The 72,089-nt window shown below is 44.6% G+C and overlaps 1 protein-coding gene and 1 pseudogene across 1 annotated transcript; one reads left to right on the top strand and one right to left on the bottom strand.

Annotated features, from left to right (window-relative positions):
• The first annotated feature begins 37,449 nt into the window (after nucleotides 1-37,449).
• Nucleotides 37,450-45,247, top strand: LOC123188061 (protein CHROMATIN REMODELING 35-like; annotated as a pseudogene).
• A 1,775-nt stretch (nucleotides 45,248-47,022) lies between these two features.
• Nucleotides 47,023-51,953, bottom strand: LOC123188060 (tRNA (guanosine(18)-2'-O)-methyltransferase). Its single transcript, XM_044600089.1, has 6 exons — nucleotides 51,296-51,953; nucleotides 50,404-50,542; nucleotides 49,729-49,790; nucleotides 49,106-49,244; nucleotides 47,974-48,222; nucleotides 47,023-47,392 (listed from the first exon to the last, which is right to left on the bottom strand). Exons 1-5 carry the CDS (start codon nucleotides 51,877-51,879, stop codon nucleotides 48,085-48,087), a joined length of 1,062 nt encoding a protein of 353 aa, XP_044456024.1. The 5' UTR covers nucleotides 51,880-51,953; the 3' UTR covers nucleotides 47,023-47,392; nucleotides 47,974-48,084.
• Nucleotides 51,954-72,089: the final 20,136 nt, after the last annotated feature.

Consider the following 72,089-nt stretch of genomic DNA (forward strand, 5'->3'; position numbering starts at 1 on the left):
ACTAGCTAATCCTTTTTCAGGAGATGGAACATTACATCGTGATGAGCACCTAATATATGTGGATGAAGTTTGTGGATTATTTAAGCTTATAGGTATGCCCGATGATGTTATCAAGAAGAAGGTCTTCCCTTTATATTTGGAGGGAGATGCATTGACATGGTATAGGCTATGTGATGATATGGGATCATGGATCTACAAATGATTGAAATTGGAATTTCATCAGAAGTTTTATCCTATGCATCTTGTTCATCATGATCGAAAATATATATATAATTTTTGGCCTCGTGAAGGAGAAAGCATCGCTCAAGCTTGGGGGGGGGGGCTTAAATCAATGTTATATTCATGCCCCAATCATGAGCTCTCAAGAGAAATGATTATTTAAAAAATTTATGCTCGGCTTTCTGATAATAACCGCACCATGCTCGATACTTCTTGTGCTGGCTCTTTTATGATGAAGACTATTGAATTCAAATGGGATTTATTGGAAAGAATTAAATGCAACTCTGAAGATTGGGATCTCGACGAAGGTAAGGAGTCAGGTATGACACCTAAGTTTGATTGTGTTAAATCTTTTATGGATACCGATGTTTTCCGTAAATTTAGCACTAAATATGGACTTGACTCTGAAATAGTAGCTTCTTTCTGTGAATCTTTTGCTACTCATATTTATCTCCCGAAAGAGAAGTGGTTTAAATATCATCCTCCCATAGAAGTAAAAGTAGTTGCACCTATTAAAGTTGAAGAAAATACTGTCACTTATAAAGATCCTATTATTCCTACCGCTTATGTTGAGAAACCACCTTTTCCTGTTAGGATAAAAGATCATGCTAAAGCTTCAACTGTGGTTCGTAAAAGCAATATTAGAACCTATAAACCTCTTGAGCAAGTTAAAGTTGAACCTAATATTTCTATGTTTAAGGATCTCTTGGCTGATAATATTGATGGGCATGTTATTTATTTCTGTGATGAAACTGCTAGAATTGCTAAACCTTGTGCTAAAGATAAACATAGACCTGTGGTAGGCATGCTTGTTATTTCTGTTAAAATAGGAGATCATTGTTATCATGGCTTGTGTGATATGGGTGCTAGTGTTAGTGCAATACCTATTGACTTGTACAACGAGATTATGCATGATATTGCACCTGCTGAGTTAGAAGATATTGATGTCACAATTAAACTTGCCAATAGAGATACTATTTCACCAATTGGGATTGTTAGAGATGTCGAAGTCTTGTGTGGGAAAACTAAATATCCTGTTGATTTTCTTGTTCTTGGTTCCCCATAAGATAGCTTTTGTCCCATTATATTTGGTAGACCCTTCTTAAACACTGTTAATGCTAGGATAGACTGCAAAAAGGATGTTATTACTATTGCTTTAGGTGATATGTCTCATGAGTTCAACTTTTCTAAATTTCGTAGACAGCACCGTGAAGAGGAATTGCCTAGTAAAGATGAAATTATTGATCTTGCTTCTATTGCCGTACCTCCTAGTGATCCTTTAGAACAATATTTGCTAGACCATGAAAATGATATGTATATGAATGAAAGAAGGGAAATAGATGAAGTGTTCTTTAAACAGAGACCAATTTTGAAACACAACTTGCTTGTTGAAATCTTAGGGGATCCTCCTCCACCCAAGGGTGATCCCGTGTTTGAGCTTAAACCATTGCTTGATACTCTTAAATATGCTTATCTTGATGAAAAGAAGATATATCCTGTTATTATTAGTGCTAAGCTTTTAGAGAAGGAGGAAGAAAGATTATTGAAAACTTTGAAGAAGCATTGTGCTGCTATTGGATATACTCTTGATGATCTTAAGGGCATTAGTCCCACTCTATGTCAACACAAAATAAACTTGGAAAAAGATGCCAAACCAGTTATTGATCACCAACGACGACTGAATCCTAAGATGAAAGAAGTGGTAAGAAAAGAAATACTAAAGCTCCTTGAGGCAGGTATAATTTATCCCGTTGCTGATAGTCAGTGGGTAAGTCCTGTCCATTGTGTTCCTAAGAAGGGAGGTATTACTGTCGTTCCAAATGATAAAGATGAATTGATTCCGCAAAGAATTATTACAGGTTATAGGATGGTAATTGATTTCCGCAAATTAAATAAGGCTACTAAAAAAGATCATTACCCCTTACCTTTTATTGATCAAATGCTAGAAAGATTATCCAAACATACACATTTTTGCTTTCTAGATGGTTATTCTGGTTTCTCCCAAATACCTGCGTCAGCTGATGATCAATCTAAGACCACTTTTACTTACCCTTTCGGTACTTTTGCTTATAGACGTATGCCTTTTGGTTTATGTAATGCACCTGCTACCTTTCAAAGATGCATGATGGCTATATTTTCTGATTTTTGTGAAAAGATATGTGAGGTATTCATGGATGATTTCTCCGTTTATGGATCCTCTTTTGATGATTGCTTAAGCAACCTTGATCGGGTTTTGCAGAGATGTGAAGAAACTAACCTTGTCTTGAATTGGGAGAAATGCCACTTTATGGTTAATGAAGGTATTGTCTTGGGGCACAAAATTTCTGAAAGGGGCATTGAAGTTGATAAAGCTAAAGTTGATGCTATTGAAAAGATGTCGTGTCCCAAGGACATCAAAGGTGTAAGAAGTTTCCTTGGTCATGCCGGTTTTTATAGGAGGTTCATTAAGGACTTCTCAAAAATTTCTCGGCCTCTAACTAATTTATTACAAAAAGATATACCGTTCGTCTTTGATAATGATTGTGCAGAAGCATTTGAAATACTTAAGAAAGCATTAATCTCTGCACCTATTGTTCAGCCACCTGATTGGAATTTACCTTTTGAAATTATGTGTGATGCTAGTGATTATGTTGTAGGTGTTGTTCTAGGGCAAAGAGTTGATAAGAAATTAAATATTATTCAATATGCTAGTAAAACTCTAGACAATGCCTAGAGAAATTATGCTACAACTAAAAAAGAATTCTTAGCAGTTGTATTTGCTTGTGATAAGTTTAGACCTTATATTGTTGATTCTAAAGTAACTATTCACATGGATCATGCTGCTATTAAATATCTTATGGAAAAGAAAGATGCTAAACCTAGACTTATTAGATGGGTTCTCTTGCTACAAGAATTTGATTTGCATATTATTGATAGAAAGGGAGCCGAGAACCCCGTTGCAGACAACTTGTCTAGGTTAGAAAATGTTCTTGATGACCCACTACCTATAGATGATAGCTTTCCTGATGAACAATTAAATGTCATAAATGCTTCTCATACTGCTCCATGGTATGCTGATTATGCTAATTACATTGTTGCTAAATTTATACCACCTAGTTTCACATACCAGCAAAATAAAAAGTTTTTCTATGATTTAAGACATTACTTCTGGGATGATCCACATCTTTATAAAGAAGGAGTAGATGGTGTTATTAGGATTTGTGTACCTGAGCATGAACAGGAACAGATCCTATGCAAGTGTCACTCCGAGGCTTATGGAGGACACCATGCTGGAGATAGAACTGCACACAAGGTATTGCAATCCGGTTTTTATTGGCCTACTCTCTTTATGGATGCCCGTAAGTTTGTCTTGTCTTGTGATGAATGTGAAAGAATTGGTAATATTAGTAGACGTCAAGAAATGCCTATGAATTATTCACTTGTTATTGAACCATTTGATGTTTGGGGCTTTGATTATATGGGACCTTTTCCTGCCTCTAATGGATATACACATATTTTAGTTGTTGTTGATTACGTTACTAAGTGGGTAGAAGCTATTCCAACTAGTAGTGCTGATCATAACACCTCTATTAAGATGCTTAAAGAAGTTATTTTTTCGAGGTTTGGAGTCCCTAGATATTTAATGACTGATGGTGGTTCACATTTTATTCATGGTGCTTTCCGTAAAATGCTTGCTAAGTATGATGTTAATCATAGAATTGCATCTCCTTATCACCCATAGTCTAGTGGTCAAGTAGAATTGAGTAACAAAGAGCTCAAATTAATTTTGCAAAAGACTGTTAATAGATCTAGAAAGAATTGGTCCAAGAAACTTGATGATGCATTATGGGCCTATAGAACTACATATAAAAATCCTATGGGTATGTCTCTGTATAAAATGGTTTATGATAAAGCATGTAATTTACCTCTTGAGCTAGAACATAAGGCATATTGGGCTATTAAAGAGCTCAATTATGATTTCAAACTTGCCGGTGAGAAGAGGTTATTTGACATTAGCTCACTGATGAATGGAGAACCCAAGCCTATGAGAATGCCAAATTGTTTAAACAAAAAGTTAAAGGATGGCACAACAAAAGGATACAAAAGCGTGAGTTTAATGTAGGTGATTATGTATTGTTATACAACTCTCGCTTAAGATTTTTTGCAGAAAAACTTCTCTCTAAATGGGAAGGTCCTTACGTTATTGAGGAGGTCTATCGTTCCGGCGCCATAAAAATCAACAACTTCGAAGGCACAAATCCGAAGGTGGTGAACGGTCAAAGAATCAAACATTATATCTCAGGTAATCCTATAAATGTTGAAACCAATGTTATTAAAACTGTAACCCCGGAGGAATACATAAGGGACACTTTCTGGAACGTTTCAGACTCCGAAAAGGAATAGGTATGTGGTACGGTAAGTAAACCAACTCCAAAACAGTTCTAATGGCATTTTTCTCCGTTTTGGAATATTTAGAAAAATAGAAAAATAAGAAGCGGTCCGGAAAGGACACGAGGGCTCCACGAGGGTGGAGGGCGTGCCCTACCCCCCTGGGTGTGCCCCCTACCTCGTGGGCACCTCGTGTGCTCTCCGGACTCCGTTTTCTTGCACGATACGTATTTTGGTTGGTAAAAATTCATTATATAATCTCCCGAAGGTTTTGACTCCCGTATCACGCAAAAATCTCCTGTTCTTGTTTCGAGCTGTTTTCTGCCAGGGTTGTCAAAGCCAAGCATCATGTCGTCTCCCTCCTCCTCCAACAATGAGGGCAACGATGCTTGGCTAATGAAGACAGAGCTAAAGAGAGAAGAACCCATGGAGATCAACAAGGATGAAGGGATCAAGAAGGCCACAGAGGACCAAGTTCCGGCAACAGATGACATCCTTCAACTTGATCACAATCTTCTTACCCCAACTGAGATCAAAGCTTTCAAGATGATTGAGTTAGCTCATATACAAAATAAGTATCTCACACGTGAAAATATTTTGTTGAAGGAGCATATCATCGCACTCAAAGGCATTATCCGCAAGTTAGAAGACATCTTATGCTCGATGTGCGACTATCCATCATCAACAACTCCACCTTCTCCACCAACAAAGAAGAACTGAGTATTTGGTATGCGCACTCCCCTTGGCAACTGCCAAGCTTGGGGGAGTGCCCTGGTATCGTATCACCATCACTTTTATCTTTACCGTTTTTCTTAGTTCGATCCTTTTGATAATATTTTGATCTAGTAGAATAAAATTTCTTAGTATGATCTAGTTGTGAGTTTTGCTTTATGATCCTTCTATGTAATCGAGTCCGTGAGCTATATATAATAAAGATTAGTGTTGAGTCAAGGGCTTGATTATTTTGCCATGATCTTGAGTGAATAAAAGAAAAGAGAAAGAATAAAAAGAAACAAAGAGATCATATGGATCTTATGGAGAGTAATGAGCTCACATAGAAAGAGTATGATGAATAAAAGTTGTTGAGAGTTGACAAACATAGTTTTGGTCATCGTTGCAACTAATAGGAAGTAATAAAGAAAGAGAGGTCTTCGCATATAAATACACTATCTTGGACATCTTTTATGATTGTGAGCACCCATTAAAATATGACATGCCAAAGAGTTGATGTTGGACAAGGAAGACAATGTAATGGGTTATGTTTTCTTACATCTGAGATAAATTATGTCGGGGTTGGGGTTCCGGCAAACCCTTAAGGTTCGAACACTGGGTGCGCGTGAAGTCTTTCCCTCCAACCGATCTATGCTCTAGCTTGCTAGGATCTTGCGGACGAACTCGACAAACTCACAACAAAGAAGGACGCAGGGTTTATACTGGTTCGGGCCACCATTGTGGTGTAATACCCTACTCCAGTGTGGTGGTGGATTGCCTCTTGGGATGATGATGAACAATACAAGGGCAGAACGGCCTTCTGAGGTTAAGGCGTTCTTGTGCTCGGTGAGCTTGTGTGAGGGGGGTGGTCTCTCTCTAGCTAAGATCCTCCTCTCTACTATGGCGGCTAGTCCTATTTATAGAGGCCCTGGTCCTCTTCCCAAATATCGAGCGGGAAGGGAACCAACAATGGTGGGCTAATTTGAAGGGGGCAGCTAGTACAAGCTATCCTGACAAAAGTGGTCTTCGCCTGCACAAAGTTCTGGTGGTGACGCTGTTCTGGGCTCCATGATGACCTCCGTCTTGCAGTCCTCGGTCTTGGTCTTGTTGCACCGAAATGGAAACCTTTTCCCGAGGCCTCGGTACTCCGCGCTATGCTTGCCCCCTTTGCACCAAAGAGGAAACAAGGACGCTGTGCGTGCTGGCGCCCGCCTGGTGTCAATCATCACGGCTCATGTCACGAGAGCCTCGTGAGGTTCACCCCGCCTTGATATCTCCGCTCCTCGTGAGCCTGCCTAGCTAGGCCACTCCAGAGGAGGTCTTGCGTCGTCTGTCTCGCGAGGCTTGGCCCCTCGCGACGGTCTTGGGTGCTTTGTTGGTGAAGATGGGTCGTACGGCATGCTGGCTCAGCCACGCCGCGGGCCGCAGGCAGGCAAGTCTGGGGACCCCCGTTCCCAGGACGCCGACAGTAGCCCCCGGGCCCAAGGTGCGCGCGGGCTTGGCTTCGCGGCGAAGCCAAGGGTCAAGCTCGAAGCGCTGCGGGCCCCAAAAGCCTGCGGCCTCAGTTGACGTGTGGCGGTTGATTGGACGTGGGCGTCTCCGCTTCCCCACGTTGTCTTGATGACTGCACGACTTGACAAGTCCTTGCGACATGCAAGGGAAACCATCATTACCTGCGATCGTAGGGGACGCCGATTGGCCTTCTCTTGCTATAAATGGGGAGGGGGGCGGAGCCCCCGTTGCCCATCTCTTCCTTGCTTGCTCCCTCCTTCTTGCTCCATTGCTTGCAGTGCCTCCGATGGCGCCTCAAAGGAAGTTCTCTGCCGCTGAGAAGGGTAAAGCCCCTCGCGAGTGCCCTGGTTCCCCGGTGCCCAAGCGCGGTCGCGGCCGCCCGTGCAAGCACGCTGCGACCCTCGTCGTGGCCCACCGTCGAGGCGGCACCACAGCATGCAGAGGGGGCCGTCCCAACCATGGCAGTCCAATCGACGGGGTGAGGTGCGCGATGGTGGCAAGGCCTCCCCGCCCATGCTTCCATTCAGCGGAGGCGTCGCTGGAGTTCGTTGTTTGGTCAGAAAACCCTGCCGGCAACTGGCTCCAGCTTCCGCGCTTCTTTGTCGATGAGCTGCCGGCCCCTGGTCCAGGGGGGCTTTGGTTGCAGGCGGATGGTTGCTGCAGCAAGGCCTCCTGGGTCGCGGTCGAGACTTCTGCCACGGGCAACATAGCCCTGGCCCATGGCTGGCAGACGTTCGCCCCCGCGCGCGGCCTGGGCAGGCGGTGCACGCTCCACTTCAAGTATGACGGCGGGTCGACCCTCTTCGTGAGGGTGTTCGGGGAAGATGGCCGCCGCGCCGGATGCTGCCCTGAGACGAATGACGGCAAGGAGGTGCTCGGCCTTGGCGACAGTCGTGACGAGGGTGAGGGTGAGCCTGCCCTCAGTGGCGACCGCATCTCCTCCAGCTACGACGGCTCTCCCTCCTGTGGCAGCTCCAGCAGCAGTGGCTACGATCAGCCACCACGCTGCCGCACTCACTTCGAAGGAGGCAGCGGGTCATCTCATCGCCTCGCCTCTGTGAAGCGCAAGGAGGGGTCTGGCTAGGCTTGGGCGTCGCTAAGGGCCTGCCCCCGTAGATTTTTGAAACGCCGCTTTGTTTGGGTTTTTCCTTTCTTTCCCTGCACCAGAAAATGAAACCAGTATGGGCCCAGAGGGGCGTGTATCAAACTATGGTTCTTGGTTAATGCAACGTGCGAGTTATTCCCATGCCATGCTGTTATTTTGCGCAGAGATAACCTAACCTGGCGTGTTTGGGATGCCCCTTCCTTCACGAGATATCTGCGTTTACTCAGGAACTGCAAGAATTTGTTAGGGGGAGTGCTAGAGGATTTTTCCGTTCACCCGAACCTTGACTTGGCGCTTTGCATCGCGGTACCCGAGGGGCACGGATTTAGGAGAGTTGCGCCAGCTTCCAGGCTCGAACGAGGGTGACTCGCGAGAAGGCAGAGAGAAGGGAAAGCTCGCGAGGGCGCCTGCCCATCCCCCTCACGAGGTATGCGAGAGAGAGATCACGGGTAAACTAGAGCCGAAAAACACGGTAAAAGGCGAAGGAACCAAATCAGCAAGGAACGCCAAAGGCAAACTCGATTAAGGAAAAGCAAGCCAACTACGGAAAGCAAATGAAAAGCCACGTCCGGCACCTAAATTAGTCTTCGAGTCTTCTCACCAGCGCAGAGCTAAGTGTTGTCCACTAGGCATGGGAGGGAGCCCCAGGGCCTGAGGTCGGCGCTCCTGAGACTTCGGGGCGTGTACAGCCCCAACTCATTATTACGTGAGAGTGTCACGGGCGGCGATTCTTCATAGGCACCGGGCCTTGCTTCACAGGCTCTGGGCCTTGCTTCATAGGCACTGGGCCTTGCTTCACAGGCTCTGGGCCTTGCTTCTCAGGCTCTAGGCCTTGCTTCTTAGGCTCGCGGCCTTGCTTCTCAGGCTCTGGGCCTTGCTTCTCAGGATCTGGGCCTTGCTTCATGGGTAGAACTTCCGGAGGTGCTGGATGTTCTAGGCGTTTTGGATGGGTGTCCCCTCTTGCATCTCCAAGCGCACAGCGCCAGGCCTGGCGATGTGAACGACCCTGAACGGGCCCTCCCACATGGGTGAGAGCTTGTGCAAGCCTTCCCTGGAGAGGACCCGCCTCAGGACCAGGTCACCCGTCTCGAGCGTCCTGGAGCGAATGTTGCGGTAGTGGTAGCGCCGCAGTGCTTGCTGGTACCTTGCCACCCTTAATGCAGCTTTGCGATGTTGTTCCTCCCCCAGCACGAGATCCATCCCCCGCATGGTGTCCTGCTGCGTTTTGTCGAACGCCAGGACCCATGCGGAGCGATGCTTGACCTCGTGAGGGAGGACTGCTTCAGCTTCGTAGATGAGGAAGAACAGAGTCTCGCCCGTTGGCTTGGTAGCGGTGGTGCAGATGGACCACAGCATGGACTGGAGCTCGTCGTGCCAGCCCCTGCCGCAGGCCTCCAGCTTCTTCTTGAAGGTCCTGGTCTTGAGGCCCCTCAGGACCTCAGCGTTGGAGCACTTGGCCTGACCATTGCTCCTGGGGTGGGCTACCGAAGCGTAGCAGATCTGCGTCCCAAGGTTAGCACAGTAGGTTTTAAAGAGGTTACTAGTGAACTGCGAGCCGTTATCTGTGATGATGTGGTTGGGGAGCCTGAAGCGGCTCATGAGGCCCTTGATGAACTTGACGGCAGAGCCGGCTGGAATGGTTCGGACGGCTTCCACCTCTGCCCACTTAGTGAACTTATCGATGGCGACGTAGAGATAGCGGTAGCCCCCTGACGCTCGCGGAAACGGGCCTAGGATGTCCAGCCCCCAGACCGCGAACGGCCACGTGAGCGGGATGGTTTGAAGGCCCTGAGCAGGCTGATGGATTTGCTTGGCGTGGAATTGGCAAGCTTCGCAGGACTTCACCAGCTCGGCTGCATCGTTAAGTGTTGTAGGCCAATAGAATCCGTTGCGGAACGCCTTGCCGATGAGGGTCCGTGATGATGAGTGATGCCCACAGTCCCCGCCGTCTATGTCAGTCAGCAGCTCCCTCCCTTGATCACTGGAGATGCAGCGCAACATGATGTCGTTCGGTCATTTCCTGTACAACTCGTCGTCTTGAATGTAGTATGCCGTGGCATGTCGGGACACGCGCTCCGCGTCCTCTTCTTTCTCCGGCAGTGTCCCGTGCATCAGGTACTCCCTGAACTCCTTGGTCCAGCACTCCTCCTGGGGCTCGAGCACCAAGAGCAGCCGAACTCCTGAGGTTGGGCCGCAATCTAGGGCTCCCAAGGCCGGGGGCTAAGGGAGCTCCTCCCGAGGCTGAGTCATGCTTGAAAGAGGCGGCGTAGCTGACGGCTTGAAGAGCCGCTCTTCGAAGACGCCGGGCTCCTGCAGTTGACGCTTGGATGCTCTCTTGGCGATGTCGTCGGCTTCCTTGTTGGTGCCACGGGGCACGTGCTGCAGCTCCAAGCCTGTGAAATGGGTCTGTAGACGAAGTAGAGCTGGTGCAGCTGAAGCCACGCGTCGAAGGAATGACTCCTCATGAGCCACCGGGACCCTGAGCCTCGGGAGGCTTTGGGGGTTTAGGAGGTTCCTTGAAGGCCGTCGCCATCTCCTCCCGAACGGCGTGGAACCTGGCCTCCTGAGCCGCCTGGACTTGCCGTACATTGCGCTGATGGGCCGATGCCACGCTCGGCAAGCTGAAGGGCATGCGAACGAAGCTGTGTGGTGGACCCTCACAGCGGCCCGCACGTGATGGCTAGAAGCGTTCCTGAGATGCGGCCCTGTTGAGCCCTGGGATGTCGATGCAGGCGCACAGCTCAGCACCCTCGCCTGGGTGGTGAGCCACACTCTGTGAGCGGCTGTCGCCACGCATGGCTCTTGCGTCTTGTAGCTCTTGGGTGGTCTTGGTGATGAACTCCTGGGTGGTGGGCATTCCTTGCCCCATGCTCTCCTGAGGAACACGTGCCGTGAAGCACGCTTCCAAGTGGTGCCCAAGCACCTTCCTCGTGAGATTGGCAAGGTCTGAGGCCCTCCAAAAGAGAGCCCTCGAGCCTTGCCTGAGGAGGGCGCCGGGCGCGCTTTCCTATGCGGTGGAGGGAGGCGCCCCTGGAGCAGGCGCCGATCCTGTCGAGGCTCCTGATGCGACGCCATCTTCTTGGGGTCCTGCACGGTGTGGTAGCTTCTTCTTGGGGATGGTCTCCGGAGGGCCTTCACTTCTGCTGTCAGGGTTGTCGATTGTCGTGGCTTGGAAGGCGCGCTCAAGGGAGCACACCGCATCCCCTTTCATCACATGGGACCATGATGATCCCCCCGCTTCCTAGCATCTTGAGGACGTTGTAGCCGTGGTGAGTGACTGCCATGAACTTGGCCAGGGCTGGATACCCGAGGATGGCATTGTACGGCAGGCGGATGTGCGCGACGTCGAAGTCGATGAGCTCGGTGCGGTAATTCTTGCGCTCCCTGAAGGTGACAGGCAGGCGGACTTGCCCTATTGGTGTGGTGGAACCGTCAGTCACTCCTGAGAAAGGCTTGGTTGGCTGGAGCTGCTCATAAGGCACTTGGAGGTTGTCGAACGTGTTGGCGGGTAGGACATTGAGCCCTGCGCCGCCGCCGATGAGAGTCTTGGTGACTTGGACATTGCTGATGACTGGGGAGCACACCATAGGGAGTGTGCCAGCGGTGGCTGCGCACTTGAGCTGGTCGGCTGAGCTGAAGGTGATGGCGCATTGGGACCACCGGAGCGGGCGCGTGGCCTCGAGCTTGGGGAGCACCGCGTTTACTTTGTGAGGGAACTGCTTGAAGATGCGCTGAGAGGCTGGGGCCTGAACGCCGCCCAGGATGCAAGCGACTGTGTGCGGCTCCTAGAAGCCCCCAGCCCCCTCGTCCTGGTGATGGTCGTCGTTCCTCCTTGGCGGCGGCAACGGGGGAAGACCAACGTTGCCCTGGGGGCGATCCTCACGAGGCGGGTCCCTCCAGGCACCCTCGCGAGGTTGGTCCTGCTAGCGGTCCTCACGAGGCGAGTCATGCCACTCCTGGCGCGGGCCACGGTCGTCCCAACGTCCGCCTCCGCGTCCTCCTCCGCGGCCGTAGCCCCGGTCGTTGCGCTCGGGGCATCGGCCAAAGCGTCCTTCCCGAATGGCTCTGAGCTCTTGACAGTCGCTGGTGTTGTGGGTGTTCAGGTTGTGGAAGGCGCAGAATGGGCGGCCGTTCTTGGATGACTCGGGCTGATCTCTGCCTCGCTTGGTGTCGGGCTCTGCTGCGAGTACTACTGCCTCTTTGCGCTTCATGTCCTTGGCCTTGGCCTTCTTTTCCTCCAGTCCTGCAGTTGGCAGCTCAAGGAGAGAGAGGCGCCCCTCCTCAGCTCTTGCGCACCTGTTCGCCAGATTGAACAACTCCTGAGATGTGCAAAGCTCCTCATGAATTGCCAGCTCTTCCTTCATCTTGACGTCGCAGACGCCCTCGGAAAACGCGGAGATGATGGCCTCGTCTGTGACCTTGGGGATCTTGAGGCGGGTGCTGTTGAAGCGCTGGATGTACTTATAGAGGGTCTCTCCTGGCTGTTGCTTGATGCGGCCTAATGTCGCCCGCGACCGGTGGGCGGTCACGAGTGCCCTGGAAGTTGGCGATGAAGCGGTCGTGCATCTCGTCCCAGGAGGAGATCGAGCTGTGCTGCAGGTTCAGGAGCCAGGAGCGGGCCCCATCCTTGAGAGCCATGGGAAACCAGTTTGCCATGACTTTTTCATCGTCGTTGGCCGCTTCGATGCTCAACTCATAGAGCTGCAGGAACTCCACGGGGTCGGCGCTGCCGTCATACCGAGGAGGCAGATCTGGCTTGAACTTGCCCGGCCAGGCAACACTGCGCAGCTCAGGCGTGAAGGCGCGGTAGCCTGCCGTGGTTGCCGGGGCCCGCTTCGGGGGCGGAGCTTGGTCTTGCCGAGGTCCACGCTGTGCCACTGCAAGCAGTGCGCGGTCTTGACGAGGTGGCGCGGGGAGCGCTGGTGCAGCTTCTCATGGTCGTGGGATTTCTTGGCAGCTCCTTTCTTCACGCGCGGGCGCCGGGCACGGCGGATTGCTCCACGGAGGCGCGCGCCTTGGCGCCAAGGCACCGTCTTGGGGTCGAGGTGGTGGAGGCGCGCCACGAGCCCCGTTGCCCGCGGCCTGCTGAGGGGGAGGCAGAGAGTGAGACGGCGCCAGAGAGCCCCCCGCGGCACGGACGATCTCGGCGACGCGGTCGAGCCACTCCTCATAGATGGCATCGACCGGGCGGTAATGTAGGAGCTCGTTCGCCGCAATGAGCATAGCCCGCGCCTCCAGGGGAGCACGGTGCGCGTGGGACGAAGAGCCAACAGGAATGAGTGATGGAGTAGCGGTGGGGCCGTCATGCCGCACCGAAGGATGTTGTGAGGACGCCTGCTGCTCGTTTCCCACCGGGCCGGTGGCAGCGTTGGCGACGGGGACGGAGAACGATGAGGCGGCCCGCCGACGGGAGCCGTCTAAGCGACGCGGGCGGCGAGGGCGGCCCGACGCTCAGCTCGAGCGCGGCGAGCGTCCAACATGGAGACGACGGATCGACGAAGCGATGAACTGATGGAAGGGAAGCTGCGGCGCACCCCTACCTGGCGCGCCAAATGTCGGGGTTGGGGTTCCGGCAAACCCTTAAGGTTTGAACACTGGGGTGCGCGCGAAGTCTTTCCCTCCAACCGATCTACGCTCTAGCTCACTAGGATCTTGCGGACGAACTCGACGAACTCACAACACAGAAGGACACAGGGTTTATACTGGTTCGGGCCACCGTTGTGGTGTAATACCCTACTCCGGTGTGGTGGTGGATTGCCTCTTGGGCTGATGATGAACAACACAAGGGCAGAACGGCCTCCTGAGGTTAAGGCGTTCTTGTGCTCGGTGAGCTTGTGTTTGTGGGGGTGGTCTCTCTCCAGCTAAGATCCTCCTCTCTACTATGGCGGCTAGTCCTATTTATAGAGGCCCTGGTCCTCTTCCCAAATATCTAGCGGGAAGGGAACCAACAATGGCGGGCTAATTTGAAGGGGGGCAGCTAGTACAAGCTATCCTGACAAAAGTGGTCTTCGCCTGCACAAAGTTCTAGTGGTGACGCTGTTCTGGGCTCCACGATGACCTCCGTCTTGCAGTCCTCGGTCTTGGTCTTGTTGCACCGAAATGGCAACCTTTGCCTGAGGCCTCGGTACTCCACGGCTATGCTTGCCCCCTTTGCACCAAAGAGGAAACAAGGACGCTGTGCGCGCTGGCGCTCGCCTGGTGTCGATCGTCACGGCTCACGTCACGAGAGCCTCGTGAGGTTCGCCCCGCCTTTATATCTCCGCTCCTCGTGAGCCTGCCTAGCTAGGCCACTCCAGAGGAGGTCTTGCGTCGTCTGTCTTGCGAGGCTTGGCCCGTCGCGAGGGTCTTGGGCGCTTTGTTGGTGAAGATGGGCCGTACGGCCTGCTAGCTCAGCCACGCCGCGGGCCGTAGGCAGGCAAGTCTGGGGACCCCCGTTCCCAGGACGCCGACAAATTATATTGTCATGGATCATCCAACATGATTGAGCTTGCCTTTCCCCCTCATGCTAGCCAAATTCTTTGCACCAAGTAGAGATACTACTTGTTCTTCCAAACACCCTTAAACCAGTTTTGCCATGAGAGTCCACCATACCTACCTATGGATTGAGTAAGATCCCTCAAGTAAGTTGTCATCGGTGCAAGCAATAAAAATTGCCCTCTAAATATGTATGGCTTATTAGTGTGGGAAAAAATAAGCTTTATACGATCGTGTGATATGGAAGAAATAAAAGCGACAGACTGCATAATAAAGGTCAATATCACAAGTGGCAATATAAAGTGACGTTCTTTCGCATTAAGATTTTGTGCATCCAACCATAAAAGCGCATGACAACCTCTGCTTCCCTCCGCGAAGGGCCTATCTTTTACTTTTATCTCCTACCTTGAATGAGAGTCATGGTGATCTTCACCCTTCCTTTTTACATTTTATCTTTTGGCAAGCACAACATGTTGGAAAGATCCTGGTATATATGGCTAATTGGATGTGAGTTTTCATGAACTATTATTGTTGATATTACCCTTGAGGTAAAACATTGGGAGGCAAAACTATAAGCCCCTATCTTTCTCTGTGTCCGATTAAAACTCCATACCCATATGTATTGCGTGAGTGTTAGCAATTGTGGAAGACTATATGATAGTTGAGTATGTGGACTTGCTGAAAAGCTCTTATATTGACTCTTTCCTATGTTATGATAAATTGAAATTGCTCCAATGACTGAGATTATAGTTTGTTAGGTTCAATGAAGTTTATGATTCATACTTGAAATTGTGATTGAATTGTTACTCTAGCATAAGAGATCATATGACAACAATTATATAAGTTACTGTTCTAAGAATGATCATGATGCCCTCATGTCCGTATTTTATTTTTATCGACACCTCTATCTTTAAACATGTGGACATATTTTTCGATTTCGGCTTTCGCTTGAGGACAAGCGAGGTCTAAGCTTGGGGGAGTTGATACGTCCATTTTGCATCATGCTTTCATATCAATATTTATTGCATTATGGGCTGTTATTACACATTATGTCACAATACTTATGCCTATTCTCTCTTATTTTACAAGGTTTACATAAAGAGGGAGAATGCCGGCAGCTGGGATTCTGGGCTGGAAAAGGAGCAAATATTAGAGACCTATTCTGCACAGCTCCAAAAGTCCTGAAACTTCACGGAAGTCATTTTTAGAATATATATAAAATACTGAGCGCAAGAAGTTCCAGAGGGGGGCCACACCCTGCCCACGAGGGTGGGGGCGCGCCCTACCCCCTGGGCGCGCCCCCTGCCTCGTGGCCCCCCTGGTGGCCCTCCGATGCCCGTCTTCTGCTATATGGAGTCTTTCGTTGAGGAAAAAATCATAAGCAAGCTTTCGAGACGAGACTCCGCCACCATGAGGCGGAACCTTGGCGGAACCAATCTAGGGCTCTGGCGGAGCTGTTCTGCCGGGGAAACTTCCCTTCAGGAGGGGGAAATCATCGCCATTGTCATCACCAACGATCCTCTCATCGGGAGGGGTCCAATCTCCATCAACATCTTCACCAGCACCATCTCCTCTCAAACCCTAGTTCATATCTTGTATCCAATTCTTGTCTCTAAGTCTGGGATTGGTACCTGTGGGTTACTAGTAGTGTTGATTACTCCTTGTAGTTGATGCTAGTTGGTTTATTTGGTGGAAGATCATATGTTCAGATCATATATGCATATTAATACCCCCTCTGATTATGAACATGAATATGCTTTGTGAGTAGTTACGTTTGTTCCTGAGGACATGGGAGAAGTCTTGCTATTAGTAGTCATGTGAATTTGGTATTCGTTCGATATTTTGATGAGATGTATGTTGTCTCTCCTCTAGTGGTGTTATGTGAATGTCGACTACATGACACTTCACTATTATTTGGGCCTAGAGGAAGGCATTGGGAAGTAATAAGTAGATGATGGGTTGCTAGAGTGACAGAAGCTTAAACCCTAGTTTATGTGTTGCTTCGTAAGGGGCTGATTTGGATCCATATATTTCATGCTATGGTTAGGTTTACCTTAATACTTTTGTTGTAGTTGTGGATGCTTGCAATAGAGGTTAATCATAAGTGGGATGCTTGGCCAAGTAAGGACAGCACCCAAGCACCGGTCCACCCACATATCAGATTTATCAAAGTACCGAACGTGAATCATATGATCGTGATGAAACCTAGCTTGACGATAATTCCCATGTGTCCTCGGGAGCGCTTTTCTCTATATAAGAGTTTGTCCAAGCTTGTCTTTTGCTACAAAAAGGATTGGGCCACCTTGCTGCACTTTATTTACTTTTGTTACTTGTTGCTCGTTACAAATTATCTTATCACAAAACTATCTGTTACCTGTAATTTCAGTGCTTGCAGAGAATACCTTGCTGAAAACCACTTATCATTTCCTTCTGCTCCTCGTTGGGTTCGACACTCTTACTTATCGAAAGAACTACGATAGATCCCCTATACTTGTGGGTCATCATCAAGCCGGTGACGATGGTGATCATGATGGTGCTTTGAGATGGAGATCAAAGGCACAAGATGATGATGGCCATATCATATCAATTATATTGATTCCATGTGATGTTTATCCTTTATGCATCTTATTTTTCTTAGTACGGCGGTAGCGTTATAAGATGATCTCTCACTAAATTTCAAGGTATAAGTGTTCTCCCTGAGTATGCATCGTTGCTATAGTTCGTCGTGCTGAGACACCACGTGATGATCAGGTGTGATAAGCTCTATGTTCACATACAACGGGTGCAAGCCAGTTTTGCACACGCAGAATACTCAGGTTAAACTTGACGAGCCTAGCATATGCAGATATGGCCTCGGAACACTGAGACCAAAAGGTCGAGCGTGAATCATATAGTAGATATGATCAACACAGTGATATTCACCATTGAAAACTACTCCATCTCACATGATGATCAAACATGGTTTAGTTGATATGGATCACGTGATCACTTAGATGATTAGAGCGATGTCAATCTAAGTGTGAGTTCTTAAGTAATATGATTAATTGAACTTTAATTTATCATGAATATAGTACCTGATAGTATTTTGCATGTCTATGTTGTTGTAGATAAATGGCACGTGTTGTTGTTCCGTTGAATTTTAATGCGTTCCTAGAGAAAGCTAAGTTGAAAGATGATGGTAGCAACTACGCGGAATGGGTCCATAACCTGAGGATTATCCTCATTGCTGCACAGAAGAATTACATCCTGGAAGCACCGCTAGGTGCCAAACCCGCTGCAGGAGCAACTCCAGATGTTATGAACACCTGGCAGAGCAAAGCTGATGACTACTCGATAGTACAGTGTGCCATGCTTTACGGCTTAGAACCGGGACTTCAACGATGTTTTGAATGTCATGGAGCATATGAGATGTTTCAGGAGTTGAAGTTAATATTTCGAGCAAATGCCCGGATTGAGAGATATGAAGTCTCCAATAAGTTCTACATCTGCAAAATGGAGGAGAATAGTTCTGTCAATGAGCATATACTCAGAGTGTCTGGGTACCACAATCACTTGACTCAGCTGGGAGTTAATCTTCCGGTTGATAGTGTCATTGACAGAGTTCTTCAATCACTGCCACCAAGCTACAAAAGCTTTGTGATGAACTATAATATGCAAGGGATGGATAAGACAATTCCCGAGATCTTCGCGATGCTAAAGGCTGCGAAGGTAGAAATCAAGAAGGAGCATCAAGTGTTGATGGTCAACAAGACCACCAGTTTCAAGAAGAAGGGCAAAGGGGAGAAGGGGAACTTAAAGAAGAATGGCAAGCAAGTTGTTGCTCAAGTAAAGAAGCCCAAGTCTGGTACTAAGCTTGAGACTGAGTGCTTCTATAGCAAAGGGATTGGTCACTAGAGGCGGAACTGCCCCAATTATTTGGTGGAAAAGAAGGATGGCAAAGTGAAAGGTATATTTGATATACATGTTATTGATGTGTACCTTACTAATGCTCGCAGTAGCGCCTGGGTATTTCATACTGGTTCTGTGGCTAATATTTGCAACTCGAAACAGGGGCTACGGATTAAGCAAAGATTGGCTAAGGACGAGGTGACGATGCGCGTGGGAAATGGTTCCCAAGTCGATGTGATCGACGTCGGCACGCTACCTCCACATCTACCTTCGGGATTAGTTTTAGACCTGAATAATAATTATTTGGTGCCAACGTTAAGCATGGACATTATATCTGGATCTTGTTTTATACAAGACGGTTATTCATTTAAATCAGAGAATAATGGTTGTTCTATTTATGTGAGTAATATCTTTTATGGTCATGCACCCTTGATGAGTGGTCTATTTTTACTAAATCTTGATAGTAGTGATACACATATTCATAGTATTGAAGCCAAAAGATATAAGTTTAATAATGATAGTGCAACTTATTTGTGGCACTGCCGTTTAGGTCATATTAGTATAAAGCGCATGAAGAAACTCCATGCTGATGGGCTTTTGGAATCACTTGATGCTTGCGAACCATGCCTCATGGGTAAGATGACTAAGACTCCGTTCTCTGGAACAATGGAGCGAGCAATAGACTTGTTGGAAATAATATATACTGATGTATGCAGTCCAATGAGTGTTGATGCTCGCGATGGGTATCATTATTTTCTGACCTTCACAGATGATTTGAGCAGATATGGGTATATCTACTTGATGAAACATAAGTCTGAAACATTTAAAAAGTTCAAAGAATTTAAGAGTGAAGTGGAAAATCATCATAACAAGAAAATGAAGTTTCTACGATCTAATCGTGGAGGAGAATATTTGAGTTACGAGTTTGGTCTTCATTTGAAACAATGTGGAATAGTTTCGCAACTCACGCCACCCCAAACACAATAGCGTAATGGTGTGTCCGAACGTCGTAACAACACTTTATTAGATATGGTGTGATCTATGATGTCTCTTACTGATTTACCGCTATCGTTTTGGGGTTATGCTTTAGAGACAGCTGCATTCATGTTAAATAGGGCACCATCTAAATCCGTTGAGACGACACCATATGAACTGTGGTTTGGCAAGAAACCCAAGTTGTCGTTTCTTAAAGTTTGGGGCTGCGATGCTTATGTGAAAAAGCTTCAACCTGATAAGCTTGAACCCAAATCGAAGAAATGTGTCTTCATAGGATACCCGAAGGAGACTGTTGGGTACACCTTCTATCACAGATCCGAAGGCAAGATATTCGTTGCTAAGAATGGATCCTTTCTAGAGAAGGAGTTTCTCTCAAAAGAAGTAAGTGGGAGGAAAGTAGAACATGATGAGGTAACTATACCTGCTCCCTTATTGGAAAGTAGTTCATCACAGAAATCGGTTCTAGTGATTCCTACACCAGTGAGGAAGCTAATGATAATGATCATGAAACTTCTGATCAAGTTACTACCGAACCTCGTAGGTCAACCAGAGTAAGGCCCGCACCAGAGTGGTACGGTAATCCTGTTCTGGAGGTCATGTTACTTGACCATGACGAACCTATGAACTATGAGGAAGCGATGATGAGCCCAGATTCCGCAAAATGGCTTGAGGCCAAGAAATCTGAGATGGGATCCATGTATGAGAACAAAGTGTGGACTTTGGTTGACTTTCCCGATGATCGGCAAGCCATATAGAATAAATGGATCTTCAAGAAGAAGACTGACGCTGGCGGTAATATTACTGTCTACAAAGCTCGACTTGTTGCAAAAGGTTTTCGACAAGTTCAAGGAGTTGACTACGATGAGACCTTCTCACCCATAGCGATGCTTAAGTCCGTCCGAATCATGTTAGCAATTGCCGTATTTTATGATTATGAAATTTGGCAAATGGATGTCAAAACTGCATTCCTTAATGGATATCTTAAAGAAGAGTTGTATATGATGCAACTAGAAGGTTTTGTCGATCCAAAAGGTGCTAACAAAGTGTGTAAGCTCCAGCGATCCATTTTATGGACTGGTGCAAGCATCTCGGAGTTGTAATAGATGCTTTGATAGTGTGATCAAAGCATATGATTTTATACAGACTTTTGGAGAATCATGTATTTACAAGAAAGTGAGTGGGAGCTCTGTAGCATTTCTGATATTATATGTAGATGACATATTGTTGATTGGAAATGATACTGAATTTCTAAATAGCATAAAAGGATACTTGAATAAGATTTTTTCAATGAAAGACCTCGGTGAAGCTGCTTATATATTGGGCATCAAGATCTATAGAGATAGATCAAGACGCTTAATTGGACTTTCACAAAGCACATACCTTGATAAAGTTTTGAAGAAGTTCAAAATGGATCAAGCAAATAAAGGGTTCTTGCCTGTATTACAAGGTGTGAAGTTGAGTCAGACTCAATGTCCGACCACTGCAGAAGATAGAGAGAAAAAGAAAGTCATTCCCTATGCTTCAACCATAGGTTCTATCATGTATGTAATGCTGTGTACCAAACCTGATGTGTGCCTTGCTATTAGTTTAGCAGGGAGGTACCAAAGTAATCCAGGAGTGGATCACTGGACAGTGGTCAAGAACATCTTGAAATACCTGAAAAGGACTAAGGATATGTTTCTCGTTTATGGAGGTGACAAAGAGCTCATCGTAAACGGTTACGTCGATGCAAGCTTTGACACTGATCCGGATGACTCTAAGTCACAGACCGGATACGTATTTTTATTGAATGGTAGAGCTGTCAGTTGGTGTAGTTCCAAGCAAAGCGTCATGGCGGGATCTACGTGTGAAGCGGAGTACATAGCTGCTTCGGAAGCAGCAAATGAAGGAGTCTGGATGAAGGAGTTCATATCCGATCTAGGTGTCTTACCTAGTGCATCGGGTCCAATGAAAATCTTTTGTGACAATACTGGTGCAATTGCCCTGGCAAAGGAATCCAGATTTCACAAGAGAACCAAGCACATCAAGAGACACTTCAATTCCATCCGTGATCAAGTCAAGAAGGGAGACATAGAGATTTTCAAGATACATACGGATCTGAATGTTGCAGACCCGTTGATTAAGCCCCTCTCATGAGCAAAACATGATCAACACCAAGACTCCATGGGTGTTAGAATCATTACTGTGTTATCTAGATTATTGACTCTAGTGCAAGTGGGAGACTGAAGGAAATATGCCCTAGAGGCAATAATAAAGTTGTTATTTATATTTCCTTATATCATGATAAATGTTTATTATTCATGCTATAATTGTATTAACCGGAAACTTAGTACATGTGTGAATACATAGACAAACAGAGTGTCACTAGTATACCTCTACTTGACTAGCTCGTTAATCAAAGACAGTTAAGTTTCCTAGCCATAGACACGAGTTGTCATTTGATGAACGGGATCACACCATTAGAGAATGATGTGATTGACCTGACCCATCTGTTAGCTTAACACTTTGATCGTTTAGCTTATTGCTATTGCTTTCTTCATAACTTATACATGTTCCTATGACTATGAGATTATGCAACTCCCGAATACCGGGGGAACACTTAGTGTGCTATCAAATGTCACAACATAACTGGGTGATTATAAAGATGCTCTACAGGTGTCTTTGATGGTGTTTGTTGAGTTGGCATAGATCGAGATTAGGATTTGTCACTCTGATTGTCTGAGAGGTATCTCTCGGCCCTCTTGGTAGTGCACATCACTATAAGCATTGCAAGCAATGTGACTAATGAGTTAGTTATGGGATGATGCATTACGGAACGAGTAAAGAGACTTGCCGGTAACGAGATTGAACTAGGTATGATGATACCGGCGATCGAATCTCGGGCAAGTAACATACCGATGACAAAGGGAACAAAAGTATGTTGTTATGCGGTTTGACCGGTAAAGATCTTCGTAGAATATGTAGGAACCCCATTGTGGTGGAGGCGCGCCACGAGCCCCGTTGCCCGCGGCCTGCTGAGGGGGAGGCAGAGAGTGAGACGGCGCCAGAGAGCCCCCCGCGGCACGGACGATCTCGGCGACGCGGTCGAGCCACTCCTCATAGATGTCATCGACCGGGCGGTAACGTAGGAGCTCGTTCACCGCGATGAGCGTAGCCCGCGCCTCCAGGGGAGCGTGGTGCGCGTGGGACGAAGAGCCAACAGGAGTGAGTGATGGAGTAGCGGTGCAGCCGTCCTGCCGCACCGAAGGATGTTGTGAGGATGCCTGCTGCTCGTTTCCCACCGGGCCGGTGGCAGCGTTGGCGACGGGGGACGGAGAACGACAAGGCGGCCCGCCGACGGGAGCCGTCTGAGCGACGCGGGCGGCGAGGGCGGCCCGACGCTCAGCTTGAGCGCGGCGAGCGTCCAACATGGAGACGACGGATCGACGAAGCGATGAACTGATGGAAGGGAAGCTACGGCGCACCCCTACCTGGCGCGCCAAATGTCGGGGTTGGGGTTCCGGCAAACCCTTAAGGTTTGAACACTGGGGTGCGCGCGAAGTCTTTCCCTCCAACCGATCTACGCTCTAGCTCGCTAGGATCTTGCGGACGAATTCGACGAACTCACAACACAGAAGGACACATGGTTTATACTGGTTTGGGCCACCATTGTGGTGTAATACCCTACTCCGGTGTGGTGGTGGATTGCCTCTTGGGCTGATGATGAACAACACAAGGGCAGAACGGCCTCCTGAGGTTAAGGCGTTCTTGTGCTCGGTGAGCTTGTGTTTGTGGGGGTGGTCTCTCTCCAGCTAAGATCCTCCTCTCTACTATGGCGGCTAGTCCTATTTATAGAGGCCCTGGTCCTCTTCCCAAATATCGAGCGGGAAGGGAACCAACAATGGCGGGCTAATTTGAAGGGGGGCAGCTAGTACAAGCTATCCTGACAAAAGTAGTCTTCGCCTGCACAAAGTTCTAGTGGTGACGCTGTTCTGGGCTCCACGACGACCTCCGTCTTGCAGTCCTCGGTCTTGGTCTTGTTGCACCGAAATGGCAACCTTTGCCTGAGGCCTCGGTACTCCACGGATGTGCTTGCCCCCTTTGCACCAAAGAGGAAATAAGGACGCTGTGCGCGCTGGCGCTCGCCTGGTGTCGATCGTCATGGCTCACGTCACGAGAGCCTCGTGAGGTTCGCCCCGCCTTGATATCTCCGCTCCTCATGAGCCTGCCTAGCTAGGCCACTCCAAAGGAGGTCTTGCGTCATCTGTCTTGCGAGGCTTGGCCCGTCGCGAGGGTCTTGGGCGCTTTGTTGGTGAAGATGGGTCGTACGGCCTTCTGGCTCAACCATGCCGCGGGCCGCAAGCAGGCAAGTCTGGGGACCCCCGTTCCCAAGACGCTGACAAATTATATTGTCATGGATCATCCAACATGATTGATCTTGCCTTTCCCCCTCATTCTAGCCAAATTCTTTGCACCAAGTAGAGATACTACTTGTTCTTCCAAACACCCTTAAACCAGTTTTGCCATGAGAGTCCACCATACCTACCTATGGATTGAGTAAGATCCCTCAAGAAGGTTGTCATCGGTGCAAGCAATAAAAATTGCCCTCTAAATATGTATGGCTTATTAGTGTGGGAAAAATAAGCTTTATACGATCGTGTGATATGGAAGAAATAAAAGCGACGGACTGCATAATAAAGGTCAATATCACAAGTGGCAATATAAAGTGACGTTCTTTCGCATTAAGATTTTGTGCATCCAACCATAAAAGCGCATGACAACCTCTGCTTCCCTCCGCGAAGGGCCTATCTTTTACTTTTATCTCCTACCTTGAATGAGAGTCATGGTGATCTTCACCCTTCCTTTTTACATTTTATCTTTTGGCAAGCACAACATGTTGGAAAGATCCTGGTATATATGGCTAATTGGATGTGAGTTTTCATGAACTATTATTGTTGACATTACCCTTGAGGTAAAACATTGGGAGGCAAAACTATAAGCCCCTATCTTTCTCTGTGTCCGATTAAAACTCCATACCCATAAGTATTGCGTGAGTGTTAGCAATTGTGGAAGACTATATGATAGTTGAGTATGTGGACTTGCTGAAAAGCTCTTATATTGACTCTTTCCTATGTTATGATAAATTGAAATTGCTCCAATGACTGAGATTATAGTTTGTTAGGTTCAATGAAGTTTATGATTCATACTTGAAATTGTGATTGAATTGTTACTCTAGCATAAGAGATCATATGACAACAATTATATAAGTTACTGTTCTAAGAATGATCATGATGCCCTCATGTCCGTATTTTATTTTTATCGACACCTCTATCTCTAAACATGTGGACATATTTTTCGATTTCGGCTTTCGCTTGAGGACAAGCGAGGTCTAAGCTTGGGGGAGTTGATATGTCCATTTTGCATCATGCTTTCATATCAATATTTATTGCATTATGGGCTGTTATTACACATTATGTCACAATACTTATGCCTATTCTCTCTTATTTTACAAGGTTTACATAAAGAGGGAGAATGCCGGCAGCTGGGATTCTGGGCTGGAAAAGGAGCAAATATTAGAGACCTATTCTGCACAGCTCCAAAAGTCCTGAAACTTCACAGAAGTCATTTTCAGAATATATAAAAAATACTGAGCGCAAGAAGTTCCAGAGGGGGGCCACACCCTGCCCACGAGGGTGGGGGGCGCGCCCTACCCCCTGGGCACGCCCCCTGCCTCGTGGCCCCCCTGGTGGCCCTCCGATGCCCATCTTCTGCTATATGGAGTCTTTCATTGAGGAAAAAATCATAAGCAAGCTTTCGGGACGAGACTCCGCCACCATGAGGCGGAACCTTGGCGGAACCAATCTAGGGCTCTGGCGGAGCTGTTCTGCCGGGGAAACTTCCCTTCGGGAGGGGGAAATCATCGCCATCGTCATCACCAACGATCCTCTCATCGGGAGGGGTCCAATCTCCATCAACATCTTCACCAGCACCATCTCCTCTCAAACCCTAGTTCATCTCTTGTATCCAATTCTTGTCTCTAAGTCTGGGATTGGTACCTGTGGGTTACTAGTAGTGTTGATTACTCCTTGTAGTTGATGCTAGTTGGTTTATTTGGTGGAAGATCATATGTTCAGATCCTATATGCATATTAATACCCCCTCTGATTATGAACATGAATATGCTTTGTGAGTAGTTACGTTTGTTACTGAGGACATGGGAGAAGTCTTGCTATTAGTAGTCATGTGAATTTGGTATTCGTTCGATATTTTGATGAGATGTATGTTGTCTCTCCTCTAGTGGTGTTATGTGAATGTCGACTACATGACACTTCACCATTATTTGGGCCTAGAGGAAGGCATTGGGAAGTAATAAGTAGATGATGGGTTGCTAGAGTGACAGAAGCTTAAACCCTAGTTTATGTGTTGCTTCGTAAGGGGCTGATTTGGATCCATATGTTTCATGCTATGGTTAGGTTTACCTTAATACTTTTGTTGTAGTTGTGGATGCTTGCAATAGAGGTTAATCATAAGTGGGATGCTTGGCCAAGTAAGGACAGCACCCAAGCACCGGTCCACCCACATATCAGATTTATCAAAGTACCGAACGTGAATCATATGATCGTGATGAAACCTAGCTTGACGATAATTCCCATGTGTCCTCGGGAGCACTTTTCTCTATATAAGAGTTTGTCCAAGCTTGTCTTTTGCTACAAAAAGGATTGGGCCACCTTGCTGCACTTTATTTACTTTTGTTACTTGTTGCTCGTTACAAATTATCTTATCACAAAACTATCTGTTACCTGTAATTTCAGTGCTTGCAGAGAATACCTTGCTGAAAACCACTTATCATTTCCTTCTGCTCCTCGTTGGGTTCGACACTCTTACTTATCAAAAGGACTACGATAGATCCCCTATACTTGTGGGTCATCATCAAGCCGGTGACGATGGTGATCATGATGGTGCTTTGAGATGGAGATCAAAGGCACAAGATGATGATGGCCATATCATATCAATTATATTGATTCCATGTGATGTTTATCCTTTATGCATCTTATTTTTCTTAGTACGGCGGTAGCATTATAAGATGATCTCTCACTAATTTCAAGGTATAAGTGTTCTCCCTGAGTATGCATCGTTGCTATAGTTCGTCGTGCTGAGACACCACGTGATGATCAGGTGTGATAAGCTCTATGTTCACATACAACGGGTGCAAGCCAGTTTTGCACACGCAGAATACTCAGGTTAAACTTGACGAGCCTAGCATATGCAGATATGGCCTCGAAACACTGAGACCGAAAGGTCGAGCATGAATCATATAGTAGATATGATCAACACAGTGATATTCACCATTTAAAACTACTCCATCTCACATGATGATCGAACATGGTTTAGTTGATATGGATCACGTGATCACTTAGATGATTAGAGGGATGTCAATCTAAGTGTGAGTTCTTAAATAATATGATTAATTGAACTTTAATTTATCATGAACATAGTACATGATAGTATTTTGCATGTCTATGTTGTTGTAGATAAATGGCACATGCTGTTGTTCCATTGAATTTTAATGTGTTCCTAGAGAAAGCTAAGTTGAAAGATGATGGTAGCAACTACACAGAATGGGTCCATAACTTGAGGATTATCCTCATTGCTGCACAGAAGAATTATGTCCTGGAAGCACCGCTAGGTGCCAAACCCGCTGCAGGAGCAACTCCAGATGTTATGAACACCTGGCAGAGCAAAGCTGATGACTACTCGATAGTACAGTGTGCCATGCTTTACGGCTTAGAACCGGGACTTCAACGATGTTTTGAATGTCATGGAGCATATGAGATGTTCCAGGAGTTGAAGTTAATATTTCAAGCAAATGCCCGGATTGAGAGATATGAAGTCTCCAATAAGTTCTACAGCTGCAAAATGGAGGAGAATAGTTCTGTCAATGAGCATATACTCAGAGTGTCTGGGTACCACAATCACTTGACTCAGCTGGGAGTTAATCTTCCGGTTGATAGTGTCATTGACAGAGTTCTTCAATCACTGCCACCAAGCTACAAAAGCTTTGTGATGAACTATAATATGCAAGGGATGGATAAGACAATTCCCGAGCTCTTCGCGATGCTAAAGGCTGCGAAGGTAGAAATCAAGAAGGAGCATCAAGTGTTGATGGTCAACAAGACCACCAGTTTCAAGAAGAAGGGCAAAGGGGAGAAGGGGAACTTAAAGAAGAATGGCAAGCAAGTTGTTGCTCAAGTAAAGAAGCCCAAGTCTGGTACTAAGCTTGAGACTGAGTGCTTCTATAGCAAAGGGATTGGTCACTAGAGGCGGAACTGCCCCAATTATTTGGTGGAAAAGAAGGATGGCAAAGTGAAAGGTATATTTGATATACATGTTATTGATGTGTACCTTACTAATGCTCGCAGTAGCGCCTGGGTATTTCATACTGGTTCTGTGGCTAATATTTGCAACTCGAAACAGGGGCTACGGATTAAGCAAAGATTGGCTAAGGACGAGGTGACGATACGCGTGGGAAATGGTTCCCAAGTCGATGTGATCGACATCGACACGCTACCTCCACATCTACCTTCGGGATTAGTTTTAGACCTAAATAATTATTATTTGGTGCCAACGTTAAGCATGGACATTATATCTGGATCTTGTTTTATATGAGATGGTTATTCATTTAAGTCAGAGAATAATGGTTGTTCTATTTATGTGAGTAATATCTTTTATGGTCATGCACCCTTGATGAGTGGTCTATTTTTACTAAATCTTGATAGTAGTGATACACATATTCATAGTATTGAAGCCAAAAGATATAAGTTTAATAATGATAGTGCAACTTATTTGTGGCACTGCCGTTTAGGTCATATTAGTATAAAGCGCATGAAGAAACTCCATGCTGATGGGCTTTTGGAATCACTTGATGCTTGTGAACCATGCCTCATGGGTAAGATGACTAAGACTCCGTTCTCTGGAACAATGGAGCGAGCAATAGACTTGTTGGAAATAATATATACTGATGTATGCAGTCCAATGAGTGTTGATGCTCGTGACGGGTATCATTATTTTCTGACCTTCACAGATGATTTGAGCAGATATGGGTATATCTACTTGATGAAACATAAGTCTGAAACATTTGAAAAGTTCAAAGAATTTTAGAGTGAAGTGGAAAATCATCATAACAAGAAAATGAAGTTTCTACGATCTAATCGTGGAGGAGAATATTTGAGTTACGAGTTTGGTCTTCATTTGAAACAATGTGGAATAGTTTCGCAACTCACGCCACCCCAAACACAATAGCGTAATGGTGTGTCCGAACGTCGTAACAACACTTTATTAGATATGGTGTGATCTATGATGTCTCTTACTGATTTACCGCTATCGTTTTGGGGTTATGCTTTAGAGACAGCTGCATTCATGTTAAATAGGGCACCATCTAAATCCGTTGAGACGACACCATATGAACTGTGGTTTGGCAAGAAACCCAAGTTGTCGTTTCTTAAAGTTTGGGGCTGCGATGCTTATGTGAAAAAGCTTCAACCTGATAAGCTTGAACCCAAATCGGAGAAATGTGTATTCATAGGATACCCGAAGGAGACTGTTGGGTAGACCTTCTATCACAGATCCAAAGGCAAGATATTCGTTGCTAAGAATGGATCCTTTCTAGAGAAGGAGTTTCTCTCAAAAGAAGTAAGTGGGAGGAAAGTAGAACTTGATGAGGTAACTGTACCTGCTCCCTTATTGGAAAGTAGTTCATCACAGAAATCGGTTCCAGTGATTCCTACACCAGTGAGGAAGCTAATGATAATGATCATGAAACTTCTGATCAAGTTACTACCGAACCTCGTAGGTCAACCAGAGTAAGGCCCGCACCAGAGTGGTAGGATAATCCTGTTCTGGAGGTCATGTTACTTGACCATGACGAACCTATGAACTATGAGGAAGCGATGATGAGCCCAGATTCCGCAAAATGGCTTGAGGCCAAGAAATCTGAGATGGGATCCATGTATGAGAACAAAGTGTGGACTTTGGTTGACTTGCCCGATGATCGGCAAGCCATATAGAATAAATGGATCTTCAAGAAGAAGACTGACGCTGGCGGTAATATTACTGTCTACAAAGCTCGACTTGTTGCAAAAGGTTTTCGACAAGTTCAAGGAGTTGACTACGATGAGACCTTCTCACCCATAGCGATGCTTAAGTCCGTCCGAATCATGTTAGCAATTGCCGTATTTTATGATTATGAAATTTGGCAAATGGATGTCAAAACTGCATTCCTTAATGGATATCTTAAAGAAGAGTTGTATATGATGCAACTAGAAGGTTTTGTCGATCCAAAAGGTGCTAACAAAGTGTGTAAGCTCCAGCGATCCATTTTATGGACTGGTGCAAGCATCTCGGAGTTGGAATAGACGCTTTGATAGTGTGATCAAAGCATATGATTTTATACAGACTTTTGGAGAATCATGTATTTACAAGAAAGTGAGTGGGAGCTCTGTAGCATTTCTGATATTATATGTAGATGACATATTGTTGATTGGAAATGATACTGAATTTCTAAATAGCATAAAAGGATACTTGAATAAGATTTTTTCAATGAAAGACCTCGGTGAAGCTGCTTATATATTGGGCATCAAGATCTATAGAGATAGATCAAGACGCTTAATTGGACTTTCACAAAGCACATACCTTGATAAAGTTTTGAAGAAGTTCAAAATGGATCAAGCAAAGAAAGGGTTCTTGCCTGTATTACAAGGTGTGAAGTTGAGTCAGACTCAATGTCCGACCACTGCAGAAGATAGAGAGAAAAAGAAAGTCATTACCTATGCTTCAACCATAGGTTCTATCATGTATGTAATGCTGTGTACCAAACCTGATGTGTGCCTTGCTATTAGTTTAGCAGGGAGGTACCAAAGTAATCCAGGAGTGGATCACTGGACAACGGTCAAGAACATCTTGAAATACCTGAAAAGGACTAAGGATATGTTTCTCGTTTATGGAGGTGACAAAGAGCTCGTCGTAAACGGTTACGTCGATGCAAGCTTTGACACTGATCCGGATGACTCTAAGTCACAGACCGAATACGTATTTTTATTGAATGGTGGAGCTGTCAGTTGGTGTAGTTCCAAGCAAAGCGTCGTGGCGGGATCTACGTGTGAAGCGGAGTACATAGCTGCTTCGGAAGCAGCAAACGAAGGAGTCTGGATGAAGGAGTTCATATCCGATCTAGGTGTCTTACCTAGTGCATCGGGTCCAATGAAAATCTTTTGTGACAATACTGGTGCAATTGCCCTGGCAAAGGAATCCAGATTTCACAAGAGAACCAAGCACATCAAGAGACGCTTCAATTCCATCCGTGATCAAGTCAAGAAGGGAGACATAGAGATTTGCAAGATACATACGGATCTGAATGTTGCAGACCCGTTGACTAAGCCTCTCTCATGAGCAAAACATGATCAACACCAAGACTCCATGGGTGTTAGAATCATTACTGTGTAATCTAGATTATTGACTCTAGTGCAAGTGGGAGACTGAATGAAATATGCCCTAGAGGCAATAATAAAGTTGTTATTTATATTTCCTTATATCATGATAAATGTTTATTATTCATGCTATAATTGTATTAACCGGAAACTTAGTACATGTGTGAATACATAGACAAACAGAGTGTCACTAGTATACCTCTACTTGACTAGCTCGTTAATCAAAGACAGTTAAGTTTCCTAGCCATAGACACGAGTTGTCATTTGATGAACGGGATCACATCATTAGAGAATGATGTGATTGACCTGACCCATCTGTTAGCTTAACACTTTGATCATTTAGCTTATTGCTATTGCTTTCTTCATAACTTATACATGTTCCTATGACTATGAGATTATGCAACTCCCGAATACCGGGGGAACACTTAGTGTGCTATCAAACGTCACAACATAATTGGGTGATTATAAAGATGCTCTACAGGTGTCTTCGACGGTGTTTGTTGAGTTGGCATAGATCGAGATTAGGATTTGTCACTCCGATTTTCGGAGAGGTATCTCTCGGCCCTCTCGGTAATGCACATCACTATAAGCATTACAAGCAATGTGACTAATGAGTTAGTTATGGGATGATGCATTATGGAACGAGTAAAGAGACTTGTCGGTAACGAGATTGAACTAGGTATGATGATACCGATGATCGAATCTCGGGCAAGTAACATACCGATGACAAAGGGAACAAACGTATGTTGTTATGCGGTTTGACCGGTAAAGATCTTCGTAGAATATGTAGGAACCAATATGAGCATCCAGGTTCCGCTATTGGTTATTGATCGGAGATAAGTCTTGGTCATGTCTACATAGTTCTCGAACCCATAGGGTCCGCACGCTTAACGTTCGATGACGATCGGTATTATGAGTTTATGTGTTTTGATGTACCGAAGGTAGTTCAGAGTCCCGGATAAGATCATGGTCATGACGAGGAGTCTCGAAATGGTCGAGACATAAAGATTGATATATTGGATGACTATATTCGGACACCGGAATGGTTCCGAGGTGTATCGGGTATTTACCGGAGTACCGGGGGGTTACCGGAACCCCCCGGGGAGTTAATGGGCCTTGATGGGCCACAGTGGAAGAGAAGAGGAGGCGGCCAGGTGTGGCACGCGCCCCCTAGGCACAATTTGAATTGGAGTAGGGTTTGGGGGGTGGCCCCTCTTTCCTTCTCTCCCTCTTCCCTTCCTTCCCCCTCCTAGTTGGACTAGGAAAGGGGGGAAACCTACTCCTAGTAGGAGTAGGAATCCTCCCTTGGGGCGCGCCCTAGGAGGCCGTCCCTCCCCCTCCTCCACTCCTTTATATACGGGGGAGGGGGCACCCCATAGACTGCTACGTCTTGAGCTCGTTGGTTTTCCCCGAAGAGGAAGGGATGATGCAGCAGAGTAGCATAAGTATTTCCCTCGGTTTTTGAGAATCCAAGGTATAAATCTAGTAGGAGCCCACGCTCAAGTCCCTCATACCTGCACAAAGCTATAGCTACTCGCAACCAACGCGATTAGGGGTTGTCAAGCCCTTCACGGTCACTTACGAGAGTGAGATCTGATAGATATAATATTTTTGGTATTTTTGGTATAAAGATGCAAAGTAAAAAGTAAAAGCAAAGCAAGATTAAAGTAATGGAGATTGATATGATGAGAATAGACCCGGGGGCCATAGGTTTCACTCGTGGCTTCTCTCAAGAGCATAAGTATTCTACGGTGGGTGAACAAATTACTGTTGAGCAATTGACAGAATTGAGCATAGTTATGAGAATATCTAGGCATGATCATGTATATAGGCATCACGTCCGTGATAAGTAGATCGAAATGATTCTGCATCTACTACTATTACTCCACTCATCGACCGCTATCCAGCATGCATCTAGAGTATTAAGTTAAAAACAGAGTAACGCCTTAAGCAAGATGACATGATGTAGAGAGATAAATTCATGCAATATGAAATAAACCCCATCTTGTTATCCTCGATGGCAATGATACAATACGTGCCTTGCTGCCCCTTCTGTCACTGGGTAAGGACACCGCAAGATCGAACCCAAAGCTAAGCACTTCTCCCATGGCAAGAACTACCAATCTAGTTGGCCAAACCAAACGAATAATTCGAAGAGACTTGCAAAGATAACCAATCATACATAAAAGAATTCAGAGAAGATTCAAATATTATTCATAGATAGACTTGATCATAAACCCACAATTCATCGGTCTCAACAAACACACCGCAAAAAGAAGATTACATCGAATAGATCTCCACAAGAGAGGGGGAGAACTTTGTATTGAGATTCAAACAGAGAGAAGAAGCCATCTAGCTACTAACTATGGACCCGAAGGTCTGAGGTAAACTACTCACACTTCATCGGAGAGGCTATGATGATGTAGAAGCCCTCCGTGATGACGGCCCTCTTCCAGCGGAGCTCCGGAATGGGCCTCAAGATGGGATCTCGTGGATACAGAAAGTTGCGGCGGTGGAATTAGGTTTTTGGCTCTTGTTCTGATTGTTTGGGGGTACGTGTGTATATATAGGAGGAAGAAGTACGCCGGAGGAGCAACGAGGGGCCCATGACGCAGGGGGCGCGCCCTAGGGGGGCGCCCCCACCCTCGTGACCGCCTCTTTTGTTCCTTGGAGCAGGGTCCAAGTCTCCTGGATCACGTTTGGTGAGAAAATCACGTTCCCGAAGATTTTATTCCTTTTGGACTCCGTTTGATATTCCGTTTATCCAAAACACTGAAATAGGCAAAAAAACAGCAATTCTGGGCTGGGCCTCCGGTTAATAGGTTAGTCCCAAAAATAATATAAAAGTGGAAAATAAAGCCCAATATAGTCCAAAATAGTAGATAATATAGCATGGAGCAATCAAAAATTATAGATACGTTGGAGACATATCATAGACACACAAGTTGATTTCTTAGCCGTGTGCGGTGCCCCCTCCATAGATTTCTACCTCGGTCATATTGTCGTAGTGCTTAGGCGAAGCCATGCGTCGGTAACTTCATCATCACCGTCAACACGCCGTCGTGCTGATGAAACTCTCCCTCGGCTTCAGCTAGATCTAGAGTTCGAGGGACGTCACCGAGCTGAACGTGTGCAGATCGCGGAGGTGTCGTGCGTTAGGTACTTGATCGGTTGGATCGCGAAGACGTTCGACTACATCAACCGCGTTACTTAAACGCTTCTGCTTTCGGTCTACGAGGGTACGTAGACACACTCTCCCCTCTCATTGTTATGCATCTCCTAGATAGATCTTGCGTGGTCGTAGGATTTTTTTTGAAATACTACGTCCCCCAGCAGTTTTATAGGGGAGATGCGATCTAGGCCGCTGCCCTTCTTGTCTTGGGGAGAAAATTGGCACAAGGTTGGTTCTTCCTTCCTCCTTGCGGGACCCCCCTGCGGATTTGGCCCACTCCTTCACTTGATCTGACTTGGTTAGCCACCCTCGGGTCTTGGCCCCATCTGTAGCCCTTGAGCCTGGCGGAGATCGCGAGCGTCATGACTCGAGGAATTTGTCGGGTTAGGTCACGCCCGAGCCTTCTAGGGTCGAAGTTTGTCGTTAAGGCGGTCCACGACCAACACGAGTCGGCCCATCGCCGGTGCTTCGCATGCCGTTACTGTAGTGGGCAAGATTTGAGAGCCTCTCCGCTATAATTTGGGAGCAGAGAGCATTGTTTTAATCCGCTCATTCTTCTTCTTCTTCTTCTTCTTCTTCTTCAAGATAGCCTTATCTTGGCTACCATTAGCCGCTCAGAGTGCCCATTGGCAGTGAAAACTTGATGGCTTCTCCCATAGTTCCTTCCGGCGATGGCCGGGCGGAGGGACGATCTGGAGCGACTGGTGGAGATATGTTGGTTGCCGAAGAAGTCCTACATGCCTTGGATGGCGCCTCCCCGCAAGGATGAAGTCCCTCGCCCATTTACTCTAGAATTTGGTGGTTCATGAGGCTTTTATTTACTGTGATTCCACTTGAGCTCTTTCACCCGCAGGATGTTGACCTACTATGGTTTATAGCTGCATCGCTTGGCCCCAAGCAGGGTGCTCCATTTGTCGTGCTTCGTGACTCTTTGCGAGTGCTTTCTTGGGACCCTTCCCCATTTTCACCTCTTCAAATTTTTCTTCGAAGTAGTCCCTCGCCTGAAGGAGCGCAAGGTCCCTTCATGCGGCAAAGCAGTAATCTGCCCATGCCTAGACTCTGACTATTTTGAGCTGGCGACCTCCGATTAGTCGGAGTTGTGGGAACATAGGTGGTTCTTTTCCTCCGATATCTCCATCGACTATCGCGAGACCTCAATGCCCATTTTCGCCAATGTCCCATCCTGGCAAAGGTTGGATGTCCGAGCTGCCAGATCCAGATCGGGATTTGAGCCGTGAAACTCAACTTTGGGGTGGTATTGTGAGATTTTGAGTTCAAAATTAATGCGGGAAATAAAAAATGGGGCTAGGAAACCCAAGGGAAGGTGGATCAAATCCAACAAAAATTTACTAGAACAACAAACCACTCAAAAATTGGTATGTCTATTTTTTGTGTGGATTTTCAAAATTGGCAAGAACGCAATAAAATTAGGCTATACAAGTGAGGGGAAGGGGTTCCAATTCATGACAACCTTGCTCATGATAGCAAATGATGTAGGGCCAAACCCTAGTTTTCCCGATCTTCACGAATCGGAGGTGAATTAGGGAGAAATCACGAACAACACAAGGGGGAACACATAAGAGGAACACCTTATTGGACAAGATCCACACACAAGCACTCAAATCACAAGGCAAAGGGATGAATCTCAAGCATTCAACAACAATAAAGGAAAAGATACAAAGGTACGTAGTTCATCAAATCTCTATGAGATATGGGTTTTGATGATTCACATAGGGAATCCTTCTCCCATTAGGAGGCATTGGTAACCACGGATGGTTCTTCTCCCATTAGGAGTTCTTGTTCTTGTAAGAGGGGATATATCCCACAAAGGGGAGGTACATGAGCTAAGCTCTATGGTTGGAGTTCTAATCTTAGGTAACCTATAAAGGAGGTTGAGAGAGGTACATATAGGCTATTCCACAAAGGGGTAAGTGGGAAAGGGGCACACGAGCTTTTGGCCCAAAACTACACGCACGAAGGGGCCGGATGCCCGGATTTTCGGGTAATGAAGGGTCGGATGTCCGAACTGACATTCGGATGTTCGAGTAGGCTCTAGTGTCTGGTCTCCGTGGGGACGCGCTCCATGTGCCAGATGTGTGGCCTGGTGGGGGATGTCCAGCTAGACGATTTGCTCTCTTGACTCTGACCGGATGCCTGGAGTAGTGGCTGGACGTTTGATCACTGACTTGCAGTGCCTGCATCTTGTTCCATTGCCGCTTCCACACTCCCCTCTTGGTTGGTTGTTGTCCTCTTGTGCTTGCACTCCTCGATACACGTGAAGCTCTCCTCAAACCCATACGTGCACGAGAGGGGTGAAGTAGTATACCATCCAAGAGAGCACCAAGTAGACACGCATAAATGATAAAAATCCCCTTAGTATATGTGATGTGTGTCTCCCTTGATGAATGGAGCCAAGTCCATGGTGATGACCCCAGGGTGCTCCGCACCAAAAAGGAAGAAATGCTATTTGACCATGTATTACAGTTATATTGACATGTTTTTTCTTAATATATATTATTTTATGGTAAACAATCTGAAAGTGAAATGGTGAACCGATGGCACAACAAATGATCTTACTGGAAAATACCAGAACCAAAGACCCAAGAGATAGAGTTTAAGACCTAGGTCACCTAAGGTGTAGGCTGAAGCCCAACCTAGGCCTTATAACTATCTCACCCAACTCGTTTGTTGTAAGAGAATGAAACAATGCTATTGAACCATGTTTTACTATTATATTGGCATACATTATTGCTCGATATATTTTTATGGTAAAAAAATTGGTAGCGAATCAGCAACACAACTTGTGAAAACCCAAATTGATAACCTCACAGGTTTAATGATCAGTCCATTTTCTTAACCTATGATCTAAACCTACCGTTGTCTTAGGACCATAAGTGCGCGGGAGATGGTTTATCACACGAAGTGCAATGGCATCCATCCCATCCTTCCCCAAGTATTGTTGCACCTTTTTGAGAAACACCGAATACATATAGACACACACAATGACTACTAAAGACTATAATTGCGGATCTTTAATACTATTGATATTATCATTGTAGTCTCGTGATAAAAAATGCATTAACAAGACATCAAATCGTCAAAACACGAGATTTGAGTCGTGGAGATTTAAGATCAATGAAATCACCACTGACACCTCACTGTCAACAAAACGCTGCCTCACAATAAAAGAAAATCCACATTAATGAAACAGTAAATAGCCAAAAACGTCGTCTTTCAATAAAAGAATAATCCGCATTAACGAGACAGTAAACCAACAAAAACACGGCTCTCCAACCCACGATATCAGTGCTGGCATCTGGATGTCGACAGAAACGTCGCCTCGCAATAAATAATATCCTACAGTAATGGTGGAGGTTAAATCCATGATGGACCACCCACCTAACCATCCAACTATGCTGAGATATTCTCACTCACTGAAAGTGACTGTTGGTAACTGCATGTGGACCCGCCAGGTGGCAGGCCCCACGTATCAGCCACCAAAGTCAGGGCGCGCAGTACACTCGTCACAGAATGTGCGCCCCATCCAACTGAACCTTTTTATGCAACGGGGAAACCAACGCGGCCGAGCAAGGAGACAGTGGCGCCACCCGCCGCTTTCCCAGTCCTCTCCTCCTCCCCTCCGCCCCGCTCCAAAAACCACCGCGCCGCGCCGCGCTTCGCCGCCGTCAGCGGCCATGGACGTCGCCCCCGGCGAGGAGCCCCCAGCGGCGCCCTCTGGTGAGCATCCTCCCCCCGCTCCTCCTCTGCCTGGACGTGACGTGATCCCACCGTGGCGGGTTCTCTGCTACGCCTACGCCGGTGGTATCGGGTCTGGCCTCGCGCGCGGCCGGCGGGGGTTTCGTGTCGGCATAAATAGGGCCGGTGCTGCATTTGCGTTCGCGTTGTAGGGAAGAGGGGTTGGGCTGGGTGGATTGGGATTCATGGCGGTCCGGGATTCTGTCAGGGTTGGACGGGGTTGAAAGATTGCGTACCACCATTTTCACGGGGTCACTTTTGCTCCAAGTCTGGACAACAAAAAAGGGGTCAGTTACGAAAGGGATTTAATATCTTATTTATATAATTCCAAAAAAATCCAAAAAAACGGAAGGGATTTAATATCTTATTTATATAAATAGAAGGGATTTAATATTTCGGTTGACTAGTTTGCTCTTGGATGGCAACTCTTTGTCCCAGTCTCCTGCTTGAATCGAGCGAAGTTCCTGGCAGTGTTTTTTAGTCGGAAGAAATACCACTGTACTAATAGTTTACTGAAACACAACTCTAGGAAACTCAGTTTCCATTTCCTGTATGTATCATGCACCCTAAATCGATGCTTTCCTGTTGTGCCAAACCATAGAGAATGGTGTGTGCTTATAATTTGTAAAAAGAAAATTTGTCATTCGAAGAGGCTTATGATTTCTATGGAGTGCTGAAATGATGTTAGCATCCCAATTTACCACTTGGTTACTCATTTTGACTCTTAGTACAAAAGCTCTTGCTTGGGCATGGTGTGCGCTTACAGTTAGCGTTCTCTGCAAATGCCATTTTAAGCCTGTTTGGAGCCTGAAGTTGCTGTTTTTTTGGACTTCTTTTGTTTGGCTTGAGAGCCAAGGTGAGGGGAGAGGTTGATTGCCACTAAATCCATCCATTTGACATTGAAGTTTAGGTTATTTGGGGCCTCACCTTTATGTTTTTCTTTTCTTTAGTCGCTCTTTTGGCTGGGCATTCTGAGCATGATTAGAAGCAAAGAACAGTTTCTGAGTTTGTACTAATGCATACTGTAGATGTTTTTGCTAGTGTATGGCTATTAGCTTTATGCATCCTCTGTTCCTGAAATCACGGCGTAGGTTTTCTTCTTCTTCTGTTTTTCAGTGAAAGAAGGTGCAAGCTTAGTTTTGCACCACAATTTCTGAACCCTCCTGTCATGACACCACGATTACAGGCACGCGTTCCCGCATCCTAGTCTCCACTTATCCCCCGTCTCCTGCAGTTTTCTACTTCCTACTTCCTTTTTTGATCCATGCTCATCGTCTTGCTCGACACCCTGCTCAGCTTGCTCGTTGGTGTGGGCACCTGACACCCTTTGTGGCCACTCTGCATCTGCCACTGGCAAAGCCTAGCTGGGTACACCCTCGGCGGCTGTCAACGCCAAGGAAATTGACCTCGGCCAGTGTGCTCGTGCGAGCCCAAGGTCAAGTCCGGCGTGAAGTTCTCGTGCCGGCACTGCCACTGTCTCGATCCGGCGTGACCATTCAGCAAAGACAAAGGAGTGAGTGCCAAGCTCCATGGTCTAGGTCCATAAAGAATCATCATAAACAGAGTTGGAAGAGAATTAAGGGGGTGGAACACTCTTAGTCAAAGCTCCATGGTTTAGGTCCATGGAAGATTGGAGAAGAGAGTGGTGACCATGGTGTTTGGGAAGGTTGTTTTTATAGGTTAACTACAAAATTGGACTTGTATAATCAAATTGGCGTTCATACTCAAAATATTTCAGTGAAACATCTAATCCCTCCCTTCAAATTCCTTCCCTCCATTTTCATGGAAATTTCAATACTCAAATTTGCGATGAAGCAATGTTTTTAATCAGTGCCATAATGCAACGTGTAGCCAGTGCCTGGGCCATGCATGAGAACCAGCAGTGCGACGAGGGTTGCATGGTGTGGGAGGGAGTTTGCGTGGGGCAGGCGTGGGATGTTCGCGCGCAATCCTTTGTACGGCTAGCTGGCAGTATCAACACTGGTGGAGACCAAGGAGCTCAAGCTTGTGTAGGAGGGAAATTAGAGGCAAGTGTGGTGAGATTAGCAGGGGCGAAGGAGTCCAGATCAACGAAAATTTCCACGGCCTGCTCCTGTTTTGGTCTTAGTGCCAGAAGATGTGCGCCATGCTTTCAGGAATGGAGGGAGTAAGTTTCATTACTGTTGAATCGGATTGTATCGAGTGAAATTCAGAGATCCGTGCCAAAAGTAAGGAACCTATGAGAAAGAAGTCACCCAAAGGTTGACCGGTCAGCACCATGGATGTTGGGCTAGCCAGCCTGGGTTTGATCATCAGCTCTATCTTAATTTGATTGATACCTAGCTCCTCCAACGCATCACTCTTTTTTTCAGTGTAAACGTATGAGTGATGAATAATAGTGCCTATTTGTTCATCGCTTACTATGCTTGTGTTAAATAAGTGGCGGGTTGGCAACTGCATAATGGTCACTGCATTTTATGATTATTGTAGTTATCCACATGAAAGTGTCTGTGCTTTTAATTATAATTTCCTTGTACGCATCCTACAATTTCTTGTCCACCTTGCATGCGACTTATACAGAATAGCAGATGAATATTGCTGACACCAATTTATTTCCTCTCTCTTGTATGATAAGTAATCAATCATCTATCTTTGTACTTTGTAGGCATATATTACCACAGAAAAAGGAAGCCTTCTGACCCCATCAGTGGCCTTTCACTTCCTAGTGCAAAGATGGTTGGCAATTGGGGATTTGGCAGTGTTACCAAGGACTGGGAAAGTATGCATGCTCGAAAGCTCGAATTTATGAATTTCCTTTCTACTCTGCGTAAGCCCACTCAGAGTTATGTGGCGAGTGCTGAAGCTAATATGATTAATAGCTCTGTCGAGCACACAGAACAGAAAAACAGTGAAGTGCTAATAATTCTTGATTCGGACAATGAAGATGAAAGCATGGCAGCATACAAACAACTGACACCTGAGAAGAACAAACAGCTCTCATCTGAGAAAAACAAGCAGCTGATACCATCAGAACAGGCTGGTACTCTCACAGCATGTGTGGCAACCCAAGGAATTGCCGACGTAAATGACCAAAACAGTCATATTGTTCCATATGGTCAAAGTGCAACTTTAATGAATCAGTATCATTTACCCCACTATCAACCATCAGTTCAGTTTGAGAGAGTTGTATTGCAGAAAAGACCTGAGGAGGAACGTATGCATGATCTGGCTGTATGTACTTCTTCACTTGCAATTTGTTTTACCGAACTTCTACTTCTACACACTGTATAGTTGTTTTGCTCTACATGCTTGTACCGACAAGCTAATCTATGGTATCAAAGTTGCACTGCACATTGGCATCTCTGAAGGGCACTGTAAATATGCTATCTTTGTCTTCAGTGTTTTCTTGATGTTCATCAATCTAATTGTTTAATGCATCTTAGTTTCACAAATAGCTGAACAATGGAGTACAAATGTTTGATATTTACTGAATCTGTTCCAATTCAAAGCTGAAAGTTTTCATCTTCTAGCCATAACTCTTCCTGCTCAATGTAGGTTGCAAGCTATGCGGAGAAAATGGCAGAAACACTTGTTTTCCCTGCTCCTAAGGAGAGAAAACAACGGAAATATGACCCAAGTTCCCAGACAGACGGAGATGCTGAAGCTGGGCCAAGAAAAAGAAAAAGAAAAGGCAAAGATGAAGCGAGTGCACCAGTATTTGATTTGCCCTCAGAAACTTACAATCCTGCAGAGGAAGATGAGCCTATGGAGGAAGAGGATAAACCAGAAAATGAAAGTGATGGTCTCGATGGTTTCTGGAATGAGTACTCACTGGCTCTGGAAAGCTCTAAGGTACAAATTGTAATCACAGACATGATTTTTGTTGCTGTACCATTTTGAAATCTATCATATTGTAAATTAATAGTTCTGCTTATAAATGTATGCTTTGTCATTATTTTACCTGAAAATTGAACTGCTTTGCACAAGGGTAAAATCCACATAGCCCCCCCCCCCCCCCCCCCACACACACACACAAACACACCATCCACCCGTTCACCCAACAGGACTCATGTGGTGCTCCCTACGTGGCATCCACGGTTCAACTGTGCTATACCGGTGAACAGAACAGCTAGGTCTGGGGGTTGGGGGGTAGATATAAACGGTTCGAGAATAGGTGAGGGGGCAGATTACCTGGTTAAATGAGCTCAGCTAAATAGCTGGCAAGCAGTGTAAGAGAAATATGCATTACCTCATTTTTTAGTTAACTTGTCAATCTTCATTTGTGTTGTTTGCCATAATAATTTAGTTATATTTATTGGCCAGCTTGACACACCTGAAGAGGCAGACAGTGAGAAAGAAGTGGGTGAAAAGGAGGTGGACAATGGCTGCAGTCATGACATACGGATTCATGAAGACCTGGGCCATGTATGCCGCGTCTGTGGTATGATTGTGAGAAGGGCTGACATGATATTTGATTATCAATGGAAAAAGGTATGTTATTCATTTAAGATAAGTGATGCTTCTCTAACTCCGAGCTTGTTTAGCAATGTAAATCGTTCTCTACATGCATGGTTTAGTTTTTTGGGAAGTTCTTACCAAGTATCCTTTTTAGCAACTAGCAAAGTGACCTGCGAGCACACACATGCATCATTTTTAGTGTGCTGAATCTGCTTTGAGATACATTTTTTATTTCATTTTACATTGTTTTGAACAAAGACATTGTTTTGTAAAAGCCAACCACCTAAGCGGGCACAATATGCCTACCGTATCTGAGAATCAGTCCATACCATCTTAACCGACAAAATGTACACATTTGATCATGCCACACAGCCAGATGATGCACCTCATGGGCTATTATTTTGATCATTCTTATATTTCTCCCATGAAGAAACTTTTCTAGTATAGCACACATAGCTGTTATTTTCTGATCTTCAGTATGAACTGCTCTGCATTATAATTTATAATTTTTCACAAATGTCATGAATGCTGCACGTATTGTCTTTGTTTGGCATTTCGTTTGCTGGAGAAGCCATGTCTGTCAGAACGAATTATAAAATCCAATGGATATAATAAGCTGATCTGTTTGACAAATGGTTTGATGTTTTGCATTTTTGTTTGAATTTCTAGTCTACATTTCTATTTTCTATACTGTGCCTTCGGTATATACTAAATAGATGATTTAACTGTGGAACATTGCACAAGAGATGGATTTAGCAACAAACATGAAACTTAGATATCCATCATTATTTCTAATGTTTTACATGGCAATCGTGAAATTCAAATGTATGATTGGAACAATAAATTGACATTATGTTTACCTCTTGTCAGCCATCAAGGTCAAGATCATATTTCAGTGAAACACGCTCAAAGGATTCTGATGACATTGTCATTGGTGATGTTAGAGTCACTGAAGAACTCATGGCTTTAGACGTTGCCATTCATCCAAGACATGCAAAGCAAATGAGAGCACATCAATTGGCAGGTTTCCACTTTCTGGTGAAGAATCTAGTCTCTGAAAAACCAGGAGGTTGCATTCTAGCTCATGCCCCTGGTTCGGGGAAAACATTTATGCTGATTAGTTTCATTCAGAGCTTCTTGGCAAAGTACCCCTCTTCAAGGCCCCTTGTTATACTTCCTAAAGGCATATTAGGTACATGGAAGAGGGAGTTTCAACGGTGGCAAGTGGAGGATATACCACTGTATGACTTTTATTCTGTCAAGGCTGAGAAGAGAGCAGAGCAGTTGGAAATCCTCAAATCTTGGCAAGCCAAACTGAGCATCCTATTTCTTGGATACAAGCAGTTTTCTCAGATCGTTTGCAGTGATGGTGGTGGCAACGTCGCAGCTGCGTGCCGGGACATGTTGCTTAAGGTCCCTAGCCTACTTATAATGGATGAGGGCCATACACCTAGGAATCGGGAGACTGATGTGCTAGAATCATTGAGCAGAGTCCTAACTCCACGTAAGGTGGTCCTATCTGGTACACTTTTCCAGAATCATGTCAGTGAAGTGTTCAACATCTTGAACCTTGTGCGCCCAAAGTTTCTCAAGTCGGACTCATCTCGTCCTATTGTTAAACGTATAATGAGTCAAGTAGCAATATCAGGTGGCAGAATTTCAAAAGGGGCTGCTGATAATGCATTCACTGAGTCAATAGAAGAGACCCTGCTGCATGATGATAACTTCACGAGAAAAGCACATGTCATTAGAAGTCTCAGAGAACTAACAAAAGATGTGCTTCATTACTACAAGGGTGACATCTTAGATGAACTACCTGGCCTATTAGACTTCAGCGTCTTCTTGAAACTCAGTCCCAAGCAGAAAGAAATCGTTCATAAGTTGGAATCCTATGAGAAGTTCAAACGAAGCGCCGTAGGAACTGCAGTGTACATGCATCCTTGTCTGTCAGGAATGTCAGAAGTTGACGCTGCAGATAGGGCTATCAACCTGACAGATGCAAGCATTGATAGTTTGGTCGAGTCTATCAACGTGACAGATGGTGTGAAGGCCAGGTTTTTCACTAACATCCTGGCGCTTGCGAATTCTGCAGGAGAGAAGGTGCTTGCTTTTGGTCAGTACATACTACCCATGAAATTTTTGGAGAGGCTATTGGTGAAGACAAGGGGCTGGAATGTAGGGAAGGAGATCTTTGTGATCAATGGCGATACTAGTCAAGAAGAGAGAGAACTGGCCATGGACCAGTTTAACAACTCTGCTGATGCAAAAGTTCTGTTTGGCTCTATCAGGGCGTGCGGGGAGGGCATCTCCCTCGTGGGCGCATCAAGAGTTGTCATTCTAGATGTTCACTTGAACCCCTCTGTTACTCGTCAAGCAATCGGGCGGGCTTTCAGGCCTGGGCAGCAGAAGAAAGTGTTCGTGTACAGGCTCGTGGCCGCCGACTCTCAAGAGGAAAGCTTCCATCAAACCGCATTCAAGAAAGAAGTCATACCGAAGCTGTGGTTTGAATGGAGTGAGCAGCACTGCACGTCGGACGACTTCCGGCTGAACAAAGTCGATATCGATGACTGTGAAGACGAGCTGCTGGACAACAAAGCGATGCGGCAGGATATCAAGGTCTTGTACAAAAGGTGAAAGCAGGTTGGCCGCTGTGCGCCATGTACATATGCATTGTCGATCTTTCGAGGTCGGCATTGCTCTGAATGAAGTAAGCGTCCTCTAGAAATCATTTTCCGCATGATGATACCTGTTTCTCCTTGTTTTTTCACGTGATTTTACGACCGTTTGTTTTTCTGCTGCAGGGTGTTGCAGCTGCTCCGTCGTGGTGGAAACGCCAAGCCAAGGGTTTGCTGCCAGCAAGGGTTTTCTGCTGCCTGTGTCATTGCCCCCACCTATGTGTATCCATCCGGTGACCTGTTTAGTAGTATGTGCCGACGACTTTGGACGGAAATTAGCTAGGGAACTGATCCTCGTCGTGTTTCTTGTTCAAGACTTCCAGGGCTAGCAGTTATGTTTGTTTATTTTTACCTTTTCGCGAAACAATAATGTCCAAATAATATGTTACTGTACTTGATGCCGCCCTTGGGCTGCACTCTGTTATCTAGGGTAAAAACCGACAAGTGTTTGCTGCGGACAGAAAGCGCAGGTACTCTTTTTGCTTGCTTGGGTGCATGACTGAATGGTGGGCTATCAGGGGTGCTCCTCAGGGCCTCTCATGCTGTCCATTGCTGTTGTTTGGAGTGAGGGGTATGTGTGGGTTTGCTGTGTGTTTGGTTATATTGGGCTTGTGTGTTGGTCTGGTTGGTGGTGTGTTTACCTGCTCTTGTGAGTGGGGCCCTGTGTCACTGATGTTTCTGAACCTGATGTTATGCCATATCTCTCTGATGAGATGGATGGCCAAGTGAATACCATCATCATCACGATGCACCCATGAAACCAGAAATTTATTTCCCTTCGATGAATCTTGTGCTGGCCTAGAGATGTTGTAATATCGTTATATGGCTGCCCATGATCCGGCTTTCTATATTTTGTGGGTATGGCATTCTTTTTTTGTACTAAACACAAAAGCAATCTGTGTTAAGTAGACGGTGTTGTGTTCAGTCACCAAGCTATAATGGAATTACATGATTCACGTGAGCATTTCTTTATCAGCATAGAGGCCGTCTCGTGTGGCCCTGGCCCTTTTTGTTGTTGTTGCAAAGATCGGGAACTCTTTTTTTTTTGCGGGTGAAAGATCGGGAACTTTATTGATCAGTTAACAGTGTTACAATTCTGCAACCACAAGTCGGTTGAATGCTCCCTCCTTGAATGTATAGCTAAGAAATCTGCAACCTATTTTTTGAGTATGACTAATCTTTACCAGCTTCAGCTCCGTTCTTCCCTAATAAGCTCCTTCACACCTTCCATGATATATAGCTGTAGGCGCTACCAACATATTGCGTTGTTTGTCCCGTGTGGCCTTGGCCTTGTGCTGCGCTGATTCATGAGCAGCTCCTTGAGGGCCAAAGAAAATAAAAGGCATTGTCGATATCATATTGGGAATTTGCTCTTCTAAAAGCATGCACTATGCGGTCAAAATCACTGTTTTAACCCTTTTTGGAAAGTTCAGCATGAGATGACCTCTATTGGAAACTTTAACACGATCTAACTCCTTTTAGCAACACCAACGAGTTGGCATTGCCGTCACAATACGTAACACCATGGTTCATGGCGTTGCTACCTTCTACCACACCGTAACACCATGGGTCGTAGCATTGCTACCTTGGCCGACACCAACAACTAGTTGTGCAGTGCCGAGCAACGCCAGGGACCGTGGCGTTGCACATGAAAACAACACCAAAGACATTAGCATAATAGCATTGGACAATGAAGCAGCAACACATTGGACTTTGGAGTTGTATAGAAGGGATTAGTTTTCAACATGGGTCATTTTGACAGTTATTTTGGCCGTGGCGGGAAAATACCCAACTGGTTTACACTTTTTAAGTTGGCGCCAGCTATGTCGGCCTGACAGGTCTGCTTAGAAAATCAAGGGAACTGTTAAATTGTGTAAAATATGACACATTGTAACAACTTGGGGGTAAAATATGACAGAAAGTTTTAAATGCAGTAAACATTTCCCAATTTCATAAACAGGGGGTAAAAAAATAAATTCACCATGACATGTAAGGTGATATTTTCATGAACTACACAGAAACCTATCAAAATGGCTACACCTTCAAGACAAAGGAGTACTTAATGTAAACCTATCCAAATAATCGCGTTTAACTAACTAGGGAGTACATCGGACCATTTATATAAAAAAATCCAAAAGAAAACACCCCAAACTTTGTAGTACCGGTGAATTACTGTGCGCTCAATGGCAGAGACAGTGGGGACTGACAGGAGCCATGGCTCCCCCCATGAATCCTATACCTGTGTATATACTAGTGTCAAAAATCATCTTATATTAAGTTACGGAGGGAGTATATGCTTGTTTAATGTTTCAATCTCTCAGATTTAAGGGAAAAACATGTATTAGTGTGATTTGGCCTCTGTTATCAAAAGTTTGAGCCATTTGGGCCCCCTCATCTATGATCATGGCTCCGCCACTGCTGTGACTCAAAAGAAGTTGGCAAGCCAAATCACATAGAGTACATAGTAATGCTTTAGGTTTGTGCAATAGGTTGCATCACCAAAGACACCAAATCCTGTCCCTGGATTCTGTTTGGAATCAGCATATCGCAGCACCCTAATTCCCGAGCAGTATGATCGTTCCTTTTTCAGAAATAACCTTCATTAGCAGGATGAACGCCTACAAATGTGGTATAAAGGGGGTAAGAGAGATTTAAAGAACACATGCTGCATCAAGTGGATGACAATATATATGGATGTGTAGATAACGGATGTCGATAAAAGTCAACCATTACAAGGAAATCACGTTCTAGTATAGAGTAAGGCTATAGCCTATACGTGAGTGGACCATGCTAGTCAGTACTCCCTTCGTTCATAAATATAAGATGTTTTGGATATTTCAATATGGACTACATACGGACTGAAATAAGTGAACAAACACACTAAAACGTGTCTATATACATCCGATTCAGAAAAAAGTTAGAACATCTTATATTTGTGAATGGAGGGAGTATACAGGAAGGGTACTGCAGCGACCAACAAATTGCATGTTGCCACCTTTTACCATTTGTTTCTTTTAGAAACTTTTTTTTAAAATAACCCGGAAAAGCAGGAGAGGCTCCCGCGGTAAATTTTCTATTGAGTTATGGGGGGAAATTGCATAAGTATGTACAAGAACCTTTTAATATTTGATAATAGTGATGATATGACCATATGGTTCAAACAAAAAAAGCAAATCAAAAGGCAAATGAAACAACTTACCAGTTAGTCTAAAGTTGATCATAAATTCATAATACTGAATTAGCCAACTGCCAAACAAAACACTGCTTAACAAACTAGCTTGCACATGTTTCTTCAGCAGACACTGCGATCTCAAAGTTTGGCCACCAAATTATTTGCCTTCCTTTTGGCATATTCATGAATGACCGTAGCTGTGCTCTCTCGATGACGCAGATAGAACTCTGCCAGCAATATTCTATTTTCTTCAGACGTGAGATCGCCATTCTGACCCTGTAATTGAAACTGGAGATAAGATGCTGCAAATTTACAAAGGGCTTACAAGCAGTTGTGTGGTCATCAATTCCCTTACCTGAAGGTAACTAAGCAGCATGGTCAGAGAAAATAAATGCATGAAAGCACAAATGCAATTTCTGTATTTTTCAACGCAGAAGATGGTCAGACAATCTTTTAAGTTTATTAATGAGCTGAAACTTAATGGCGCCCGTGACAATTCAAATCACTCTGATACACACCGTCAATCATCTAGATTGAAAAGGTTGTTACATGTTTGTAGGTGAGTTTGGAGTTTAGGTCAAACCATAAGTACAAACTGAATTTGGTGGTCATGCTTTGTGCTAATAAATTTAGTAGCAACACTTGAGACTTGCTATGTCTAGCTAGAGGTACGTGGCTTACTCACAAGCCTGCTAAGAAGCCAGCTTATCCAGTTTATAATCTATAAACCCATTAAGCTGGTATACGAGATGAGATGCATAAACCATCAGGTGGATCTAATTAACTCTAGAGACTGCACTACAGCCTCTGCTACCTCCAATTATCTCAAATGAGTGAATCAAATTTAGGACTATATACAACTAAAAAATAACTAACAGTATGGTCCTAGTTTAAGTTAATGATGGTGACCGAAACAAACTTAAGATGAGTCAAACATGTTCTTATTGATGCGCAAATGGCGATGTATACTATAATCGTCATAAGAATCCATCAAATGTAAAAGTTGGAATCAAAATAGGTGGTGGCAGGTGCTTTCTCGTTAGAAGGTGATTGTAATTCTGAAGCAGCCTTAACGATGGCAGGCGGAAATTTAATGTTTGGCCGTATCAAGTCTTATTTCAACTTAAGAAGTCTTCACAATGGAAAAAAATGTACTTACAAGGCGAGAAACTCTATCATAAACAGCATGGTGCATAAGGATTCCAGCTGCAACAGATACATTAAAAGAATCCACCATGCCTTTCATTGGAACACTACAGTGCATGTCCGACAACTTCAGAGCGACGTCGCTAATACCCCTGTCACAGAATAATTACTTAATATCCACCCTTAACTGTACAATGAAACATCAACGTACCGATAGCCTTGCAAAGACTTTGCTAAAAAAATGCCTAAACTCATGCGTAAACTTTTCAAAGCATTAACCCACGGTATTCTTTACATGATAACAGCTATGGATATTCTAGTTTATAACCCAAGAGCAACAAAAATAATCTATCTGTATAACACATGCCAAAATAGTATACTTCATTTAGTTGCTGTGTTACAGCTACTCTATTCGCCAAGGAACATGTGCAAATCCTCTTGCAACAGGAGATATTCAAATACCTCACCAGAAAGCTGTAAATAGATCTAAGATTACAAATATTTCTTGCATTAGTAAACAGGTTCCATGCAGATACATTAGAAAGCAAGTAGAAAGCACGAACGCAGGAACAGGAAACTTATTACAGCATAACTGTGGCAAAAGATGCATAGCTGGGGAGAAGGGAGAGAACCTACATAGTCTCATTGCCCACAACGATAGCCGTTGGATGAGACCAATCCATGTCATACACAGAAACCTACAAATCCATCAAGAATATAATTATTTCCTCACACATTTCAACTTTCAACTATTCAGAGCATCATAAAAACATCTTTTGATGAGAAGCGCAATCCTGATGAATCATAATAAATAAAGAAATAAGGAAAAGTTATTAAGAATATGGGCAATGCAATATCACATATTTTTATTTCACAAACCTACTATAGGCAGAAGTCATTGATGTCTTCTAGAATGTTTAGGTGAGACAGTAAAATAGACCCTCAATTTTAATTTTAATATTCACCAGTAATCTATTGCAATTTATATTATGTGTGCAAATAGATGATTATCGCAAATTCACAATCATTCGGCAATCGACTGTCAACAATTTTTCTGTATGGATGGTTGGACCATGCACCACAGACATACTACAAATTCAAGGCATTTACCATATATCTAGAACAAACGCGTCTCCTCTATTTAACTAGCTGCAAAATTTTCTTGTTTCCCTTTGCAAACCAAAACACTTTGTGACAGCAAACAACAAATCACAATGCATTAACTGAGATGGAAACCGCAAAGTCTGTGTTTATAGATTTCCTAAAGTATATCCATACTGTAAGATCAAATGAGCGAGAGCAAGAGACTACCGAATCACTTCCCAAACTAGTACATGCAATGCGATAACCACGCTTTTTCAAAGCATCAAAACATTCTGCAGGTGAGCTCCATAGCTCGATGTCAAGCCATTTCTCGGCACCCATGCTCACGTGCCTGTTGTCTCTATACCTGCAATAGTCAAGAGGCATCTTCATTGACAATATACTAACTTCTATTGATTTATAACTAACTTCTATTCATTTATACTAATAAACTAACATATATTGTGTTAAAGGATGTGAAACCTATGAATTGATACAGATAATGAATACATAATTATGTGGAGTTCTTGATGCATAGCCTCGAAAAAATTATCGGGACACCAAATCAATGTAACATGCTAGAAACTAATATTAAGTGGTACAAGATATTTATTCTTCAGTGGAATTCTTCACGTTCATCCGAGTTAACAGCTAAGGAGTAGAAGTACTACTCCAGTTGCCAATTGGCAACCATAAACATGGCCGGCCATTGTCTTCGTGTGGGATTATTTTTCAACAATTATACAGTGCGACGGAAACCATATCTTTCTGACTGTTTTCCCAGAAATTTGTGTGGTTCAAGCTAATCTTCTAATGAAACAAACAAAATAAAGTGCACAATCCAAAAACTAAGTGTCGACTATTTTTCTCCTCAAATAAGTCCACACAAGAATACCATCTCACATAAACTACTGATTGGAGAGTAAAGGAGCAAATTAACCGCAAAATACACTCTGGAAAGCATTTCATGAGGATTGAGCCTAACCCATTCAATCCCAAAATAGTGCCGAAGTTTAGATCAATTAGAGTCATAGACTCACAATATTTCAGCTGATTTGGCAAGTAATCGTCAAGTAAATACCGAGATACTAGCATTTTGGGTTCCTTTTCACCTCAGCACCTTTTGTTGTCCTCGCAGGAGATGACGTGCACGGACTGCACGCCGAGCGCGTCGGCGGAGCGGAACGCCGCGGAGACGTTCCCAAAGTCGGTGAGGCCCTCGACGACCAGGCAGACGGCGTAGCTCCTGCTCTGGACGGCGCGGCGGATCCGGTCCCGCCGCGGCTCGAGGATGTACGGCTCCAGCACGTCCACCACCTCCTGGCTGGTCACCTCCACGCCCCCCGCTCCCCGGAACGCGTCCAGGTAAGGGAACCACCTGCCCCGCCCCGCCGCCGGGCCGTCGGCGTCGGCGCGGCGCTGCATCTTCATGAGCCGGCCCATCCGACCGCCGCCCGGGGAGGTGGGCTTTGGGGCGAGGAGATGCTCGACGGTGTCGACGCCCTCGTAGGGGTCGGCGTCCGCGTCCGCGTCCGCATCAGGGGCGGGGGCAGCGGCGGTGGAGAGGGTGGAGGCGCGGAGGAGATGCCCGGAGGTGAGGTGGAGGCCGAGGAGGCGGAGGGGAGGGTGCCGGGGTCTGGAGCGCGCCGGGAAGGGGGCAAAGGCGGAGGCCAGCGAGGAGAAGGATAGCGTTCTAGAGGCCATTGCTGCGTGGGGTGCTTGTTTCAGGTTTTGGTTGAGGGTTCTGATCCCTGAACCGAGACGCGAACGGGAAGAAGATCAAGCCTCCTGTGAGGCTGCAAAGCATGAGAAATTGAGAATCAAACCTGGCCAGATGGGCCGACCTGGGCTAAACATGCCTGCACGGCACATATACTATATGGGCCGTGCCATGATGGCCCGCGTGCCCTTAGGCCCAGACAAGGCCCCTATATTAAATGGGCCGGGCAGGTGACATATTTGGCCCGCTGGCGCGTGTATTATTAAATCTATTGGGCTGTTTTGGGCCTAGTCAGACTATTGGGCTGTAAAAAATAAAAAAATAAAAAACAATTAACAGGTCGTGTCGTGTCGTGCTGGCACACAGGCCTGGCCTCGCAGCCCAACATGGTCCAAGGTATGTTGCGTGCATTTCTCAAAAAAAAAGTATGTTGCATGTCGGTACAACCCGTTTATGAGCATGCGTGCTCACAGCCGACACGTGGTCCACGGCCCATCTGGCCAGCTATACATGAGATCATCGATCGATTGATGCTTCCACACGGACGACCAGGATACGACCAGGATGAACGCATCCGCTCGCATTTTGAGAGAGGCAACATGTGCTCGACCCCCGATACTCCTAAATTTGCGACACAACAATTTCACCTAAAAGTCACATCTCTATTCCTAAAAGGGAGTTGGTAGTCTCTCCTCATCGGTTTATTTTTGCCTCCACTCCCACCACCCCCTCCCATTAGTTTATTTTCGCCTCACCTCACACCACCCCCTCACATGATTTTCTTCTCCCCATTAAAGAGGGAGATCTTTGTTTCGTGCTTGTTTTGATAGGTGTTGATTCAATTTAGAAATCGTATCATAAATGTGAGATCACCTTCTTAAAAAACAGACAAGATTTTTTTCAATAACCTTGCAAAACAAAATCAGATATTCCTCAATGTGTTGCCATTTATTATTATCATTATCTCTACTATTCAAATGACAACCACAACTTTCGAAATATAATAAAAATAACATTTTTTATCTTACCAAATCACATATATCTCTACTATTAAGGGGAGTTGGTAGGCCGGTACACACAGTTTATTTTCGCCTTCACCTCCCACCACCACCCCTCTATGCTAGTTTTTTCTTCCTTGCATGCTCCCACCTCCGTGGCGGCAGGCGGGTCGTTGGACCGCCACGTACAGGTGTTCGTGGACGCAGTCATAGCAACGCAGGGCATTCTACTAGTAAATTTAAGGGGGGAAATGATGATGCTGATATAATGTGTATGAATCATGTCATAGAATTCATATCTGAATTTGAAACACCACATATAAAGAAACTACAAATCTAGCTATGAATAGTGAATATGTCTGGTTAGACATTAATGTGAATTCGGTCTATTTAACACTACCAATTTTAAATTTGCGTTGCAAACTGAGAGATGGTTAGGTTCCTTGTGGTGGACATAACCCACTAGGGTTCCAAGCTATAGACTTAGCATTGGTGCTCGCATTTCCCTGAATTTGTTTTAGGCTTTCCGGTGAGTTTGTTTAGTGGGAGAAGATGTTACCGTCGACAACGAGATGTCCGTTGCGATTTCGTCAATCTCAGCACGTTGTGTCGACTTAATATTTCGAATGTGCTCATACATCCACAATGATGAGTGTATACTTGCACCTTGTTCAAAAGAAGAAGAAAATGAATTTGCATTTCTTTTTCTACATATTGAGTTGAGCTCCAAATTTTTAGTCCACAATTTATAGCAATATTTTGGTGAGTCATGCATCAAAGCTACTCCAATTCGTGGGAGTAACTGTGTATGTACCGTGTTAATAAATGTGTGGGGGTAACATATGCATCCCCATTCTAACAAGGTAACAATATTCATCAATGCAAATGAATATTTCATTTAGGTGAAGCACCGCGTATTCCATTAATTGGGCATGACGAGATCAATGGTCACCGAACATGCTACATCAACGGGAAGTATCCCAACCACAATGAACTCATGCCATGAGTTGAATTCATACAACCTTGAGGAAGGCACATATGTCATCTTATTATAGACTTGCAGCAATACTATTGTGGTCATCTTGATGCGGTGGAGGAGTTGCGCGGCGGCAAGGTCCGTGTGGCAACAATGATAGACATCGGGCAGCCTAGCTCGGTGATCCTTCGTGGTGCCAGCGTTGAATAGTTCTTCGTCATGGATTGTTCTTAGATCCGAAGCCACCCTTGTTTCTGGCATGTGGTTGTTCACTTCCCTCGGATATTCTTGTGGATTCTCATTGCCTTTGTAGTGGCTTTGTCGGCGGTTGCTTGCAATGAAGCATGAGTTGCTTGCTCAGGAAAAAGTGATGATGATGACGCCAACAAGCAACCTCAAAGATTTTTCATTGCAGTGATGCGTGATGCTTTTTGTGCCAAATCAGCGGGTTGTAGCAGTATTTGCACCTTTTTCGCTAACTAACTAGGCAACTATATTCTTAATCAACAAAAATGACAAGTATTTTGTGTAATTTTAAAGAAGACAAAATGACTTAGGAAGAAAGCAGCTCACTCCTTTGTTGAGAACACCTACAACAACAATGTTATGATCTACATGTCTTTAGTGTGTTCTTCTTAGCAAGATATTATAGAGAATATATTTTCTATAAAAAAGTAAGTATTTTAGAGCACAACTTGAATGCAAGCATTTCAAGATTAACATTTCGACCCATCTAGAACCAGGTGTAGGGACAAAAACAAAGCCAGCACAATCAATTGGATTCACATTTACATTTTATTTCTCTAATTAATTACCACTCCATCCGCTCCTCCAAAACCATCGCAAATATATTATGGCCTCCTTACAATCTGATGCAATGTAGAGGTGCTACATACAAAGATCCTCTACCAATGCTAAAGCTTCTCTGCATGCTATGGCTTCAAGTATTGTAGACGAAACATGTCCCTCAGCGACTTGTATAGACTAGCCCAAGTATGTACCCTTTCTGTCCCGGCAAATGGCTGATGCTGCTCCTCCATTGTGGTCTAAGGAGACCCGAGCATCCTGCTACCTCTTGAGCACTGCGTTGGTTTCCCCCGAAGAGGAAGGGATGATGCGGCAAAGTAGCGTAAGCAATTCCCTCAGTTTTTGAGAACCAAGGTATCAATCCAGTAGGAGGCTACGCGCGAGTCCCTTATACCTGCACAATACAAATAAATCCTCGCAACCAACGCGAATAGGGGTTGTCAATCCCTACACGGCCACCTACGAGAGTGAGATCTGATAGATATGATAAGATAAGATTTTTGGTATTTTTATGATAAAGATGCAAAGTAAAATAAAAGCAAAGTAAATAACAAGTATTGGTAGATTAATATGATGAAGATAGACCCGGGGGCCATAGGTTTCACTAGTGGCTTCTCTCGAGAGCATAAGTATTCTACGATGGGTGAACAAATTACTGTTGAGCAATTGACAGAATTGAGCATAGTTATGAGAATATCTAGGTATGATGATGTATATAGGCATCACGTCCGAGACAAGTAGACCGACTCCTTCCTGCATTTACTACTATTACTCCACTCATCGACCGCTATCCAGCATGCATCTAGTGTATTAAGTTAATAAAAACAGAGTAACGCCTTAAGCAAGATGACATGATGTAGAGGGATAAACTCATGCAATATGATGAAAACCCCATCTTGTTATCCTTGATGGCAACAATACAATACGTGCCTTGCTACCCCTACTGTCACTGGGAAAGGACACCGCAAGATTGAACCCAAAGCTAAGCACTTCTCCCATTGCAAGAAAGATCAATCTAGTAGGCCAAACCAAACTGATAATTCGAAGAGACTTGCAAAGATAACCAATCATACATAAAAGAATTCAGAGAAGATTCAAATATTATTCATAGATAGACTTGATCATAAACCCACAATTCATCGATCTCAACAAACACACCGCAAAAACAAGATTACATCGAATAGATCTCCACAAGAGAGGGGGAGAACATTGTATTGAGATCCAAAAAAAGAGAAGAAGCCATCTAGCTACTAACTATGGACCCGGAGGTCTGAAGTAAACTACCCACACTTCATCGGAGGGGCTATGGTGTTGATGTAGAAGCCCTCCGTGATCGATGCCCCATCCGGCGGAGCTCCGGAACATGCCCCAAGATGGGATCTCGTGGATACAGAAAGTTGCTGCGGTGTTAGAGTTTTTACTCCGTATCTGATCGTTTGGGGATACATAGGTATATATAGAAGGAAGGAGTACGTTGGTGGAGCAACAGGGGGCCCACGAGGGTGGAGGGCGCTCCTGGGGGGTAGACGCGCCCCCTACCTCGTGGCCTCCTCTTTTGTGTCTTGACGTAGGGTCCAAGTCTCCTGGGTCTTGTTCATTGAGAAAATCACGTTCCCGAAGGTTTCATTCCGTTTAGACTCCGTTTGATATTCCTTTTCTTCGAAACCCTAAAATAGGCAAAAAATAGCAATTCTGGGCTGGGCCTCCGGTTAATAGGTTAGTCCCAAAAATAATATAAAAGTGGATAATAAATCCCAATAATGTCCAAAATAGTAGATAATATAGCATGGAGCAATAAAAAATTATAGATACATTGGAGACGTATCAAGCATCCCCAAGCTTAATTCCTGCTCGTCCTCGAGTAGGTAAATGATAAAAATAGAATTTTTGATGTGGAGTGCTACTTGGCATAATTTTAATGTAATTATTCTTAATTGTGGTATGAATATTCAGATCCAAAAGATTCAAGACAAAAGTTCATATTGACATAAAAATAATAATACTTCAAGCATACTAACTAAGCAATTATGTCTTCTCAAAATAACATGGCTAAAGAAAGTTATCCCTACAAAAATCATATAGTATGGCTATGCTCTATCTTCACCACACAAAGTATTTAAATCATGCACAACCCCGATGACAAGCCAAGCAATTGTTTCATACTTTTGACATTCTCAAAACTTTTTCAATCTTCACGCAATACATGAGCGTGAGCCATGGATATAGCACTATAGGTGGAATAGAGTGGTGGTTGTGGAGAAGACAAAAAGGGGGAAGATAGTCTCACATCAACTAGGCGTATCAACGGGCTATGGAGATGCCCATCAATAGATATCAATGTGAGTGAGTAGGGATTGCCATGCAACGGATGCACTAGAGCTATAAGTATGTGAAAGCTCAAAAAGAAACTAAGTGGGTGTGCATCCAACTTGCTTGCTCATGAAGATCCAGGGCATTTTGAGAAAGCCCATCATTGGAATATACAAGCCAAGTTCTATAATGAAAATTTTCCACTAGTATATGAAAGTGACAACATAGGAGACTCTCTATCATGAAGATCATGGTGCTACTTTAAAGTACAAGTGTGGTAAAAGGATAGTAGCATTGTCCCTTCTCTCTTTTTCTCTCATTTTTTTATTTGGGCCTTTTCTCCTTTTTTATGGAATCTTTTATTATTATTATTATTATTTTCGTCCGGAGTCTCATCCCGACTTATGGGGGAATCATAGGCTCCATCATCCTTTCCTCACTGGGACAATGCTCTAATAATGATGATCATCACACTTTTATTCTCTTACAACTCAAGAATTACAACTCGATACTTAGAACAAGATATGACTCTATATGAATGCCTCCGGCGGTGTATCAGGATATGCAATGACTCATGAGTGACAAGTATGAAAGAATTATGAACGGTGGCTTTGCCACGAATACGATGTCAACTACATGATCATGCAAAGCAATATGACAATGATGAAGTGTGTCATAATAAATGGAAAGGTGGAAAGTTGCATGGCAATATATCTCAGAATGGCTATGGAAATGCCATGATAGGTAGGTATGGTGACTGTTTTGAGGAAGGTATATGGTGGGTGTATGATACCGGCGAAAGGTGCACGGTATTAGAGAGGCTAGCAATGGTGGAAGGGTGAGAGTGCGTATGATCCATGGACTCAACATTAGTCATAAAGAACTCATATACTTATTGCAAAAATCTACAAGTTATCAAAGCAAAGTATTACGTGCATGCTCCTAGGAGGATAGATTGGTAGGAAAAGACCATCGCTCGTCCCCGACCGCCACTTATAAGGAAGACAATCAATAAATAAATCATGCTCCGACTTCATCACATAACGGTTGACCATACGTGCATGCTACGGGAATCACAAGCTTCAACACAAGTATTTCTCAAATTCACAACTACTCAACTAGCATGACTTTAATATCACCATCTCCATATCTCAAAACAATTATCAAGTATCAAACTTCTCATAGTATTCAACACACTCATAAGAGAATTTTATTATTCATGAATACCTAGCATATTAGGATTTTAAGAAAATTACCATGCTATTAAGACTCTCAAAATAATCTAAGTGAAGCATGAGAGATCAATAGTTTCTATAAAACAAATCCACCACCGTGCTCTAAAAGATATAAGTGAAGTACTAGAGCAAAATTATATAACTTAAAAGATATAAGCGAAGCACATAGAGTATTCTAACAAATTCCAAATCATGTATGGCTCTCTCAAAATGTGTGTATAGCAAGGATGATTGTGGTAAACTAAAAAAACAAAGACTAAAATCATACAAGACGCTCCAAGCAAAACACATATCATGTGGTGAATAAAAATATAGCTCCAAGTAAAGTTACCGGTAGAAGTAGACGAAAGAGGGGATGCCTTCCGGGGCATCCCCAAGCTTTGGCTTTTAGGTGTCCTTAGATTATCTTGGGGGTGCCATGGGCATCCCCAAGCTTAGGCTCTTGCCACTCCTTGTTCCATAATCCATCAAATCTTTACCCAAAACTTGAAAACTTCACAACACAAAACTCAAAGTAGAAAATCTCGTGAGCTTCGTTAGCGAAAGAAAACAAAAGACCACTTCAAGGTACTGTAATGAACTCATTCTTTATTTATCTTGGTGTTAAACCTACTGTATTCCAACTTCTCTATGGTTTATAAACTATTTCACTAGCCATAGATTCAACAAAATAAGCAAACAACACACGAAAAACAGAATCTGTCAAAAACAGAACAGTCTGTAGTAATCTGTAGCTAGCGCAAGATCTGGAACCCCAAAAATTCTAAAATAAATTGCTGGACGTGAGGAATTTATCTACTAAACATATGCAAAAATAATTAAGTAAATATCACTTTTCAAATAAAAATGACATCAGTTCTCGTGAGCGCTAAAGTTTCTGTTTTTTACAGCAAGTTCAACAAGACTTTCCCCAAGTCTTCCCAACGGTTCTACTTGGCACAAACACTAATTAAACACAAAAAACACAACAAAAGCAGAGGCTAGATAAATTATTTATTACTAAACAGGAGCAAAAAGCAAGGAATAAAAATAAAATTGGGTTGCCTCCCAACAAGCGCTATAGTTTAACGCCCCTAGCTAGGCATAACAAGCAATGATAGATCTAGGTATTGCCATCTTTGGTAGGCAATCCATAAGTGGCTCTCATAATAGATTCATAAGGTAATTTGATTTTATTTCTAGGGAAGTGTTCCATGCCTTTCCTTAACGGAAATTAGAATCTAATATTTCCTTCCTTCATATCAATAATTGCACCAATCGTTCTAAGGAAAGGTCTACCAAGAATAATAGGACATGAAGGATTGCAATCTATGTCAAGAACAATAAAATCTACGGGCACGTAATTACTATTTTCAACAATAAGAAAATTATTAATTCTTCTCATAGGTTTCTTGATAGTGGAATCCGCAAGGTGCAAGTTTAGAGAGCAAACATCAAAATCACGGAAAGCTAACAAATCACACAAAGTCTTTGGAATCGTGGAAACACTAGCACCCAAATTACATAAAGCATATCATTCATGATCTTTAATTTTAATTTTAATAGTTGGTTCCCACTCATCATAAAGTTTTCTAGGGATAGAAACTTCCAATTCAAGTTTTTCTTCATAAGATTGCATCAAGGCATCAACAATATGTTTAGTAAACGCTTTATTTTGACTATAAGCGTGAGGAGAATTTAGCATCGATTGCAACAAGGAAATACAATAAATCAAAGAGCAATTTTCATAATTAAATTCCTTGAAATCCAAAATAGTGGGTTTAGCGACATCTAGGGTTTTAATTTCTTCAATCTCACTTTTATCAATTTTAGCATCAAGATCTAAATACTCCGAATTCTTAGAACGCCTTCTAGGTAAAGGTGGATCATATTCAGCCCCATCATTATCAAGATTCATATTACAAAACAAAGATTTAATAGGGGACACATCAATAACTTTTAGATCTTCATCTTCATTTTCATAGGAACTAGAAGAACACGCTCTTATAAAGGCATCTTTCTTAGCGTACTGGTTCCACCGACTGACATGCACTAGTTGCATAAGGTGGCTAGCGGGTGTCTGTCTCTCCCACTTTAGTCGGATCGGATTCGATGAAAAGGGTCCTTATGAAGGGTAAATATAAATTGGCATATCACGTTGTGGTTTTGGTGTAGGTAAGAAACGTTCTTGCTAGAAACCTATAGCAGCCACGTAAAAACTTTCAACAACAATTAGAGGACGTTTAACTTGTTTTTGCAGCATATGCCGTGTGATGTGATATGGCCAAAAGGATGTGATGAATGATATATGTGATGTATGAGATTGATCATGTTCTTGTAATAGGAATCACGACTTGCATGTCGATGAGTATGACAACCGGCAGGAGCCATATGAGTTGTCTTAATTTATTTATGACCTGCGTGTCAACTTAAACGTCATGTAATTACTTTACTTTATTGCTAACCGTTAGCCATAGTAGTAGAAGTAATAGTTGGTGAGACAACTTCATGAAGACACGATGATGGAGATCATGATGATGGAGGTCATGGTCTCATGCCGGTAACAATGATGATTATGGCGCCCCGAAGATGGAGATCAAAAGGAGCAAAATGATATTGGCCATATCATGTCACTATTTGATTGCATGTGATGTTTATCATGTTTTACATCTTATTTGCTTAGAACGACGATAGCATAAATAAGATGATCCCTCGCAATAATTTCAAGAAAGTGTTTTCCCTAACTGTGCACCGTTGCCAAGGTCTGTTGTTCCGAAGCACCACGTGATGATCGGGTGTGATAGGTTCTAACGTTCGCATACAACGGGTGTAAGCCAGATTTACACATGCAATACACTTAGGTTGACTTAGCGAGCCTAGCATGTACAGACATGGCCTCGGAACACGGAAGACCGAAAGGTCGAACATGAGTCGTATAGAAGATACGATCAACATGAAAATGTTCACGGATGATGACTAGTCCGTCTCACATGATGATCGGACACGGCCTAGCTGACTCGGATCATGTATCACTTAGATGACTAGAGGGATGTCTATCTGAGTGGGAGTTCATCAAATAATTTGATTAGATGAACTTAATTATCATGAACATAGTCTAAAAATCTTTGCAATATGTCTTGTAGATCAAATAGCCCACGCTAATGTTGCCCTCAACTTCAATGCGTTCCTAGAGAAAACCAAGCTGAAAGACGATGGCAGCAACTACACGGACTGGGTCCGTAACCTGAGGATTATCCTCATAGCTGCCAGGAAAGCATATGTCCTTGATGCACCGCTAGGTGAAACACCTGTTTTCCCAGCGGAACAAGACGTTATGAACGCTTGGCAGACGCGTAGTGATGATTACTCCCTGGTTCAGTGTGGCATGCTTTACAGCTTAGAACCAGGGCTCCAAAAGCGTTTTGAGCAACACAGAGCATATGAGATGTTCCAAGAGCTAAAAATGGTTTTACAAACTCATGCCCGGGTCGAGAGATATGAAGTCTCCGACAAGTTGTATAGTTGTAAGATGGAGGAGAATAGTTCCGTCAGCGAGCATGTAACGCCCTCGATGCGGCTATATCTCCTATGTGTCGAAGCACGACTTAGAGGCATAACCGCATTGGAAGCAATGCCACAAGTAAGGTAATCTTCACAACAACCCATGTAAATAGATAATAGGGGAAAAGGTACATAGTTGGCTTACACTCGCCACGTCACACAAATACATGAATAACATTACAATCATCCAATACACTCATGGTCCGACTACGGTACCAAAATAAAAGATCAACCCCAACTTGCGACACGGTCCCCAATCGCCCCAACTGGGCACCACTACTGATCATCTGGGAAAGACACATAGTAACGGCGTGAGTCTTCGTCGAACTCCCACTTGAGCTCAAGCGCATCATCTGGAACGGTATCGTCGGTCCCTGCATCTGGTTTTGGAAGTAAACTGTGAGTCATGGGGACTCAGCAATCTCGCACCCTCGTGATCAAGACTATTTAAACTTAAGGCAAGGTAATATGTGGAGCTGCATCAAGCGACTAGCATATATGGTGGCTAACCTGTTCGCAAAAGAGAGCGAGAAGAGAAGGCAAAGCACGAACGAAGAACTATGATCAAGAAGTGATCCTAGAACAACCTACGTCAAACATTACTCCAACATCGTGTTCACTTCCCGGACTCCGCCGAGAAGAGACCATCACGGTTACACACACGGTTGATTCATTTTAATTAAGTTAAGTTTCATGTTATCTACAACCGGACATTAACAAATTCCCATCTGCCCATAACCGCGGGCACGGCTTTCGAAAGTTCAAAACCCTGCAGGGAGTCCCAACTTAGCCCATCACAAGCTCTCACGGTCAACGAAGGATATTCCTTCTCCCGAGACATTCCGATCAGACTCGGCATCCCGGTTCTACAAGACATCCTCGACAATGGTAAAACAAGTCCAGCAACACCGCCCGAATGTGCCGACAAATCCCGATAGGAGCTGCACATATCTCATTCTCAGGGCACACTCAGATAGGTCAAGCTACGAGTAAAAACCAACACTCGAGTTTCCCCGAGGTGGCCTCGCAGGCTGCCCAGTTCGGACCAACACTCAGAGGAGCACTGGCCCAGGGGGGTTTAAATAAGATGACCCTCGGGCTCCGGAAACCCAAGGGAAAAAGAGGCTAGGTGGCAAATGGTAAAACCAAGGTTCGGCAATTCTGGAGGAGTTTTATTCAAGGCGAACTGTCAAGGGGTTCCCATTATAACCCAACCGCGTAAGGAACACAAAATCCGGGAACATAACACCGATATGACGGAAACTAGGGCGGCAAGAGTGGAACAAAACACTAGGCAAAAGGCCGAGCCTTCCACCCTTTACCAAGTATATAGGTGCATTAAGATAAACAAGATAATATGGTGATATCCTAACAATAAACAATGTTCCAACAAGGAACGATCTCCAATCTTCACCTGCAACTAGCAACGCTATAAGAGGGGCTGAGCAAAGCAGTAACATAGCCAATCAACGGTTTGCTAGGACATGGTGGGTTAGAGGTTTGACATGGAAATTTGGGAGGCATGATAAGCAAGTGGTAGGCATCATAGCATAGGCATAGCAAAAGAGCGAGCATCTAGCAAGCAACGATAGAAGTGATTTCGTGGGTACGATCATCTTGCCTACAAAGTTGTCAGAGTTGACTTGATCCTCGTAAGAAAACTCAACGGGATCCTCGTTAGCAAACTCATCTCCCGGTTCTACCCAAACAAGACAAACAAGCAAAAGGAACACAATCAACCACGTGCAATACTCAAACAACATGATGCGAACATGGTATGCTATGCGGGATGCGGTATGTGATGCATATGCGAGATTTGACAAAGAATGATTGAAACTGGCCTCAACTTGGAAATCCAAGAGTGCCACTGTAAAGGTGAGGTGATTTCGGTTGAAATCGATATAAAGATCACCGGAATCGGATGCACGGTTTGGAAATGGCAAGCAAAACAAATATGGCACCGGTCTGCGATAATCAGCAAGTAGCCATCTAAATGCATCAAGATAATAATGCTACAACACTCAAACATGACAACAAAATACATGGAAGGGATCCACTCATGATGCTTGGCAAAAGATGAACACTGAGCTACGGCCAATTCATCAATTAACAAGTTCAAACAAGCATGGCAAAAATGCAAACGATAACAGGTTTTAGACTTAGTGAAATTAACACAAGTCTGGAATTTAACATCAGGTAGCACACTTTGGAGCATGAAAACTACATGCTACATGAACTTAACATGGCAAAGCAAGGCATGGCATGAAGATACTCAAAGCACTTAACAAAAGTCCCTTAGTGACCTTGAGCTAAAAGGGGTCAAAAAATACAATTGCAAGTATGTGAACATGGCAAAAACATAATCAGGTTACAGACTTAGTGAAAAACTGGAGCATGCAAATCTGTTAATGAGTAGGCATGTTCACGAGCTCGATGCACTCACTACATAGCATGGCATGAAAAACTAAGCATACACCCATCAAGAATACATGGCATAGAAGCTAGACATGGCAAGAACAACAACATAGCATGTACGGATCAATAACAACATCCTCGGCAAAATCGCTAACAAGTCAACAATCTGCCAGGATTCACAAAATAGCAAAAGTAGAGCTCGATTGACTCAAGCTAGGTTGCTCCATAAATGCAAACAAAGACACGGATGGATAGAGCACCACAATGTTAACAAATCATCCTTACTGATCATCCTCAAAAGAGGCACGTATCACTAGGAAACAACATGAACATATGGCATAATGACAAAATCAGGACAAGGACTTACAGAAATTCTAAGTCCCTGAAATCAGCATTAACGAATGCACTACTTTGCAAGCTTGTGCTAGTCACCATACATATTACAAAAATACATGGTAAGCACATCTGTAAAGATGGCATGGCATATAACAAAACTCATGTAGAACTCAGGAGCATATCATGCACACATTAAACATGGCAAAAATGACAAATATCTATTTGATGAAACAAATCTGATAATTTTATCATATAGCCCTCTTTCAACAGCATTTAGGGAATCAAGATGAGCTCAAATGAAAATGATGCAATGAGATGAAATGATGTACTCTCTGAGATGAACATTTTGATATGCTACACGCTCAAAATGGAGCTATGGATGCGGAGATACGACATGATGAAAAACACAAAAAAAACTAGGGTTTCGAGAGGAAAGTCAACCGATCCAGATCCAGATCTGGCGGGTACTGTAGCTGCACGGGAAACGAGGTTCGCCGGGGTTGAGGATGAACTCGCCGGAGCGAGCGGGGCCGGCCGGAGAGGAAGAAGGAGGAGGGAGAGGACGCCGGCGACGAGGGAGGCCGGAGCTTGCCGGTGCGGTGGCGGCGCCGGGCGACGAAGCTTGCCGCGGTGGAGTGGTGGCGGAGGACGTCGGCGTCGGAGTGCGGCGGCGTCGGCAATGGCGCTGGGGAGGCCGGCGTCGAAGTGCGGCGGCGGCTCGGGCTCCCCAGGCGGCGCGGGGTGAGAGGAGGCGGCGGCCCGGGCGCGCGGTGGAGAGGGCCCGGTGCAGGCCGAGCAGGCCTCGCGCGGGAGGCTGCCGGCGACGCCATGTGGCGGACGGGTATTGGCTGCGGTCGGCGGTGGCGGGTTCGTCCGGCCGGATTCAGACACGTCCGGCGCGGCGTGAGGGAAATTTAGGGTTAGGGGGAAGAGGAGACCCGGGATTTCGGAGGAGGATCTATTTATAGGCATAGAGGGAGCTAGGAAGCTCCAAATGGAGTGCGGTTTTCGGCCACGCGATCATGATCGAACGCTCTAGATGATGAAGAGGGTTTAGGTGGGTTTTGGACCAAATTGGAAGGGTGTTGAGCTGCAACACACACGAGGCCTTTTCGGTCCCTCGGTTATCCGTTGGAGTATCAAACGAAGTCCAAATGGCACGAAACTTGACAGATGGTCTACCGGTAGTAAACCAAGGCTGCATGACAAGTCTCGGTCCAATCCGGAAATGTTTAACCCCCACACATGAAAAAAGGTAGAAAGGGCCACCGGAGGAGATAGGAGCGCCGGAATGCAAAACGGACAACGGGGAAAATGCTCGAATGCATGAGACGAACACGTATGCAAATGCAATGCACATGATGACATGATATGAGATGCATGACAAAGGCAACAACACACGGAGACAAAAACCCGAACCCGAGGAAAAATAAAATAACTTAGGCCGAAAACGGCAAGAGTTGGAGAACATATAAGGTAAATTACATCTGGGGTGTTACAGAGCACATACTCAAAATGTCTGGGTTGCACAACCGCTTGTCTCAGCTGGGAGTTAATCTCCCGGATGATGCGGTCGTTGACAGAATCCTTAAATTGCTCCCACCTAGCTACACGAGCTTTGTGATGAACTTCAATATGCAGGGGATGGAAAAGACCATTCCTGAGGTATATTCAATGCTGAAATTAGCGGAGGTGGAAATCAAAAAGGAACATCAAGTGTTGATTGTGAATAAAACCACTAAGTTCAAGAAAGGCAAGGGTAAAAAGAACTTCAAGAAGGACGGCAAGGGAGTTGCTGCGCCCGGTAAGCAAGCTGCCGAGAAGAAGCCAAAGAATGGACCCAAGCCTGAGACTGAGTGCTTTTATTGCAAGGGAAATGATAACTGGAAGCGGAACTGCCCCAAGTACTTAGCGGATAAGAAGGCCGGCAATGCCAAAGGTATATGTGATATACATGTTATTGATGTGTACCTAACCAGCGCTCGTAGTAGCTCCTGGGTATTTGATACCGGTGCAGTTGCTCATATTTGTAACTCAAAACAGGAACTGCGGAATAAACGGAGACTGGCGAAGGACGAGGTGACGATGCGCGTCGGGAATGGTTCCAAGGTCGATGTGATCACCGTCGGCACACTACCTTTGCATTTACCTACAGGGTTAGTTTTAAACCTCAATAATTGTTATTTAGTACCAGCTTTGAGCATGAACATTGTATCTGGATCTCGTTTAATACGAGATGGCTACTCATTTAAATCTGAGAATAATGGTTGTTCTATTTATATGAGAGACATGTTTTATGGTCATGCCCCGCTGGTCAATAGTTTATTCTTATTTAACCTCGAACGTGATATTACACATATTCATAGTGTGAATGCTAAAAGATGTAAGGTTGATAATGATAGTCCCACGTACTTGTGGCACTGCCGCCTTGGTCACATTGGTGTCAAACGCATGAAGAAACTCCATGCAGATGGACTTTTGGAGTCTCTTGATTATGAATCATTTGACACGTGTGAACCATGCCTCCTGGGGAAAATAACCAAGACTCCGTTCTTCGGAACAATGGAGCGAGCAACCAACTTATTGGAAATCATACATACCGATGTGTGTGGTCCAATGAGTGTTGAGGCTCACGGTGGCTATCATTATGTTCTCACCCTCACTGATGACTTGCGTAGATATGGGTATGTCTACTTAATGAAACACAAGTCTGAGACCTTTGAAAAGTTCAAGGAATTTTAGAGTGAGGTTGAGAAACAACATGACAGGAAAATCAAGTTCTTACGATCAGATCGTGGGGGAGAATATTTGAGTCATGAATTTGGCATGCACTTAAGGAAATGTGGAATAGTTTCACAACTCACGCCGCTTGGAACACCTCAGCGTAATGGTGTGTCCGAACATCGTAATCGCACTCTATTGGATATGGTACAATCTATGATGTCTCTTATCAATCTAGCGCTGTCATTTTGGGGTTATGCTATAGAGACTGCCGCATTCATTTAAATAGGGCTCCATCGAAATCCGTTGAGACGACACCGTATGAATTGTGGTTTGGTAAGAAACGTAAGCTATCGTTTCTAAAAGTTTGGGGATGCGATGCTTATGTCAAGAAACTTCAACCTGAAAAGCTCGAACCCAAATCGGGAAAATGCGTCTTCATAGGATACCCTAAAGAAACTATTGGGTATACCTTCTACCTCAGATCCGAAGGCAAGATCTTTGTTGCCAAGAATGGAGAAAGAGTTTCTCTTGAAAGAAGTAAGTGGGAGGAAAGTAGAACTTGATGAAGTATTGCCTCTTGAACCGGAGAGTGGCGCAGCTCAAGAAAATGTTCTTGAGGTGCCTGCACCGACTAGAGAGGAAGTTAATGATGATGATCATGAAACTTCAGATCAAGTTGCTACTGAACTTCGTAGGTCCACAAGGACACGTTTCGTACCAGAGTGGTACGGCAACCCTGTCCTGAAAATCATGTTGTTAGATAATGGTGAACCTTCGAACTATGAAGAAGCGATGGCGGGCCCAGATTCCGACAAATGGTTGGAAGCCATGAAATCCGAGATAGGATCCATGTATGAAAACGAAGTATGGACTTTGACTGACTTTCCCGATGATCGGCGAGCCATAGAAAATAAATGGATCTTTAAGAAGAAGACAGACGCGGATGGTAATGTAACCATCTATAAGGCTCGGCTTGTCGCTAAGGGTTATCGACAAGTTCAAGGGGTTGACTACGATCAGACTTTCTCCCCCGTAGCAAAGCTGAAGTCCATCCGAATCATGTTAGCAATTGCCGTATTCTATGATTATGATATATGGAAAATGGACATCAAAACGACATTCCTTAATGGTTTCCTTAAGGAAGAATTGTATATGATGCAGCCGGAAGGTTTTGTCGATCCTAAGAATGCTGACAAGGTGTGCAAGCTCCAACGCTCAATCTATGGGCTGGTGCAAGCATCTCGGAGTTGGAACATTCGATTTGATGAGATGATCAAAGCGTTTGGGTTTACGCAGACTTATGGAGAAGCCTGTGTTTACAAGAAAGTGAGTGGGAGCTCTGTAGCATTTCTCATATTATATGTGGATGACATACTATTGATGGGAAATGATATAGAGTTCTTGGAAAGCATAATGGCCTACTTGAACAAGTGTTTTTCAATGAAGGATCTTGGAGAAGCTGCTTATATATTAGGCATCAAGATCTATAGAGATAGATCGAGACGCCTCATTGGTCTTTCACAAAGTATGTACCTTGACAAGATATTGAAGAAGTTCAATATGGATCAGTCCAAGAAGGGGTTCTTGCCTGTATTGCAAGGTGTGAGATTGAGCACGGCTCAATGCCCGACCACGGCAGAAGATAGAGAAAAGATGAGTGTCGTCCCCTATGCCTCGGCCATAGGGTATATTATGTATGCCATGTTGTGTACCAGACCTGATGTAAATCTTGCCGTGAGTTTGGTAGGAAGGTACCAAAGTAATCCCGGCATGGAACACTGGACAGCGGTCAAGAATATCCTGAAGTACCTAAAGAGGACTAAGGATATGTTTCTCGTTTATGGAGGTGACGAAGAGCTCGTCGTAAAGGGTTACGTCGATGCTAGCTTCGACACAGATCTGGATGACTCTAAGTCACAAAACGGATACGTGTATATTTTGAATGGTGGGGCAGTCAGCTAGTGCAGTTGCAAGCAAAGCGTCGTGGCGGGATCTACATGTGAAGCGGAGTACATGGCAGCCTCGGAGGCAGCACAAGAAACAATCTGGATGAAGGAGTTCATTATCGACCTAGGAGTTATTCCCAATGCGTCGGGCCCGATGACTCTCTTCTGTGACAACACTGGAGCTATTGCCCTTGCCAAGGATGATGGGGCACGGACTAGCGAGATGCCAATTCGTGCGTCTAGATGGCCCGATCTTTCACGGCGATGCTTGATCAACAGTTCGTCCCCTTGTTCCTCCTCACAACCTTCAAGATAATTTTCACCTGTGTATAAAAATACACAAACGAAAATAATGACCCCCTTGGATCAGCACGTAGGCGTCGATATGATGATCAACCCTCCGTCGCTAGTAAATTTCCACGATGGGAAAATCACAAATAATACACAGGATATGACCGCCCATAACTCGGACGTTTTTCTGTATGTCTCATACTCAAAAATAAACTCAAAACTAATCCCCTTTACATTGGCCGAAGCCAGCCTCTTATATGGTTCGGCTCTCGTACGCTTAAACAGAAAGTAATAAAGATCTGGACTCTAAAAGGAATCATATTATTTTATTGACTAAATCCTAACAGAAGCCAACTAACGTACTCCTACTTGTCTAGCTAGCACAAACTCAAAAGGAAATCTATCTCTTATCTTCTATTTGGACGTGGACTCCAAGACACCATCTTAATTTGCATGCAACGTGATCTTGCCATGCAAACTGAGATCAATGAGGCCGATTCTTATAAAATCCGGAGGCGTGCGGAACGTCGGTTTTACCTCCGCAGGCTCCGGTTCCTCATGGTCATTGCCGCATGGTCTTCTGTCGCATATTTGGTGCACCTCTTGCACCGTATTTTTGCCTCGACGCAATATTTTTCGTTTGTTGCATGCATTACGTGAATTATCTTTCTGCCTCAGCTGCACAACAGATAAAATGTGTCGCGATAAAACTTTAGCAATCCCAGGTCCACAAACCTCACGTATTTTTCCATCTTTGCCTTGATTCACTTTCCGTGGGATCATAGACCCTTTTTCTTTTCGGGCCTCTCTAGAACAACACTGAACATAATCAACCATTCCACTAAATAACTCATTGCTCAACTTCTTAACCGGTTCAGTTTTATTAGTATCAAGAATCAACGGTGTCATGCCCGTATCATCCTCCCCCCTTCAAACGAAACCGTCCTCGGTTTCGAGTCTATTTTCGATACAGGTAATTTTTCCGGAGTGTGCAGTTCTATTTTGATCACAGAATCTGCCATTGGTTTCAGTACGTGTCGCCTTCCATCATGCATGAATGTGTATATATTGGATTTTCCTGCATGCACTGCGTCATGATCAAACTGCCACGGTCTTCCTAATAGCAACTGACAAGTATCCATCGGCAAGACATCACAATCCACCTTGTCGATATAATTCCCAACAACAAATGGCACACATACCTTATGTGTAATCTTTAATTTTCCAGAGTTGTACAGCCACTGTACATGGTGCAGTTGTGGATGCCGCCACATGGACAAACCCAATGCTTGCACGAGATCTTTGCTAACGGCATTGGTAAAACTGCCACCATCAATTATCATCTTGCATGCTCGCTCCTTGATCATACACTGTGTTTTAAAAACACTCCATCGTTGCCCCTTTGCACCACTATCATATTGTACCTTCTCCACCAAAAGATTCAACCCCTCTGTTGGTGCATTAACTTCTTCCTTGCTTTCTTCCTGTTGTTCTCTTTTTAGCAAACGATTTTTCCAATCTTCCCTGAACACATCCATTGGCATGGGAACAAAACATATTTGTTGGCCCTTCCATGATAGAGAGTAACTATTTTTCTTGCAATTTCGAACAGCCTGAACACGTTTGCACCATGGGTTCCCAAGTAGCAGATGGCACGACACCATGGACACAGGACAAACATGAAAAAATTCCGCACAACAATATTTTCCCAGATCAAAAATTAGCAAAATCCGATGCATAATTTTGATTTCACCTTTGAACCACTTCAGCGTGTACGGTCTTTCAAGAGGTGCCATCTTCAGCCCAATTTTTTCACCACCTCAATGCTTACCATGTTGACTACAGTACTCTCATCGATCGTCAGATTAACACGTCGTTCATTCACGACACAACGAGTGTGAAAAAGAGTGACCTCGCCAATGCCTTCCTCCTCCATCAATATGTTCCTGCTCAACTCCGTAGACGATATTGCAAACTGAGTCGCCGTGACTAACCTTTGCTCTGAATACCACTTGATGAGACACAGACTAGCGAGATGCCAATTCGTGCGTCTAGATGGCCCGATCTTTCACGGCGATGCTTGATCAACAGTTCGTCCCCTTGTTCCTCCTCACAACCTTCAAGATAATTTTCACCTGTGTATAAAAATACACAAACGAAAATAATGACCCCCTCGGATCAGCACGTAGGCGTCGATATGATGATCAACCCTCCGTCGCTAGTAAATTTCCATGATGGGAAAATCACAAATAATACATAAGATATGACCGCCCATAACTCGAACGTTTTTCTGTATGTCTCATACTCAAAAATAAACTCAAAACTAATCCCCTTTACATTGGCCGAAGCCAGCCTTTTATATGGTTCGGCTCTCGTACGCTTAAACAGAAAGTAATAAAGATCCGGACTCTAAAAGGAATCATATTATTTTATTGACTAAATCCTAACAGAAGCCAACTAACATACTCCTACGTGTCTAGCTAGCACAAACTCAAAAGGAAATCTATCTCTTATCTTCTATTTGGACGTGGACTCCAAGACACCATCTTAATTTGCATGCAACGTGATCTTGCCATGCAAACTGAGATCAATGAGGCCGATTCTTATAAAATCCGG

This window comes from Triticum aestivum, chromosome 2A, assembly GCF_018294505.1.
Source record: "Triticum aestivum cultivar Chinese Spring chromosome 2A, IWGSC CS RefSeq v2.1, whole genome shotgun sequence".
Lineage (NCBI taxonomy): Eukaryota > Viridiplantae > Streptophyta > Magnoliopsida > Poales > Poaceae > Triticum > Triticum aestivum.

What these genes read in the sequence shown, in the direction of transcription:
- LOC123188060 (XM_044600089.1), bottom strand. Translation starts at nt 51,879, where the DNA reads ATGGCCTCTAGAACGCTATCCTTCTCCTCGCTGGCCTCCGCCTTTGCC. An exon ending in CTAGTTTGGGAAGTGATTCG is followed by an intron (nt 49,791 to 50,403) that starts GTAGTCTCTTGC and finishes ATGGATTTGTAG; the next exon opens with GTTTCTGTGTATGACATGGA. An exon ending in ATGATAGAGTTTCTCGCCTT is followed by an intron (nt 48,223 to 49,105) that starts GTAAGTACATTT and finishes TTTCAATTACAG; the next exon opens with GGTCAGAATGGCGATCTCAC.